The 72,089-nt window shown below is 35.9% G+C and overlaps 1 protein-coding gene and 2 long non-coding RNA genes across 3 annotated transcripts; 2 read left to right on the top strand and 1 right to left on the bottom strand.

Moving 5' to 3' along the window:
• Window positions 1-26,817: 26,817 nt before the first annotated feature.
• On the bottom strand, window positions 26,818-28,510 carry LOC120124840 (zinc finger protein CONSTANS-LIKE 16-like). The gene is made up of 2 exons (XM_039143413.1): window positions 27,483-28,510; window positions 26,818-27,153 (listed from the first exon to the last, which is right to left on the bottom strand). The coding sequence occupies exons 1-2, from the start codon at window positions 28,377-28,379 to the stop codon at window positions 26,923-26,925; spliced, it is 1,128 nt and encodes a 375-aa protein (XP_038999344.1). The 5' UTR covers window positions 28,380-28,510; the 3' UTR covers window positions 26,818-26,922.
• A 22,838-nt stretch (window positions 28,511-51,348) lies between these two features.
• Window positions 51,349-53,207, top strand: LOC120124875. The gene is made up of 5 exons (XR_005516309.1): window positions 51,349-51,469; window positions 51,720-51,839; window positions 52,098-52,178; window positions 52,896-53,003; window positions 53,130-53,207. It is a non-coding gene; the product is annotated as an uncharacterized LOC120124875 (long non-coding RNA).
• Window positions 53,200-54,984, top strand: LOC120124876. Its single transcript, XR_005516310.1, has 3 exons — window positions 53,200-53,273; window positions 54,128-54,229; window positions 54,837-54,984. It is a non-coding gene; the product is annotated as an uncharacterized LOC120124876 (long non-coding RNA).
• Window positions 54,985-72,089: the final 17,105 nt, after the last annotated feature.

Below are 72,089 nucleotides of genomic sequence, written 5' to 3'. Positions count from 1 at the left end.
GGGAAGATTAACCGTAGGACTTGGTGTTGACTTTCTTAGGATACCCCAAACCATGGTTAAATTACTTGGGGGTCAGGCAGAGCTGGCTATGATCCAGCCTGGGTTGCTGGCTGAGTACCCGACATGATCCCGTTATAGAAGTCCAAGGACAGACAAGATCTGCAGAGCAGGCGACGTGGTCAGCAGGATCGACTGTAGCAGCACCGATCCCTCCACGCGGATCTTTGAGGAAGATTTCTCGGGCAGAGATCATGGAAAGTAAGGGACATCTGGCTTAAAAAATATCTTCTTTCACTTTGTTCACTCTCAAAATGCCAGTCCAACTTGTCATTTTCATTTTGCTCAGCAGTCTCCTTATATCACGGCATTTCCTTTCCTCTTTTCCTTGCTCTCAATTCTTGCACATTATCAGGCAAGCACCTTTCCCACAAGGCAGCACCGAATTAAAAATAAAATGCCGTGATAAACCAAATTCTACCACATGCAACTAAATTCTCCTAAATGCATCTACATAGTCCTAAATGAGCTCTTAAACATTCAATAACTTAAGTGAAAAGGTCCCAAAATATGACCTTTTAACAGAGTTATCACACCCCCAAATTTAAGCTATTGCTTATCCTCAAGCAATGGATAGTTTTAAGCAAAACAAAAATACCATGACAAGTTCAGAATTAGAATAGTTTTATGAGATAAAATTTCAGCCCTCAGCATAATTGGCTTCAACATGCTAGACTAGTTCGAGAAATCAAGTACTGTCCCCTAGGGTAAGATTCTTTGTGTGGGTGTGTGCTTGTTTGTATCCAGTCCATACTTAACAAACTTAAAATTTTCTAAGCAAGCTTTCTTAATTTGCCATGACATTAACAAATTTTTACTCCCACCTTGTTTTCTTTTCTTTCATTAATTCTGCTACGAGGGGAGTCATCTTATCACACCTACCATCCCACACTCTAGGTGAAAGAGAGCATACCTTCCACCCTCGAGCTAGTCAGGTAGAGTCATCACGTGACTACTTTCATTCACTCATATGCCATGGCATAGCGGAGTGTCCCTCTACAGATATGCTGAGACATTTATTTATAACTTCATTCATATATATATATATATATTGAGTGGGGTTTTCATCATTCAATGTTTTATGCCACGGTATTTAAGAATTATCTTATAAAAAATTCCTAAGTTTCTAAAGCATGGAAAACATACAATCGTGCATTCAAGGGTTTCAAAGAAGCAAGTCCTAGAGTTGGTTCTATCATCCTCAACCAGTCATATACATTATATCCTAGCCATCAAGATTCATCATCATCAGGCATCCTTAACTAATTCTAGAAAACTATTAAACATTTACTAATGTCATGACATATTTATTTTACTAATACTATCATGCAATGATGCGAGAACCATACTTCCCCCAAATATGAGAGAAGCATTGTCCTCAATGCTTACTAAAACTAAGGAAAATGAAACTACATACTATGCAATGTAATGCAAGGTACCTTGACTTCAAGGGGGTGGTGGTACAGCGGTCGCACGATGAGTGATCTTTCTTAATTTTACGGGGCTAAAGTGTTCGGAGTCAGAAGCTGGTGTAGCTGGAGGAGTACTAGGACCTTCTGGGTCGGTTGAGAGTTGGGGCTCCTTGCGCTTAAATGCCTTATTCAGGCGGTGTATGTTCCTTCGCAAATGAACTTGCCATAGTATCTCGGATTGTTCTTCCTCCATGAACTTGGTGGGCTACGGTATTTTGGAGGGATCCTCCTCCATTGGTGCGATAGGCTGTGGCATGTCAGGATGTTCCGCCGCCAAGGGTTTAACAAATAGCGGGGGTTCTAGAACATGAGCGAGTTGGAGGTTGGCTTCTCGATCTTCAGCGGGCGACGCAGCATGGAATGGATCTGGTTCAGCGGGCTAATCTTCTTCAGCGGACTGGTTAACCTCTTCATTGGCTGGCTAGTGAACATCTTCAGAGGTAGGATGGGGGTCATCTGCAGATGCCTCAGCATTTGCATTTGGCAACATAAGCATTTCATGGAAGACTGCGATATTGAAGTTGGTATGTGGGAGAATTTCCAAGAAGGCGTTGGTGAGGAACTCGTCTCGACATTTGGCGTAAGCAAAGTAGGTCATCGGTTTTGCCCCGGCATATGGAGTTGCAGCAGCGCAAGACGTGGTTGCCTCATTCTCCTTCCCTTTGGCTTCTTTCAAGCCCAACAATATAGGGATCTTGGCCTTGGTAATACCAGCAATGCCAAGTAAAATCTCATTGAACTATTCTTCAGGCACCTTCTTTTTCGGCATAAAGTCGTGATGAGATTCGAAAATACCAAGGCACTTGCAGATCGCTTCAGGCATAAGTGAGCTTGCTCTACAATGATTTTCCCTACGTCAATGGGACACCCAAAAATAATTGAATGAAACAGAAGTATCCGCTGATAGGATACGGTGGTGTTGTGGGAAGTGGGTAGAAGCTTGTGCTTCATAAAGTGATTCCATAACTTGGCTTACAGAAGCAGCCTCTTGCGGTCCATTGTCCTGCGGCTAAGTTGCTGGCCATTCCATTGGGTGTAGGGAAGCAAAGGTCTTCCAGAATGCCTTGGTATGTTTCATTATATGCTTCTTGCGCGAAAGTGGTATGGCGGTCTTCAACATCCTGCAATTTAAAGGAGCGATTAATGGCGGTGGAAGTAAATCGAATAGAAATACCATGAACCATAACGACATGTTGGTTCGGCTTGGTGATATTGGTGTAAAAATCCTTCACCAATGATGCGTACATTTGCAGGGTGTTTGGCAAATTTCTGCCACTTGTGCTTGTTAACAATGTCGAGCACGTCACTTCCTAATTCGGCATCCTTCTCATCGGAGAAGACAAAACCCAACTCAAAAAATACCATCAATTTTTAATGTTTTGGAACCGATCTCGGGTGGCGTCATCCACAAAGCGTGGTGGAGAGAAAGTAGCAGAGGTGGACAGACGGGATCACACCATTGTTAAAGTAGAAAATAAAGGAAGAGTGAGAAATCTTGAAGCTTTGGGTGGCTATGGAGCTTTTCGGTGCAAAGGAGGGACGAAGAAGATAAAGAAGAAAATAAAGTGAAAAGTGAATAGATAAGAACAAAAGAATGATTTTGGGGGGGTAATATTAAATAAGATGGTGGGGCATAAGCGGGAAGAAAACAAAAAGAAAAAGTGAAAAATTTTAAACCTAATGTAAAAGTAAACATTGAAAAATTTGAAAAATTTTCCCTCATTTTACTATTCATGTTGTCGCCAAAATTCATCAGCTTCCACCGTACGTCTCACGTGCTTGCTGCGCGGATAACTCTTGCAACAAAACAAAATTAAAACAATAAATTAAAAAGAAGATATACTAAAATAATAGCAAAGTAAAATTATTTATGCACAGGAGTAATTTTAAAATGTCATGGAATCCTTAAGATGTTGGGCCAGTATCGACATCATGCAAGAGAAGCGTAGACTTGTCATGCAATGGTGGGACTCTTTGGTAAGCCTTCAGGCGCTAGCCATTGGCTTTAAAGATGAACCCATTGTCCATGTTCTTGACATCAACAATGCCATACAGGTAAACATGGTGGACTTCGAATAGTCATTGACCATTGAGACTTCAGTTTGCCAGGGAAGAGTTTGAGCCTATAGTTAAACAGAAGCACTTTCTGGCCTACATGAAAATGTCGTGGAAAAAGTATTTTTTCATGCCACTTCTTAGTTTTTTCTTTGTAAAGATTTGCATTTTCATATGCTTGCGCCTGAAACTCTTCCATTTCGTTCAGATCGAGCATCCTTTTCTCCCCATCTAGTTACGCGTCGAAGTTTAGCTTCTTGATCCCCAGTATACCTTATGTTCTAGCTCAACTGGTAGGTGACAGGCTTTTGCATATACCATCTTGAAGGGCGACATTCCCAAAGGTATTTTGAATGTCGTCCAGTAGGCCCATAGCGCTTCGTCCAGTTTTGGGGACCAGTCTTTCCGTCTAGGGTTCACCACTTTCTCGAGGATTTGCTTGATTTCACAGTTAGAAACTTCGGCTTGGCCATTTGTTTGTGGGTGATATGTCGTGGCAATTTTATGTCGCACTTTATATTTTTGTAATGCCTTGGAAATTAGCTTGTTGTCAAAGTGGGTGTCCTCGTCACTGTTAATGGCTCTTAGTACTCCAAATCGAGTAAAAATGTTCTTGGGAAGGAACTTGAGCACCATATTAGAATCATTCCTCGGTGTGGCAATCGCTTCAACCCACTTAGATACATAGTCCACCGCAAGTAGAATGTACAAGTCTCCAAAAGAAGATGGGAACGGTCCCATGAAATCAATACCCCAAACGTCAAAGAGCTCTATCTCCAAAATATTTTTGCAGCGGCATTTCGAGGCGTCTGGAAATGTTCCTAGTACGCTGGCATCTATCGCATGCTTTGTAAAACTCGTGGGCATCCTTAAACAGGGATGGCCAATAGAAGCCTGATTGGAGGACCTTTACAGCAATCCTCGCACCTCCAAAATGCCCTCCACAGGATGTTGTGTGGCAATGGTGTAAGATGTCTCATTGTTCCTCTTTGGGGAAACACCGTTGAATCATTTTATCGGTGCATTGTTTAAACAAGTACGAATCATCCCAAAAATAGAACTTGTCATCATGATAGAACTTCTTCTTACCCTGGCTGTTCAATTCATAAGGAAAAACACCACTAACAAGAAAATTGACAAGGTCAGCATACCACGGAATTGCAGTGGCATATAAAATTTTCTCATCAGGGAATTCTTATTTAATATCTGAAATGTTTTCTAGCCTAGATAAATGATCTGTAACCTGGTTTTCAATACCTTTTCTATTTTTTACCTCTAAGTCAAACTCTTGTAGTAATAATAACCACCTAATAAGTCTAGGCTTGGCATCTTTCTTGTTCACTAAGTATTTTATAGCTGAGTTATCGGTGTGAACTATGTCTTTGGTGCCTATCAAGTATGGCTTAAACTTGTCAAATGCAAATACCACGACAAGTAATTCTTTCTCAATGGTAGTATAATTCAATTATGCTTCATTCAAGGTACGACTAGCATAATATATAACATGAAAAATTTTACCTCTGCATTGCCTAAGCAAAGCTCCCACGGTAAAATCACTTGCATCACATTAACTCGAATAGTGACGTCCTATATGGGGGAACCACGATCGATGCAAAGATAAGTCTTTGCTTCAGCTCTTTGAATGCGCCATGTCATTTCTGATCGAACACGAACGACTAGTTCTGTTGCAGCAGGGTGCACAAAGTCTTGGGGTAAATGGGGTAAATCACTCCAACATCAAGCCATTTGAGAATCTCTTTCACCACAACTTACTTCTTGAATGAGTTCAGTCTTCGCTGTGGCTATATGGATTTGCCATGACATTCTTCCAGCAGGATTTTGTGCATGTAGATTGTTGGACTTATTCCCTTCAGATCTGCCATCGTCCATCCTAACGCTCTCTTATACTGTGACAAAACACTTAAAAAACTATATTCTTGGTTAAGAGTAAGGGTAGAGGAAATAATCACGGGCAGAGTTTCATTACTACCCAAATAAACATATTTAAGATGTTGTGGCAAATTCTTTAGCTCTAGGGTAGGTGCATACTGTAATGAGGGCTTAGGAGGAACAAACTCTTCGAATTTCAAAGGTTCAAAGCGCGTACCTGGGCTAGCTTTAAGGAAGCTAGCCTGTTATTCCTCAGATGAAAAATCATTAGGCTCTTCGGCCTTTAAGTCTTCAAGTAGCCTCTCATCAGGTTCCAGCTGAATGAAATTGTCATGGCAAAATTGATATGATTCTCCTGCAATTATTGTATCCACTTCTAAAATGCTCTGGCATTCTTCAGAATCATCCATGTATTTGAGAGATCGGAAGACATTCACAGTGACATGTTGGTCGGCCACTCTCATAGTCAGCTCGCCTCTCTCGCAGTCGATGAGATTGCGACCGGTAGCTAGAAAGGGTAATCCCAAAATTATGGGTGTTGTGGCATCAACCTCATAGTCCAGAATCAGAAAGTCGACTGGAAAAAAAAATTTGTCAACCCGTATAATGACATCTTCGATTCGCCCTTCGGGACGAACATATGAACGATTGGCTAATTGCAAGATGACGGAGGTGGGCCTCGCATTTCCTATTCAAAGCTTCACGAAAATAGACTAAGGCATCAAGTTCACAGTTGGGCCAAGGTCACATAGTGTCTTCCCAATGAATTTGTCTCCTATCGAACATGGGATGATAAAACTACCCGGATCATGTCTCTTCAGTGGCAGCTTGCTTAAAGAAGAGTAAAATTCTTTTGCCATGGCAAATGTTTCGTACTGCTCAACCTTTCTCTTCTTGGTAACAATTTCCTTGAGAAACTTAACATATGTCGGCATTTGTTCCATGGCTTCCAGAAAAGGAACATTGATTTGAAGTTGACTTAGAATGTCAACAAACTTTCTGAATTGAATATCCTCGTTATGTTTCTTCAGTCTTTACGGAAAAAGGGGTGGGGGTCTAACTTCCTGTACTGACCGGGTTTGAATAGAAGTTGCCTTGGCATTTTTGTTTGCCCCTAAAGTTACTTTAATTAACGAACACTCATCCTTATCCTCTTCCAATGGTGCTTCTTCCAGCACTTGTTGCTCAGCTTGCACAGTCTCAGGGGGTGAATCATCATTCAGTCTTCCCCTAAACTTGGCTTTAATATTAATTCGTGTACCACTTCGGAGAGTTAGCACACTGCATTGCTCTTTACCATGAGGTTTTGTGACTTCATTGTCACTTGGCAGATGTCCTGGTCGTCGTTCTTGTAATGCCGTGGTAATTTGACCAACCTGGCTCTCCAATGCCCTCAGTGATGAACTATGGCTCTGAAGCAGGGCTCCTTGATTTTTTATGGAGGTCGCATGGTCTTGCAATATTGTCTTTGTTGTTACTATGAACTTTTGCATTGTGGCTTCCAAAGAACTGGTGTTATATGAAGTTGACCCTCTCTTATTGGAATTATGCCATGACATATTGTATTGAAAACCTTGGGAGTCATTAAGATTCTACTGCCAAGCTAGTTGACGAGTATTGCTGGTTCATTGATTTCCCCACAAAAAGTTTGGATGTTGACGCCACCCAGGATTATATGTGTTAGAATATGGATTATTGTTGCCTTGATTGAAGTTGCCTACATAGTTGATGGATTCTTGATTGGTCCGGCAATCACTCTCATTGTGATTGTCGTGGTATAATAAACATGGTGAATGGGTTGCCTTCACTTCTCTCACCTCACTTGGTCTTTGCAAATTCTTCAACATATTGGTGATAGCAGCAAGTTGGGTGGACACCGTATCCTTAGAATCTAGCTTGAAAGCTCCATGTGATTTGCGCCCAAGTCCAAGCCTTGTAGATGGAAACTGATAATCGTTGGTGGCAATCTTGTCCAGATTGTCGAATGCCTCTGGTGGTGATTTGTCAAGTAATGTCCCATTTTCAGAGGCATCTAGCATCATCCTCGTTGGTACATTAACTCCATTATAGAACATGACCACTTGAGTCTAATCTTGAAAACCATGATTCGAACATTTACAAAGTAATCCCTTATATCGATCCCAGCATTCATACATCGACTCATCATCAGCTTGACGAAAAGAATCAATATTGTTCCTTAGTTGGGTGTTCATGTTCGGAGGATTATACCACAGTAAATTGTTTTTGCACAGATCAGTCCATGACTCTATTGATCCCGCTGGAACGCCACTCAACCAAGCCCTTGCTCGATCACGTAGAGAATATGGAAATAACTTTAATTTCAAAACATCTTCGTGCACTCCTTGTTGGCGAAAGGAATCCCACACCTCCAAGAAGTTACGAATATGCTGCATGGCATCTTCATTTGGCATGCCCCCAAATTGCCCTATGGAATTCAGCATATTGTACATGACAAGTTTGAGCTCGAAGTGGGCTGCCTAAATTTCTGGTGCCACTATTCCAGGATTTTAGTCATCTAAGATTGAGTTTAAGTGATCACGAATAGCACAAGGTCTGGTTGCATTCCCAGTATTTGGATTTGCCTCGGCATCCTGATCTTCCTCATGACCAATGCCTTGATTTCCTATTTGATACATGTTTGCACGTTGAGCACGTCTTCTTCTCCTAAAGAGCCTCTTAATCTTAGGTTCAATAAGCTCTAATGGCTCGTCAGAGTGTCCTTTGGTCATACACCAAGAAAAACCTGAAAAAGATAAGGAAAACAAAAAGTAAAACTATATATAAAAGAAAAATACACAAGTGAAATAAAAATTCTATGACAAAAAAAATTAACTTCCAGTTGCCAATCCCCGACAACGGCACCAAAAACTTGTCCGTTCAGTATGAGTATTATAAATTAGTGCGGATATATGTGCAAGTATACACAATCGAACAAGTAATACAGTGATAAGTGAGTATCCTCTCCATAGGGATTTTGGGAAATCAAATAAGTTTGTCAAGGCACTTTACTCTGTCACCTAAGTAAAGTTAGTGATGGTATATACAAATGATAATGCTGTGGCAAAATGGAATGATTGATGAGGAAATAGAACAATGGTAATGTGGTAGAAAATGTATATGTCGTGGCAAAAGAGATTGTGTTTAGTGCAAACAGATGGAAATGTCAAGGTAAAATGAAATGTAAATATACGAGTTGATTAATAGGACTTTGTCTTTCTCACACGACAAGCTATTATGGGAATGAGTGATGGGAGTTACTAAGGAAAATCTAAGCATACTTCTCTGAATGGTTTTCCTTATATGCCTTGTCTGCCCGACAGAGTCTACTAAGGTTCCCTATGCTATCTCTAGTAAGGGACTCGATAGATTGAAGATGCCCTGGCAAAACCGGTTGGCGTAAACCTCTGCAGTGATCTTATTGGTCCAGATAACAAGATATGTCTCGGCAATGCCTTTTTGTGGTAGTATTAACATCTAATATATCGTTCATGTACAACTCCTTTTAGTCAAATGAAATCCTAACCTTATCCCTAAGGTGGATTAGGTCTAGTTACTATCTAGAACCCTTTGTTTATGTGGTTCCTCCCTAATTTCTCTAGAACACTATGGATGTGTTATCTTGGTATTCTCTTGAACCCTAAGAATCTCCTAAGGAATGTCTACTCTCGTAGCTCTTATAACCTTAAGGCACTAAACTTCATAAACAAAACAGATTATAGCATAGAAAAATCAACCATTCATTGAAATAAAACTTAAACATACAAAATAAACTCCCAACAAATAGGATTAGTTCATGGTGGGGTTCGAAATAAGCAAGCACAAAGCAAGATTATCCATTCCTTGCAACCCAAATGTTAAAATATGAAAGCAAAGAGCAAAGAGAATGAGGAAAAGCCTTTGACGTGCACTGCCGGAGCTTCCCTCGGCCACCACGAACTGCCCCCAGTGAACTAGCCCCTCTCGGACGCCTAGAACGCCACTCCCTCAGGCTTGTCACGGATAAATGCCACAACAAGTAGGATTGACGGAGAAATGTGAGACCTCTTTCTCTCTCTATTTAAGCTCAAAATGCTGTGGAACCAAAGTCTTCTTCATTGTGGCTTCATCCTCTGTTTATAGGGAAGATTAACCCTAGGACTTGGTGTTGACTTTCTTAGGATACCCCAAACCATAGTTAAATTACGTGGGGGTCGGGCAGAGCTGACTATGATCCAGTCTGGGTTGCTGGCTGAGTACCCGGCATGATCCCATTGCAGAAGCCCAAGGACAGACAGGATTTGCAAAGCAGACAGCGTGGTTAGCAGGATCGGTTGTAGCAACGCCGATCCCTCCAAGCGGATCTTCGAGGCAGATTTCTTGGGCAAAGATCACGGAAAATAGGGGACAACTGGCTTCAAAAATATCTTCTTTCACTTTGTTCGCTCTCGAAATACCAGTCCAACTTGGCATTTTCATTTTACTCAGCAGTCTCCTTATGTCACGTCATTTCCTTTCCTCTTTTCCTGCACATCATCAGACAAGCACCTTTCCCATAAGGCAACACCGCTTTAAAAATAAAATGCCACAACAAACCAAATTCCACCACATGCAACTAAATGCTCCTAAATGCATCTACATGGTCCTAAATGAGCTCTTAAACATTCAATAACTTAAGTGAAAATGTCCCAAAATGTGACCTTTTTACGGAGTTATCACACATGCACTCCCTGAGGCACTTGTTCTTTACTTTGCCTAACTGAGGCACATGAATTGCTAACACTCTCATTTACTCTATCTCCCGCTTCACTTCGGGAGCCCACGTAGTCTGACATCTATTAAGATATAATCACTTAACTATATTAGCAAAGACATCATACTTATTACACCATCAGATCAGAGATTTTTAATATTTTATTGGCATGTACACATTTTAAAACATAAATTACTTCGTTTGAGTATAAAATCAGTTGAACTTGGATCTGATACAAATAAATGTAACACCCCCAACCAGTACCCGATCGGATACAAATTTGAGGTGTCACATTAACTTTTCAACACTTTGATTCTTTGAAAATCTAATTAAAAATTAACGTTTTACTTTTATTTTAGTGGCAAAACCCTCGTTAACACTATTTAAAATCAAAATTAATATTAAACAATGAAAACAAATATTTAATATATTTACATAAACCTTAATTAATATAGTTACAAAGCAGATCAAAGTATTTGTGATTTAAACATTTGTAGTTCATGCCAACAAAACTTCAAAAATAACAAAACCACCTACTATTCAAATCAATGTGATCTGATCTTCTCCAAAGATATGTTGTCCCGACCTAGCTTTACTCTTTTGACTTCTTTGAACCTACTGCAAAAACACTAACACGCTAAGTCTTTGACTTAGTGAGGCATAAATGATCATAACAAAACATTAAAACACTTGCTTAAACATTTCAAGAGAAAGATGGAATACAGAAAACATGATACATTTCATATAACTAACATATAATGTTATTCAATGTTCAATCAATATTAATTTTTAAATAGCCTAATGCATATCACTAAGAACTTATTGTATGTGAGTACTTTGAGGTTGTGCACTATAATTGTAGTCAAAACGGATGCGTAGAATTTGCACCAAAGTGCCACGTAGAATATGCACCAAAGTGACACATAGATTTATCCTAAAGGACCGCGTAGAATTGTCCCAAATGACCTCATAGAATTATCCCAAAGGACCGCGTAGAACCCTCGACTATTGGCATGCCAATTATACCTCTAATTCTCATTACACATACTTTGGGCTTTAACCATATAAGTATTTCACATAGCATTCTTCAAATTATCATTCATTCACATAGAACACATATACTCATAGTAACGAAATCAAAACAATGCTTTTGAAATACAATTTAGGTAAAACATTATAAAGATATTTCATAAAATAATTCAAATTGTTTTTGATCGAAAACTTTCGATGTTGGCTTATCGCAAGCCATCCTCATATCAAATATAAAATAAGTAAGTTGTACTCACATTTGCCTCACTTAAGCCCTAAGCAAAATACTTTTCACTTTCAATCAACCTCTTTACTATGTCGATTTGTTCGATACTTGCTTTCGATCAAAATCTACACGTTAATATCACCAAAATAAATACCAAATCTCAAATAATTTTTAATCAATCATCATTTAAATCAGCTAAATAAAACCCCTATTTTACAATTTTAGGCTGAACAGTATCAGTACTCTACAACCAGTACTGATACTTCCTTTCTATGGTACCGATAGTTGTTTCAATATCGATACCCAAATTGCATCATGGAATTTTCTCTTCTATTACAATATCGGTACCTTACTATTGGTATCGATACCCCCAGTATCGATACTACCCCTTCAGTAACGATTACGTTCATCCGATTTATATAGTATCGATATTGTTCTTCAGTACCAATACCCTTGCCCAGAATTCACTTATTTCACTTCGAATTTTACCCAAAACTCACCTAAATCTCATATTTCTAACTCCATTCATACCCTTAAACTCAATAACACTTATCACCACCAACTTACATCAATTAAACTCCCTTTTACATCCAAAATTTTCACTAGAACACATAAAACTAAAAATCACACCCATTTTTCAAACATGTTTCCAATCCTTTCTAATACTTCAAATATCTTATTCAAACCTTTGACAAGTCAAATATACCTTTAAAATCCAAATACTAATCAATTTTTTATCAATTCCCTTAAAAACCCATTTTACCCAATCACCATTAACTTATTAATCCCATATCTTCTAATCATCTTTAAGCTTTCTAAAGCTTCTATACCACCCACAGACTCAAACCCAATTAAAAAAAAAATACAAGAAACAATCAACTTCAAAAATTACTCACCTTGAAAATGGATTTCACGGTACAAAAATGAAGAAAAGAAGATGAATAAAATGCTTCTAGATTATTCTTTCCTTTTTCTCTATTTCCCCACATGTTATATCAACATTAAAAATGAAATTTAAATTCATTTCATGCCAAAAGACCATTTTTCTCTTCTATCCTTCAATCTTTAATAATATGTCCTAAACAAAAATTTCCAGATCAATCCTTGAACATTTCAATTTATCAAAATCAAACTGCTAAATTTGAATTCTTACACTCTAATCACTGACCCGATGTTTGGGGTATTACATAACCGATTAAAGTGAAACATCAGGTTCCCTCAGGGTTTCTCTAGCCTATTTAGATACCTTGGTGAAAATGGGACAAAGTAATCATAGACTTTGTTACTGGTTTACCAATGACTAAACAGAGATATGATGTAGTTTGGGTAACAGTAGATCGCTTAACCAAATTAGTTCATTTCATCCCAGTTTAGATGGACTATACGTTAGAGAAGTTAGCTCAGTTATACACCCGTGAGATAGTGAGGTTGCATGGGATACCGACTTCAATTATATCTGATAGAGAGCTTCATTTCACTTCCTATTTTTGGAAAGCCCCTCACGAATCTTTAGGCACCAACTACATTTTAGCACCACATTCCATTGTAACACCTAAATCCAAATAAATCGTAACCCGATGGGTTTGGATATTATATAGGACCACTGAAGTGGCTAACCCAAAATTTTTCTTAAAAACAATCAAAATTTTCAAAGCATAGTTTATCTCATAAGATATAATAAAGTATGAATAATTAAGTTAACAAACTAAGGAACTCCCAAAATAAATATCAAAATATAAATAATCCAAGAGTTCTGACTCGAATACAAAACGGCCTATGAAATACATGCCCACTAAGATAATCAAGACATACTCCGCAACTACTGATATCAAAAAATCTGACTGGCTGGAGATAAGCTACCTAAACCGGCACCTACTAACATGGGAACAAAAACAATTTCAATCATTGAGCTACGAGCTCAGTTCCACATAAATGAATATACTATACTACATACATTCATTAACTACGGATGCTTAGCAAGATAAGTCATGTTGCAACAAAATGCATCAAGCATAGGTCATAGCATAATATTATATAATGATACATTATATGAAAGCATAGTATTTGCTTGCTATTTAATCATATGAGTGTCTTTGCATTAATACTAAAGTGCCTCCGCACTGATACAAAAGTGACATAGCACTGGGAAAGAAAATTCGGTATCTCTATTCATAAACTCGAATAGCACATACATACACTTAAGTAACCCGGGTGTCCTCGTTGTTTTTCGAGTGTCAAACAAAGCCTAGCTTAATGTCATATAAGTTATTGTTGTTGTTCTTAAATATTTTGAATAATGTTTTTACTTGTAGTCTTATTAAAGAAGTCTCAATGCCCTCATAATCCCTTTCCAAGGTTACAAACTTAATGAAATTTGTTGCCCAAAACATAATGACATTACCAAAACTAGGCCTATCAGTAGTGATACTGGACTTGTGTTATCGATACTGCCCTGAGTATCGATACCAAAATCATCTTCAATGTTTCAAAATAATACTCAGTATCGATACCCATGTAAGGAGTATCGATACTTTACCCCTGGTATCGATACTCCTATTAGTATCGATACCAAAAATGGCTACTAGATTATGTAAATTATTCTAGGTATCGATACTACCCCTCGAGTATCGATACCCACCCTGTAGTATCGATACTCATTGAACGAGTGTTGGTACTACTAGCCTAAAATTCACTCTTTTTAAGGCTATATGAAGTGTAGTATCAGTACTGTTCATCGAGTACCAATATTCCTGCTCGAAAATGCCTATTTAGGCACAAAAGAGATTTTTTAACGTCCCACACAAGCCCCCTTTAAGGCTAATAAATGTTGTTAAATCTTAAAGAGGTTATTAGCATCATAATGGGTCATTTTAACAACAAATAGGAACAACAAAATGCATACTTCTATCAAAACCCACAAAAACTCATTCTATACACATAAACCCAACAAGCAACAAACATAAATTTATGACCTACATGTGGTAGAGAAAAGTTATTTATGTGTTACCTTAACTCTAGTTGATGGAAGAAGGCTCCAAGAATCACCTAAGCACCAACTTGTCTTTGTTTTTAATCTTTGAACACTTTACCAACTCTTTCACTAACCATAAGCAAATAGAGGGATTATAATCCCGTTTAAAGGTCTAAGTGACTAGAAACATTTTTCTAAAAACTTAGAAACAATTTAGAACACTCTTAAGTCCAAAAATCGAAACCTTTCTAAAACCCACATTTTGGCCACAATGGCCAAACCTTATAACTTTTGGGTAGAAATAAAGATCTAGGGGTGAAGATCACCTTTTACAAATTTGAAGAGGAAGAAGAAATGAGAGAAAGGGTAAAGAAGATGACAAAATGTGGAAAAAATGAGATGAATGTTATTCATCTTTTATCCCCATTTGACATCACCAAACTTAATTATTTTGAGACTTACTTTCAAACAAGGGTCTTATTGTTACTTATTCCTCCTTCTTTTTGTCCCAAATCAAAAATACCATTTTTTATCAATTTATGGGTTTTTCCACAAGCCCAATTCTTTCATCTTTGACCCAAATTATTACATTAGCCTAATATAAGCACTCTAAGCCCAACGACAATACCCAAAACTACTAACCTGGTATTTGGGGGTGTTACAACTCTCTCATCCTAAAAATATTTTCTTTCTCACAATTTACTTGATAAGAACAAGTGCGGGTACTATAGTTTCATGGCTTCTTCAGTTTCTCATGTTGCTTCTTCCACTTTGTGATTCCTCCATAATAACCTTAACTAGAGGAATCACCTTGTTTCGTAGATCATTCACTTCTCGGGCCAAAAGTCTCTAATGGTACCTTAACATAGAACATGTCTAGGTGTACTTCGATCCGCTCTAATGGAAACCCATGTAATGGGTTTGATCAGTACCTACGAAGCATTGACACATTGAACACGTTATGAATACACTCTATCTCTGGCAGTAAGGCTAGTATGTAGGCTCCGAGACCAACTCTATCATGAATCTTATAAGGTCTAATGAAACGAGAGGTCAATTTTTCTTTTTTTGGCTAAATCGGATAACCTTTATCCATGGTGACAGTTTAAGAAACACCTTATTTCCTACACTAAACTCTATGTTCTTCCACTTCAGATCCACATAAGACCTATGTCTTACAAAAGCTTTCTTTAGCAGACCCTGATTCAACTATAGTTTAACTTTTGTCTCTCAAATCAATTTCGGACCAATCAGCTTCTTCTCACTAAGTTGTGTCCAACACAAAAGAGTCTTACATTTTTGCCCATACAACGCTTCATAAGGTGCCATCTGAATGCTAGTTTGATAGGTGTTGTTGTAAGCAAACTAGACCAATAAAAGGTGATCCTCCCAACTACGCGTAAGATCAATAACGCAATATTGCAACATATCCTCGAGGATTTGGATAACCATCTCTAATTGTCCATCTGTCTACGGGTGGAATGAAGTGCTAAAATGTAATTGGACTGCATTCTAAAATCTTAAAGTGAAACATGGATCTCTATCTAAAATGATTGATGTAGGTACCCCATGAATTCTCACAATCTCTTTGAAGTAGAGTTGTGCTAGTCTCTCCAAGGTAAAATCCATAAGCACTGGTAGGAAGTAGACGGTTTTGGTCAATCAGTCCATTACTACCCATACATCATCATGCTTTTATTGAGTTCTCAATAACCCTATAACAAAGTCCATGATCACCCTATCCCATTTCTATTGAGGTATTTGAATTGACTAAAGAAAACTAGAGGGAACATGATGTTCTGTCTTAAATCACTAACAAACTAAACACTTGGATACAAACTCATATACCTCTCTCTTCATACCCAGTAACCAATAAAGCTTTCAAATTTCTTGGTACATCTTGTCACTTATAAAGTGAACAAAAAATGGATGCAATTGGCCTCATCAAGGATCCTAACCCTTAACTTTATGTTAGTTGGCACACAAAGTCAGTTTCGAAAATACAACACGTGTTCGTCTCTCAATTTGAATTTCAGTAGATCTTCTTGACGGACTCACTCTACCATAGCCATCAAACGCTCATATGTCGCTTGTAATTCATGTATCTCCTTAAAAAATTCTGGTTCAACTTAGAGTTCTGCTACTAAACCTCCACTTGGGGTTAAGCTCATCCTTACTAATAGTGTTTGAAGGTCTGACATCGATTTACGGCTCAACGTATTAACCACCACATTAGTTTTTCTCGGGTGATAATCTATGACGCAATCATAATCCTTAGGTAACTCGACCCAATGACATTGTCTTAGATTCAACTTCTTCTAGGAAAGTAGATACTTGAGACTCTTGTGGTCGGTGAAAATGTAGCACCTTCCCCCGAAAAGGTAATGCCTTTAAATTTTCAAATCAAAGACTACTTCGGCCAACTCTAATTCATAGGTGGGATAGTTATGTTCGTAAGGTTTAAGCTATCGTGAAGCATACATCACTACCTATCCCTCTTGCATAAGGATATACCCTAGTCCATTCAATAAAGCATCACTAAATATAATATATTCCTTATTGGGCTCGGGTTGTATGAGAACTTGTGCCTAAGTCAGAATTTCCTTTAAATTATTGAAGCTCTGCTGGAATTTTTTATTTGGACTTAGGAGAAGTAATCATGGAGAATCTTTTCATGAAGCGACAGTAATACCTAGCAAGTCCAAGAAAACTACGTACCTCGGATACGTTCTTCAAAGGCTCCCACTCTAACATAGCTTGAACCTTTTAAGGATATACTCGAATACCCTCGACGGTTACTACATGGCCCAAAATGGATACTTTGGACAACTAAACTCACACTTGTTGAACTTCATATATAACTGACGTTCTTTGAGCATTCAGGGTATAATACAGATGTAGTGGTCATGGTCCTCCTTTGACTGGAAGTAAACTAGGATATCATCAATGAGCACCACAAAAAATTAGTCTAGGTAAGGGTATAACACTCGATTTATCAAGTCCATAAAAGAAACGAGTGCATTGGTAAGTCCAAATGGTATCACTTAAAATTCATAGTGACTATATCTAGTCCTAAACACTGTCTTGGACACACCACCATCTTTGACCTTTAGTTGGTAGTAACCCGACCTCAGATCTATCTTGAAGAACACTTTGGACCCTCTAAGATGATCAAACAAATCATCAATCCTCAAAAGTGGATATCAATTCTTGATCGTTAACTTGTTTAATTGGCGATAGTCTATGCATAACCTCATCGACCCATCATTCTTGTTTATAAATAACACTGACATTCTCCACGGTGATATGCTCAGAAGAATGAACCCTCGGTCCAAAAGTTCTTGAATTTACGCCTTAAACTCCTTTAACTCGGTCAGTTTTATGCGATACAGAGTAATGGACACCAGGGTCAATCCGGGTAACACTTCCATGTTAAACTCCAATTCATGATCTGGAGGTAATATGGGCAACTCCTCCAAAAATACCTTGGGAAAGTCCCTCACAGTACATATGTCTTTGAGCATCGGGTTCGGAATTTGAGTGTCTATCACATGAGCTAGAAGTATGTCGCAACCTTGACTAACCAATCTCTAAGCAGCTAAGGATGAGAAGATCCTAGAGTTACCACAAAACTCACCACTATCTATCAATACCTTGGTACCATCATCGCGTTTAAGTTTGAGTTGCCTAGCTTTACAATTCAACATTGCATCGTGCTTTGTCAACCAATCTATACTGAGGATATTATCAAACTCTTGAAAGGGTAGCACCAGAAGGTCAACGAAAATGACTTGACCTTGAATTTCTACCCGACACCTACGGTGAACCTTGTTCAGAAGCAAATCTATTCTAAGGAGCTTGAAACTCTCATATTAACCTCGAGGTCATCGACCATAATATCTCACTCTTGAACAAGCTCATGAAACAAGTACGAATAAGTAGAACCAGGATCAATCAATGTTGTAACTGTGGTGCCATAAATTGATATGAAGTCTGTTGGCTCGCAGTCCTCCTATGCCCTTACTGCGTACAACCTCGAAGCAACCCTAGCCTTAGGGCCAACTATGGATCAGGTAGTGCCCCTGATCTACTTCTCTACTATTGAACCACCACCTCTGTGGACAAATCCTCGACCCTCTAAATCGACTATGCTGATCTCTGAGAAATCAGTGGTGTTGTGTTGCATGCCTCGGAGTAGTCTCGAATGAAGTGTTCTAGTGACTTACAACCGAAACATGCCTTCTAAACCCAGTAACACTCCCTTTAATACAACTTGTCGCAATGTTTGTGTTATGGGGGGGCTGTGATCCTCCCATAACCTATGGTACTCACCACCGAGGTAGATGTCAAGGGTCTCTTATGCTACTCTGATCCCTGGCGGTACCTCGAACTCTGTTCAGTACTCCTGGACTACGACAGTAGAGACCTCCTCTCTCCTCAAGAATCCCTAGCCCTCTTGGTCAAAAATTGAGATGGTCTTGTATAATTTGGTGCTCTCTGACTCTGGTCTCCCAAACTACTCATCACTCAGACTCTTTACAATAGAACATTTTAAATCATCTTACCCCTAGAGTTGGAGTGTATTCACAATGTGTTCCACGTATACATACTCAGTAGATACCATTCTGATCTTTCCCATACCCTTAGAACAAATCTAGGTGAGCCCAGACATGACCTATGAGAAAGAGCCAATCAAGATCTTGGCAAGAGACATAAAGGAGCTAAGAAATAAAAATATTCCTCTAATAAAGGTGTAGTGGAGAAACCATGGTGTTGAAGAGGTAACTTAGGAAATCTAGGAAGATATGCAACTTCATTAGCCTTACTTTTTATATCCATGTAAATTTTGAGAATGAAAATTCTTTTTAAGAGATAAGAGTTATAATGCCCCAAAACTCGGGTTAGGATTTTCGAACTAACTTGAGAGTGCATTAGATAAATCCCTTATCTTGAAGGAAGCTTTGACCTAAGTTTGAGTATACTTGAGCATGAATTGAGCCCAATTGACTTTAAATCTTGAAGGACCAAGGGGATAATTTACCCATTTTTTGAAAGGTTGCATTATTTAAATGTTAGTGAGGTCACCCGTTGATTCCTCTTTTTCCCTTGTCATTTTTCTTCCCCCAAACACTTCATCTTGTCCCTTCATACTTTCTTCAAGTATAGCTATCAAAGGTGATTACTTGGTAGCCTTGCAATCATAGTTCGGAGTTTGAAAGATAAGAATCGAAATCAACATCATCGGGGCTTCCTTTTGAGACCTCAAAATCAATTTTTAATCACGATATCCAAATATAAGTTTTAGTGGGGTTTAAAAACTCATGATTTTCAAGTTCATTTTTGTTGGATTTAAGCTTTATGAAGTGTTCTTAACATATTCCTAAAACCCAAAACACGTTTTTAATCCATGTGTCTAATTCTTGCCTAGTGAGAGAATATGGAGAAAGCCCCTAGGCTAAGGGGATGGAAAAACTAGCACTAACCTTGGGTGTTTCTAAGATCTTAGGTGAGTTTGTTAGCTTGCATCAGCTACGAAGCATGTCCATGTTAGATTTTAATATTTGGTGTTTTTCAACATGTTTATGAACCTATGATGACCCCTTATATCACACATAAAACTTTAATAATGTTTTGAAACTTCAATAGGATTCATGGGTAAGTTAGGGTGTCGTTTTCGTGCCCAAAACAGGGTATTTTTGGGAACAAGTATCGATACTAGAAGAACAATACCGATATTATTAATCAGATAGCCTAAAAACTAGGGGTGGAAATCGAGTGGGGAAAAAATGAAAACTGTGGGGATCTAAATCGACGAGGATGAGGAATAACCTAGATCTTCACCCATGGGGATTGAATGGGATAGAGAAAGTTTTATCCCCACAGTATAAATAGGGATGGGGACGGGGATTGCTGCATCCGAACAGTGGGGATAACAAAATCGTATCCGTGTGAATAACCGTGGGGATCCCCAAAAAATATCTGTAGGGATCAAACAAGTTTACAAGAGCACATAATATTTGATGCATATAAGATATACTTTTCATATTATAGGTTGATAACAAGAATGATCAAACAAGTCTACAAGAGCATCATCAAATATCATATATTAGATCGGTTTACCCAAAAAAGTGTCGAGAAAGACCACCCATAATTTTGATATCCGAATCATGTTTGGACTTATCCAACGTTCATGTTTAGTGGATATGTGAGATTACATGTTGCCAATGTTACATCTCAAGTGAACTAAAATTGAAGTTTAGATCTTTTCTCATTTAATATACATTGATTTGTTGAGATTGAAAATGGTTAAGATTGTAGATATACATTGGGTGTTAGGTGAATATTGACATTTGAAACTTTTATATTATAGATAAAAACCGATTTGAGACAATCTGATATATCTTACAAATTTTAGGTGTTGCATGGATTTAAAAAATATTTGTTTATTTTTTAGGATGGAGATTAATTGAAATTTATAGGGATTTGTAAGGATGGGTATGGGGACAAAAAAATCCTCGAAACATATAATTAAGATTCCCCAAAATAGTACCACAAGTGTTGGAGATGGAATGCGTAATACGAAACTATCCTCGTCCCGCCCTGTTACCACCCTAATTAAAATAAGGGTTTTTAGACATTGAGTATTGATACGCATTCAATGGGTATCGATATTGTTAATAGAGTATCGATACTAGGTATAGGTTGCAGATTCCAGTAGCCATTTTTGGTAGCAGTAGTCATGAGAGTATCGATACTAAGGATAGAGTATCGATACCCTTACTAAAGGTATCGATACTAAGGTATTTTTCAGAATATCAAAGCTAATTTTGGTATCGGTACCTAAGGTAGGTATCGATACTCCAATTTAGAAGTATTGATACTCTAACAAGGGTATCGATACTCCAATTTAGAAGTATTGATACTCTAACAAGGGTATCGATACTACCTAACTCCCTCAAATTCTAGTAGCCACTTTCAGTATCGATACTAAGAGTGGGTATCGATACTCAGGGGTTAGTACCAATACCAAGCGGCTTAATATTGGTACCAACGTGCGGTTTTGGATAAAGGATCTAAATGGTTAAGGGTTAGACTTGAGGGACTCGATAACACTAGAATGTAATCCAATAAAACTACAAGTGAGAACAATAATAAACGCAATACAACTAGAAAACAATAACAACTAGGATTACATAAAATTAGCCTAGTTTGAAGCTTGGGAAACAGCCAAGACACCTGAGTTTTCTTTAGTAGAATACGAATTTCTCGTTGGATATATCTCAGTCAGTGCCAAGACACTTCAGCTGCCAACTAAGCACAGATACCCCAAGACTCGACAGAGTAAGTTGGTCGTGTGTACGTTTTCAATGCAGTTCTGGATCTCACCTAAGATACCTGAGGGTATCCTAGGAAGGCTATAAAGGTGTGCGCTCTGAGATGCAGAAACCTCCGCCACACCATGATGCCTACTTCAGTATTTTGTGACAACATTCTTATATCATCATATCTATGCCACTAGCATTCTCATTTAGTGAATACATGTAGTACAATACATTTATTAATATGATACTAAGCTTGTAAGCTCACCCTTCATAATGTTTTTTCGTGCGAAGGTTCGTAGGAGATCGTCCATGGAGCATTATTGTCACCAGATATTCCAGATCAGTTGAGACTTCATAGTACATCTTGATTTGTATTAGAGAGAATGTACTATTTACACTTTGTATTTAGTCGTAACTCTATTTTGATTAAACTTAGTATTTCTATTTTGGATGTTTTGGGAGCTCCCCGTTTTTTGTAAACTCAAATTATTATGTCTTATTTTACTTCACTATAGATGGTTTTATATGATGTTTTACTATCAATTTTAAAATAAAAATTTTGGGTTAGCCACTCCGGTGGTCTCTTGTGACACTTTAATCCTTCAATCTTTGGGTCGAACTGGATTAAGGTGTTACATGATATGTTTTCATCTGCTTATGATCATTTGAAGTGTAATATCCCAAAATCAGGATTAGTGACTAAATGATAAATTTTGAAAACTTTGTGTTCAATTTCGAAATAAGTTAAAAGTTCATGGATTTAATTGGATATAATGTGGGTAGGATTGATTAGTAAATATGGAAAGAAAGAAGGGTAAAATGGTCATTTGGTAGGAAAGATTTTTTTATCTTTCATTGTTGGACTATAAAACATGTGGATAATGGGATAAAAAGAAATAGAATGGTCTAGAGACTTGGTTCTCTTCTCCCTTGTTGCCGTGAACTCCATTTCATAAGGTGAGTTTTAGTTAAATGATTATTTCTTAAGTTTTAAGTTTAGTTTTGATTCTTAGTGTATTAAGAAAGCTGAAGGGAAGCTTTAAGTGGCTTAAAACTCAAAGATGAACAAGTTATGAAGAATTAAAAAAAAGAGTTTCTAAGTGAATTGTTGAAAAAAGGTTGTTAATGAATTTAGAAGTCATATTTGACTTGTCAAATGTATAATTAAGAAGATATAAGTAATAGAAATGAAATTAGAACATGTTGAAAATTTGGTATAATTCTTGATTTCCATATAGATGATGAGATTTTGAAGATAAAGAGGTATTAAATGCATAATAATTGGTTTGGGTATGTATACTTGAGTCAAGAGTATTAAAGGGTTAAGATATGAAGGATTTAAGTTGCTTTGGAGTATTTTTCGGGCTAAAAAGCATTTTCTGGGTAAGGGGGTATCGGTGTCTGTTGAGTATGTATCGATACCACAAGGTAAATTATGAGGAATTAATTCATGGGGATATCGATACTTGTATGAATAGTATCGATACCATATGGAAAGGGTATCGATGCCTATGGGGAGGGTATCGATACCCAGGGAACTTTGAAGTTAATTTTGGTATCGATACCTAAGTAGGGTATCGGTACCCTAGCATAGAGGTATCGATACCTTGTGGGTGGTACCGATACCTAAGTTGATATTGATATGAATCGTGTTAAGTAATTTGAATCTCGACATTCATTAAATTTTGTATTCGTATAAATATCAATCGAGAGCAAAATCCGGACAAGTAGACAAGCAATAGTCATCAATAAAGAGATCGGTATTGACTAGTGAGGCCATGTGAGTGCATACTAGTGGTATATGGTGTTTAATGGAAATATGACTTGCAATGAGTTTATATCCTATAGTATAATGCATGAAGTCATGAACATGAGCATATGTTTGATATAAGTATATATGGTTATATTTATTACATGAGTTGTGTGAATAACATGATTTGTATGTATGTATGTATGACTATATCTGTTAATATGGTTTGTATGTGCTACATGATTTATGTAAAATACTATTATGTAATAATAAGAGAATATAAAATAAGTTACATAATTATATGATTACAAGAGGCAAGCCATGTGATAAGAGATATGTAAATATATGACGATGGAAAGACGTAAGAAAACAAACTATAAAGCTCGATGAGAAGATTATAGGAGTTGTGTGGAACTGGACTAAATAAATAGATTAACTTAATACATAAATAAAATGAGATAAGTGATATAAATTATATGTTATGGTATAAGTTATATAATCTGTATAAATTCAGAATAGTGTAATAAATCATGTGATTTGGTATAAATAATTATGTGAGTAAATGGAAGAGTGAGACAAGATAAGTATTTACTTATAGGATAATATGAGATTATGTGAACATGTAGTATAACTCTATGAGGAAGACTTAGGTTTTATATGATTTAGGCATGAAATTGAAACTAAGATATAATTATGTTCAATTATTGGATGAGATGAGTATATGACATTACTATATAGATTATATAAGAGAGTATACATGAATACATGTGTAAGTTATATAGTATTGATAGGACACATGAGACTACATGTATATGTTATAATGTAAGAAAGTGAAATAAGTCCAATGATATTGAATTAGGTGAATATATGAAAACATGACTATGAGATAATTCATATGACTATGAGCTATATGATAAGAAGTTATGTGATTTAATGATCAAGAAATATAAGCTATGTGATACATGTGACAATTGAATTATATGGAAATGATCTATGTGTAGTGAATTACGTGACTATGTGATTATGTGATAAATAATAATAATGCCCATGTTATGTGTCATGAGAGCTAGAGGTATAGTTGGCATGCCAAGAGTCGAGGGTTCTACGTGGTCCTTCGGGACATATATGTAATCCTTTGGAACATATATGCGATGCTTCGGTACACTTATTTGGTCCATTGGAATATGTATATGGTTCTTAAGGAGTGGTCCTTCGGGACATATGTGTTACATGTGGTCCTTCGGGGACATTTCTACGCGGTCATTCGGGACAAAGTCTAAGTGCCCCTAGTTGGATTTTATACGAGCTGTGGTGATAGCAGGTGTGCACAACCTCTATAGACTCACATGTTATGTGATGATGATAATATGAGATAATGTTATGTGATGTATATGGTTATTTGGTGATATGATATGATATGTATGTGTATGTGTGTTAAAGATAAGAATAAGATTATAAGGTTATAAGGTAAAAGGGATAAATGGTAATAACATATGATAAGTTATGAATGTAAATGATGATATGTGTGCATATGGGTAACTGTTACATAAAAGAATATATGAGTGGGTATGATATGTATATGTGTGTATTTATGTTTTGATTCATAATGTGTTGATAATTTAGTATGATTATATGAAGTGTGCATAGTAGGAATTACTATTAAGATTTTATATTTAAGTTTATTAATGCCTCACTAAGTCATCGACTTAGCATGTGAATGTTTTACACGTAGGTTTCGAGAAGATTAAGGAGCAAGGAGGAGTAAGACAGGTCAGCTCTCCTTTACGAAGTTCAGATCAGAAAAGTATTTTGAATTTTATGTATTTTATTATTTGAAAGTAGTTGGCATGTAATTAATGTTTTGAATTATATACGCTCTGATTAGTTTTGAAGATCTTTTATTTGTAATAATAGGAATGATGAAACTTTTATTGAATAAAAGTGGAAATTTTTCATGTTTGTATACAAGTATAAGTTTTGAAAAGTCAATGTGACACCTCAGACATGTATCCGGGTCGGATACGGGTTGGGGTGTTACATGAAGGGTTCATCTGATGTTTCATCTTAGAATAGTGAGATGTCTTTCTTTAAAAATCTTGTGCTAAGATCAAAGTTACAAGATTTTGGATTTCAATCTCAAGATTCAAAGATTTCAATTTATCGGTGAATTCATGTACTTTTTCATGTTCAATTTTTATTTTTAATAATTTGACATGATATATATTAAATTCTATGCTTTATTTTAAGCTTAATACCAAAATAAGTTCCCAAACTATATTGCTTTTCCCAAATATCTATTTTTTTACTCATCCAGGTGCCTATCGTTATAAACGTACCCATTTAGGTGCCCGAGCCTTCAACGGTTTAATTTTCCCGTTAAGTGACATGTGTCACACTATAGTAAATTTAAATTTTTTATTTAAAATTTAAAAAAATAAAATTATATATTTAAAAAACACAAAATTTGAAATAAACCTAAAACTTTGAAAACATTCATTTCAACCCTTAAACCTACGCTGGTCGCCGCCTTTTGTCATCGATGAAGCACCACCCAACCTCCTCTCCCCTGCTGACCAAAGCCCTTATGAAATCATGATCGATCGACAACAAATTGATGTTTTATACTCTACAACCCTAGGTTGAGAATTGAGATCCCACACGATTCCGACGACCAATCAACAATAACTACAACGGCTTATGACTAGGAGAATGGTAAGGGCTATGTCGGTGGCGGTTGTTGTGGCCGGAAAGGGCGGAAACGGTGGGTTTAGGTTAGAATTTGGGGATTTTAAGGATTTGGGGGCAATTTTATAATTTAAGAGAAATTAGGTTTTTTTATAAATATAATAATATTTTTAATATTTAATTTTTTTCTTCAAATTACCAGATTAGGACATGTGTCACTTAACGGAGAAATTAACGCCTTTGATGGCCCAAACACCTAAATGGGTAACATTTGTAACGTTAGGCACCTGGATGAGTCAAAAAATAGTTTAGGCACCTATTTGAAAAAAATAGTATAGTTTGAGCACTTATTTTGGTATTAAGCATTTATTTTATTTTATTTTTATTCGATTTTGTCATATAATTACTAAGTGACCTCATGGTTAAATAGATTGTAGTTATCCTTATAGATATGGATTCGAGCATCAATGACAATAGGGTATTTGAGTGATTATTGTCACATTGAGAGTTTTTAGAACATAACTATCACTTGTAATCATCCTAGATTAATAAAAAATTATATAATAATCCATTAACAATTATTCATTTAAACTTAAGTTTAGCCATCATAATCTGGGTATCGGCTCCTGCTCCTGCTCCTGCTCCTGCTAAATCTTGCAAAGAAACAAACATCAAGATTTGGCAGCATCGTTCATCCATGAAATTAACTGGTACATTAGGAAAAGCAGTCCCGACCAAGAAAGGAAGGTCTCTTGACGAATCTGCCTTTGAATCGAGGCCTTTTCTCAGCATTCAACTTCCTCACTTGGTACCTTATCTTCTTCGAAAACAGTCTCCTCCTCCGTTTCTCCCTGTACCTCGATAACCTTGCCTCTCTTTCACCGTCTTCAACATTTCTTTTTCCCATGCTGCATATTCCTGCTGTGCTCTCTTTATGATTCGACCCCTGAATTAATTCCAACAAATTTACAATAATTAGCTACGGATCACTCATGATTTCCATTATCATTAGTTTTGCCGCATCGAATTTGCTATATATGTATATACAGATGAACGTGGACTCATTGAGGAACCAATGTATGAAAGGGAGTGTTATTATCCTTAGAAGTTACGAGTTCTTTCCGTTAAGTCTTCGATGTGTGCAAACGTTGTTAATGACTAAAACCATATATTATTTTGTAATCAATCTTACTAATAAAAAAATTGTATATATAGGTGTGTGCGTATAGTAGAACTGGAGAATAAAAGCATGAGAGGTATATATATAATAAGTACCATGAAATCATCTAGGTTGAATTCGGGTCTACTTCCAGATGTCCAGGAAGAGCCTTGGCATTCCCATGCAGCGATGACAGACTCGTAATTCAGCCTCAGTAGCATGTTCCTCTTCACTTCTGCCTTACTTTCACCGTCCGTTATTGGTGTCTCCGTCGCTGGAACCACCTTCTCTCCCCCCTGGAGGTGATCGATTGTCGGTGACGCGTAACCGAAGCTCCATTCTAGGGATGCTCTTGTTACATCAAAATCTGAATCAAAGCAACAAGCTGCTATAATACCCTCTTCTTCTTCTTCTTTAACTTCCATTGTTCTGCTTTCATGGAAACCAATACTTTCATCTTCCTCTTTGCAGTCTAACAATTCAACTCCTAGTAAGCTCTCAACATCAGCAGCAAAATGGTCAAGATCCAAATCTGATGGCATAAATCCATCAACCACTAAATTCCCATTTTCATTTACCATATCAGACAATTCTGCAGAAAAAGGATCGAACACAGGCACTCTACAAATCAGCTGCTCTTCTTCGTTCTCATCGCCCGACCCATCTTCACAAGTATCAGGAACAAGAGGATCAATAGGGTTCAAATGCAACAGTTTTGCCTTGTTTTGCCTTGGGGTTCTTGCCTTTCGAGTGAAACCTTGGTGCCATGCCGGTGCAGCAGCATCTTCATTAGCAGTAACCGAAGGATTTAACTTAGAATATGAAGTTTCAAGCCTAACCCTTGCATGTCTGCAAGCTAACTGGTTAGCGTAGTGGACTGAAGTATCACAGACTTGGCAGAGAAAGGCATCATCGGCTGAACAATACCAACGAGCTCGCTTTAGCAAACAGCCGTCGCAGGCTCTGGCCGTCTTGCCTCCCATGGCGTTGGCTGCTCTCTTGTCGGAGATCATCGGCTTAGCTAACGTTTAGGAATATTGAGCAGTGCTCGACGAAGGAAACAAGCTCATAAAGCGAAGTGCCTTTACCTAGCGTCTATTTATTTTGAGTAGACCGTGGTTCAATAATTGGGTTTTGAGATTTATGTTTTTTACTTGTGGTCCCTTCTGGTTTTTTCCTGCAAAGGGGATAAATTCTAATGAGTTTAAAATTTATGATTTAATATAAAGAAAAATAATTTATTTTGAACTGATTGTTTGCTTAATATATGTTTAGAATTAGTTAATTTATTATGAAAATTTATAAAATTAAATTAAACAAATCTATAACATCAAATAGTTTTTGGGTGAGTGAAGTGAAAATAATTAAAAACTGCATAAATCATCCATAACACTAACACTAGATAAATGGTGATATAACCTAAGTTTAAACTAATTATTCAATTCGATATATTTAAGTTAATTAATTTAGAATTTACCGGGTGATTTTGGTGATAAAAATAAGTGTTGTTCTTTCTAGAGGTTTTGGATTTGAGCAATTGTGTCTATGTAAGATGTAAGTGTGTTGTCAATGAATAAGAAATATTTTGAACACATATTATATTGTAATTGTATTAGAATATTAAAATACAACTAATTTAAATTTTAAATAAATTGAATTGTTAATTTAAAATTAAATATTTTATGTTTAAGGAAAATAGATTTTTACTTACCTCTTTTTTCATATTGTTTTATCATCAAAAGTGCAATAGTTTTTCACCGATATTAATGTTACAGTTGATTACATATGTAAGAAAAGTTAAATTCTTATATAAATTTTATATTAGTTTATTTTTATGTAAGGAAAAGCTAATACAAATCAAAACTTGAAATTAGAGATAAATACCACGTAAATGTAAAATAATAAATATTTAAAATAAATAAGATAAATTATAAAAATGATCATTTTGTATCTATTCTTTTTATTTTTAGTCACTGATTTTTTTTAAAAAAAGTAAGTTTATCTAAGTTAATAATACATATTCATTTTGACCAACAACTAATTAGTAATTAGTTTAAGAGGATAAGACATTAAATTCTTTAACCTAAATTAGATGTTCAAATCCTGACGATTATGCGATAGAGTAAACTAGATACCAATAATTAATTCAATATATATATATTCTTTATTTAAACTAAGTTACGTAAATAACTAAAAATTTATAACCCATAAATTAAAACATAAAAAATAATATGTAGCATAAGAACTAGTTTTGGTGCAATTCCAAATAGTAAAAATCTTACGAAATTTTGTGACAACAAAGCTACAAGTACGCTTTTGGGGGCTTATCTAAGTGAACGTTCATTGGAGGAGAAATGGAAGTTCATCCCAAAACTTGAATTCTCATTGGCTATTTGTCAATTCCAAGGATTCCTCCTCCTCGACGATGACTGTTTTGTTTAGTAGATGAAAAAGTGTGAAGCGGTCCCGTCGTGTGGAAGTAGCTATGGGTGACGGTGAAGGGCCACATCAATTTGTGTGGAGGTTGATGTGCCGAAGACGAAGGGCAAAGCGAATCCATGACACCTGGGGCTTATGTTGGGGCCATTGTAAGTGCACAGAATTATTAGGAGGAAATTTAGCCATATACTCACACATATGTAACAACAAAACCCAATATATAAGTTATTCTTCATAGGTGTGGTAGCCATATATCAAGGAAAGATCCTTTTCACTCCTAATGACAATGCAAATAAATTCAATATTCTTTTTATACCAGCAAATTTAGTACAATTTTGTAGTTTGAAAGGGAAAAAAAAAAGGAAAAATGAGGTTGGCACGAAATTTATTTAGAGATTTTGGATATTTTTACTGTAATTATGAAATTCGTCATACAATATCGACGATTATGAGAAAATCGACATGTAATCCAGACAATAAAGATAAAGTTATCGTTGTCCTCTATCTGATGAGATGTATTATAAATATTAAATTATACCTCACTAGTATTGTTTTACTTCTTCACTCTCATCGTTTGACAACTTTTTGATTGATCACTTCACTCAAAATGATATGTGTTATGCTATCTTCAGTTATTTCTCGTATTTCTCTTGTTTTAGATACGGTGAGATATAACATAATTCCTTTGTATGATATAATTAGTATATAATATTAATTTTGTAATCGATTATGATATTATTCGTACATACATGATTTATGATTTGATGTGTTTATTAACATCGATTAGATCATAGTTATTTGATATGATGAAATCTTGAGAATTCACAATATCACAATGGTTATTGTAGGGGAAGTATTCTTATATTGAATCACCGGCGATAATTAAAGATATTGAAGACTAGAAGATTAATGTGTGAATAAAAATTATGTTAAGGGGAGATTATTATATATTAATTCAAATTTTAATTTGTAATTAAATTAAAATTTATTGTAATTCTAGTAGAAGATTATTTGAGTTTATTTAATAAATAAATATTTATTTTAGGTAAGAAATCTTATAAAATTATGTTTTTTGGTGATCAAATATTTTGACTTCATGAATCTGGAATATGTCTTAACTTTTAGAATCATGAGAGAAAATTATTTACATAGTTGAAATTTGTAGGGTATTGAGAGAGTGATTTGAGATACTTAAGATTTTGGTATAGATAAAGAATTTTAGGATAGTATTTGTACCTTCGTGATCTATACATTAATAGTGGATTATTTCTTTTCTCATTCGTGGAGGTAGATAAGACTGAACCGCGTTAACTTTTATCTTTTTTTACAAATGTCTTATTATACATTGATATAACTTTGATTAATTTTGCGCTTATGAATTCCTGACAAATAATATCAAAGAATAGTCCGATTTGTAGAGTTTCAAAAGAAGTTATTCTTATGGATTTTGTTATTATTTTTTAGACTTGCAAGAGGAATTTTGTTGTAACATATTTTAAGTTGTAGGGAGAGTAATTCTCAATCGATCAAATGATGCTTCAACAGGTATTATGTAAGAATTGAAGTTATTGAAGACTTTGTGACACTGTTTCAACGAATTTTATAGCTTGTGTAAGAACTGAAGTTGTTGAAGACTTGAAGATCAATGCACGAATAAAATTTATGTGAAGGGAGCTATTGTTAGATATTGACTTAAATTTTAATTGGTAATTAAGTTGGATTTTATTATAATTCTAGTAGTTTGAGATTATTTCGTAATTGATTATTTGATTTTATTTAATAAGTAAATACTTATGTTAGGCAAACAATCTAATTAAATTAAGTTTGTTGGTGATCTAGTATTTGACTTTATAAATATAGATATGTAATAAATAAAATTACGAGAAAAAATATTTTGGAGATATGTAGTCCTTTTGTAGTCTCTCCAACTTTTGAATTTATGTTGCAGAGAAGAGTTTGTAGGTATTTTGAAATAGTGATTTGGGATACTCTGAATTTTAATATAGATACCGAACTTTTGAAATAATGATCTCTATATTCATGATAGATTATTATTCTTCTTATTCGTTGAAATAAGTAAAATTAGACCACATTAAATTATATCTTTTACGAATATCTTATTCTATATTAATATTACTTTAATTAATTTTTTTGCTTATAAATTCCTAAAATGTCTTTTTTTCTTTTCTTTTATTTTCTAGTTTGTTTTTTCATTTCTCGGTTTGTTTTTTCATTTCTCGGTTCCTTTTTTTTGCTTTGTTATCCTCCATGAAGTTTATCGATGGGCAAAAAAAAAAAATAGAATGAAAAATAAAAGCTTGGGCCTAACCAGGGCTTTTCCCAAATCTAGCAAGCTTGAAGCCACAACAACCCAACAGAAAACATATCTGTTCTATTTCTTTTATGGGTAAAATCCATAAAAGGTCACTTTTGTTTGAGTTTTATAAACTTATAGTCACTAGATTAACAAAATAGAATATATGATCACTTTTGTTTCGTTTTAATTAAGATGAGCACACTGGGATGTTAGCTTATGTGTGTTTAATGATGTGGCACGTTAGTAAAAAAGTTTAACTTTTATTTTTACCCTTAAACTATAGATATATTATTAAGCATAGGTCTTTTTGTAAATCTAAAAATAGTTTAGGGATAAAATATTAATTTACCCCTTTTTCCGTATATTTTCTTTTCCAAACCTATCTTCTCCGCCGCTTGCACCGCTTCATCTCTAAGGCTCTTATACAATCTAAGAAAACGTTCATTTCACATTGTTAAAGTATTCTTCATTTACCATTACCGCCTACAATAGGTGTTTTTCTACAGGACCAGTAACTTTACTCTCAAGTCTAAACCTTCACCCATTGAGTTTGGTTCTTCATTTCTTGGCTGTTGCAATTTACGGAGTTGGTCATCTAATCCTACCGTTTCCTTCACTGAAACGCGTGTGGATTGGAGGTAGGTTGATTTCGGTATGAATTTTCAACGTTTTATACTGCTGATTGCTCTCTCTCTCTCTCTCTCTCTCTCTATGCTAAACATTTTCCCTACATTTTGCAGAGTGTATATGGAATTATTTTCTCCATAATAAAGGCAGAGGGGGTGAGGCAAATTTTCTTCCCGGCCACAGTTCCAGCACTATGTCGAGCTCCTCTGGTTGATTGATAGCTTCAGCATTTTAGCATCTAAGATGAAAAGATTCAGCTACAATGTATTGATAAGTGTGTGTGTTATGTTGCATGTTTGCACGAGGACATTTTACAATTGAACAATACTTTTGAAACTTTTCTTTCATTGTTGTTGCACTCTTGGTCTCTGATTTTCACGTCAAGTGATTGTTTCAAAGCAAGAGTTCCCCCCCCCCTCCTCCTTTTCTTCTTGTAAGTGGAACTTTGATGATTGTTTAAGTTGATTTTTTTAAAAGAGTTCAGTGCCATTGAAATTTACCGAGTTATTAAAAAGGCTTGAATGGCACCAAATTCAACGATATTGCTTCACCGGGGAACCAGTAGAGAAGATAGGTTCTGAGAAGAAAACATACGAAAAAATAGATAAATTTATATTTTATGAATTATTTTGGATTTACAAAAAGATGTCATTAATAATTTATTTAAAGATTAAGAGTTTAAATAAAAATTAATATTTTTACTAATCTCTTATGTCATCAAAACGAAACGAAAGTGATCATATATTATATTTTTTAATTAAGTTACCATAAATTTATAAAACTTAAACGGAATTTACCTTAAAATGTAAAGTATACAAATGGTTACTGAATTTTTCAGATGCTTGCATTTATGTCCTTCAATTTTTAAAACTTACAATACAATCACCAAATATTTAGTTCGTTTGCAATATGGTCCCCGACGTAACAGTCGTTTCACTGTCGTTAGGGTAAATTCTATAAATGTTCAGGCGCTTGCATTTAGGTCTCCTCAACTTTTAAAACTTGCAACACAGTCATCAATTACATTCTAAACCCCAAAATCTAAAATGCTTCAATTACATTCTAAACCTCAAATTCCAAAATAATTCAATTACATGCCCACCCCAAATTCATAATACATTATCAAAATATGTCATAACAAACTGAACTTGAAGTAGCAACCCTAAACTCTCAAAACATAACCATTTCGAAAATATTTAACCAACTATAAGTGAACAATAAGTGATTATGTTGGGTATAGGGTTATGTTGGACCTAAATATTCAATTCAGTTTATAAAATAGTTGACTTGAAAGTTTTTCAATTTGAGTTTAAAAAATTTAAATCAAGTCGAATTGAATTTAATTTTCGAGTTTCTGTTTAAATTTAATTATAAATATTTATTATATTATAATATTATTTTATTCTAATTCAGTTCAATTTATAAAATAGTTTACTCAAAATTTTCTCGAATTGAGTTTATAAAATTTAAATCAAGTCGAATTGAATTGATTTTTTGAGTTTTTGTTTAAATTTAATAATAAATATTTATAATACTATAATATTATTTGATTTTAATTTAAATAGTTTTTTTAACCATATACAATACATATATTTCTTCATATTTTTTCCATATGTGATATACATATATCATACAGAGTCAAGGGACTTGAATCAAACTTAAAAATTAATCCACTAATTACTAAAATTTTTGAGATATTCAAGTTGTATTTTACAACTCGATTTTAACTTGAACTTTTTTAAGCTAAGTTTATGAAATTACAACTCAAAGTCAATTTGATCAAATTTTTTGAATCAATTCAAGTCGAAAAATAATTTTTTCGAATTGAATTTAGTATTGTTCACTTATAGTTGGTTAAATATAACTTTTAAATCCTAAACCCAACATAATCACTTATTGTTATGGATCCAAGATGAACTAAATGTTGTTGATTATGTTGGGTTAATTGGTGGGGAAATTTAACATTTAGGGTTATGTTTTGAAGGTTTAGGGTTGCTGCTTCAAGTTTAATTTGTTATGACAGATTTTGAGAATGAATTATGAATTTGGTGTTGGGCATGTAATTGAAGTATTTTTAGAATTTAAGGTTTAGAATGTAATTGAAGTATTTTGGAATTTGGGGTTTAGAATGTAATTGATGATTGTGTTGCAAGTTTTAAAAGTTAGGGGGACCTAAATGAAAATGCTTGAAAAGTTTAGTGACCATTTATAGAATTTACCCTAACGACAGTGAAACAACCGTTAAGTTGGGGACCATATTGCAAACGAACTAATTGTTTGGTGGTTGTTTTCGCAGATCATCCAAAATTCTTGATCTTATTACTATCCTAATCGTTGCTTGGAATACAGAAATCAAATCCTGAAAATACATTTCCAACCAGCTAAAACCCTAGCATTCGCCTAGATCCGAATTCCACAAAATGGATGCTCCTCACGGTGGATCCGACGGCGACAAATCTTCTTGATAACAAAATGTACTGTTCCAGTTCCACTAAAACCCTAGCTTTTGAAATAAAAGTCGGAAGAATTTTTTAATTTCTTGACGTAAAGCAATATAATTTTTGAAGATTTTTAAGTTGAAGTAAATCTTCTTAATAACAAAATGTACTGCTCCAGTTCCACTTTTATATACAATTACTTCTGTAAATTGTAGCCATTAGCTTTTTCCATTTTAAGTTAATATGATGTTGGATTTTTACTGCTCCCTATAGCTTTACAGAAATTTCTGGTAGCAAGAAGGAAGTGGCCTTCCATCAAAACCATATTCACTCGACTCGCTTTTTAGCATATGGGAATAGTGAATGTTTCATTTAAGCAACCTTTTTTGTGGCGACTAATCTTATTGGTATCATGTGGGTAAAGAGGGTGTACATAATGCAAATTAAGGATCAATAAACACGAGGAGGATTAGTCAGTGCTTAATTAATGCTCAAACTGCTATGCCTTTTGATTCAAAGCCGAAGTCTTTTAATTATGTTTTAAACTTTACATGGTGTCGCAACCGTATTTCTGGTAGGCCCAGAATTGGGCTTCGACTTGAATGAAATGGTTAGAGTCATCACAGATCATTTATTTTAAGAACAAAATTGGGTTGATCGAACACCTTAATTTCTTACCTGATCTGCATCTTACCAAAGATATGTCGAATTAGGGAGTCTGTTATAGTCAAGGAATGATTAACACCCTTGAACTGCCTTTTCGGTACTAATTAATTTTCAGTTGTCTTTAATTAAGAAAATTACAAATTAAATTAAAAGGTAAAATTTGATCCAAATTACTTACCTCTGATCAGTTTAGACGAATACCCTTAAAAGGTTAAAATGTTAGATTTGTAAAGTAATATGCTGAAACCAAAAAAATGATAAAGGTTAACTTATATTACTTAAAAAGACAAATATACATGCTGGGGAATACAAGAAATAAAATAAAATGCTAATATTGAACCACACAACACGAAAAAAAAAGCAAAGAAAAAAGTCTTATTAAAAAGTGAAGTTAATTGCAAGCTTAAATATAAATAATAAAATAGCTAAATAACAAAAAAATCTAATTTCCAAAAAATGAAGAAATAATAAAAAATATATAACGTGAAATAAAGTGAAATAAAAAACAAAATAAATAAGATAAGTAAAACAAAGTAAAATAAGATAGGAATAAAATAAGAAAATTAAAATAAAAACATAAACATAAAAAACAAAAACAAAAACAAAAAGATAAAAAATAATAATAATAATAATAAAAAAAACAATATATATATATATATATATATATATATATATAAATGTTAGGAAGAAAATAAATAATGAAAAATGAAAAAAAAGAAAAAACAATAAACAAAATAAATAATATATATATATATAAAAGTAAACATTGGATTACATAAATAAATAAATAAATAAAAAGGAATTAGTTAAAACGTGGCTAAAAGAATAATGAAGGGCTAAATTGCAAGAAAACAAAAGTAGGTGTTGAATTTCAAAGGAAATTGGGGCTAGAATTGAATTAAATGGGGTAAAATTAACATTTAAAAAAGACGGCGGACCAAAAATGTAATTACCCCTTTTTTAACGAAAACGTGTGGATCCTAGGCCTTGGATCAGGTCACACGCGGGTTGCCCAGCGGGTTACTATATATGCCAATTTTTAGAAAAAAAGTTCATTTTCCCCTAGGAAAAACGGATCAAACGAGAGCCCAAAAAATCCTCTCTTCTGCTATTGGGGTGTTCTTCATCAGATGAAGAACACCACCATCTAACCCAAAAATCGGCCGGCCACCGTCTCGTCGACCACCGTTCATCGGCGTTGGCCAAAATTTTTTTATATTTTTTTAAAGCTTCTATTGCCCTCGTCTCAAAAATCGAACTAGTTTTTAAAAAATAACCTCGGGGGGGGGGGGGGCTAGATCTGAGAAAAAAGATCTCAATTCCTCCCCCATATTCATCGACCGTTCGAACCAGAAAGGAAAAAAATAAAGACCACATGCAAACAAAGATGGCAGCCGATCAAGGTAAAAATGTACCTTCTTTTATTGTTTTTCCTTTCGAAAATTACAAGTGCTTGACTATTTTCTTTTGTGATTTTTCGTGTGTTTTTCTTTTCGATTTACATCAATTTATAACCTAAGGTACCCCCTATTTTTGGGTGGATTTAGAGTCTTATTTGGACTCAAAACCTGACTTGTGTTTGACTTGGTTATTTTTGGTGTTCCATGAAATCACGTTGCCGAGAAAACCGGTAGTGGGTTGCTATTGGGGCGAGGAGTCTCCGAATGGATGAGGCTGGAACGATGTTGAGGGAACAAAGTGGAAAGTTAGGGTTTTGGAAACCCTAACTATTCAGTTCGAGTAGGACTTCGGTGAACCCGGGTCTCGGGTCAGTTCGGGTCGGTTTCCGGATCCAGTCTACAAGGGTTTTGGGCTGTTGATTGTTGTATCTGGGATTTTGAGTTTGTAAACGCTGGGCTTCTGGGTCTGTAAAAGAAAAAGATATATAATATAAATATATGTATAATAAAGTAATAAAATAATAATATATATAGTAGGACGAAAATTAGTATCCACAGCTGCCCCTCTTTTCCCATAGTCGTGTAACGGGAATAGGGCAAAGATTAAAAGACACAATTTTTGTCTATGAATGTATCACTGAGTTTAACATCCTCCATCTTATCGAATTTCCTCTGTCGTGGAGTTGAAATCCGATGTTATGACGAGTTTGTTAATTTGGACTGAATCACAGAATGACTCATTCGCCGTGAGGTTGAGTTGAAGTGGAAAATTTTGAGAACAATATCATTCGTCGTGAAGTTGAAACTGAACTCATAGCATTGGAAAATAGCTATTGGATCGTCTTCTATCCCAAGACACTTCGTCGCGAAGCTGAAACTTGACCTGAAGACTTCGGTGTTGCTGTGTTACAGATGACTCATTTGTCGTGAAGTTGGGTCAATATTTTGGGTACGATATCCTTTGTTGTGACGTTGAAATTGTAGGAAAATTGAAAAGTGGCTTCTTGTTGTCAATCTTGACCTTGGTCTTATTCTCGACTTAAAGACCTTGGTTTGAAAATTTTTATCAGAAAGTAGTTCCTTTTTGCTACCTTGCGATGAATATGCTCTCGAGCTGAATGAAATCGATCTCGAAGGTTCTTGTTGACAGGTAACTCTTCTCGCCTTCGAGTTATGTTGTACTTTGCTGGGGAGTAAAACCCCTGTTGTTGCAGATAACTCATTTGCTGTGAAATTAAGTCGATCCGTTGGGCACAATGTCCTTCTTCGTGAAGTTGAAATCATGAATGACTCCTACGTTGTGAAGTTGAGCATTGAATTGGATATCCTTCATTATGAAGTTGAAATCCCCCTTGAAAATTTATTACTTCGAGTTCAATATCCTTCGCTGTGAAGTTGAAATTGAATCTAGCTAGAACCTCCAAAATTATGCATATATGCGATGCTATGGGTGCAATGCTCTTAGGTGTGCCTAAAATACTTATGTAAAATATCTTATTTTAGGCTCTGGAGAGAAATCACAATCTTCAGTTGTCAGTCTTGATGACTCTTGACTCGAGAATCTTGGAATTCTAATTCTTGATCTTGAATTCTTCAAACGTTTAAATCCGATACGCAGAATTTTTATCCTTGATTCGAGAAATGCTTCTCAACCATCTCAAGTATAGTGCATAAGCCTTGACCGGCTTCCAAGTATATGTACTTTTCAAAAAAAACTTTGTACAATAATATGCAATTATCTTTTTCAGAAGTGAATAAATCATTAGGTTTAAATTCAACCCAAGATGCTTAAAAAGAATTGATTTAGAGAAATGGTCGTCTTTATTCATAAGGGAAAAAGAACAAATAATACATGACAAAAATTCTGGAAGGTAAATACATAAATGAAGTGTGAATGGATGTCTTAGATTTCAATAATGCAGGCACTTCTTGAGCTGATATGCCGTTAGATGACCTTGAACGCAACCTTTCTCAAGGGATCTTCGAAGATGCGACAATTTTCAGGAGAGTGCAACATTTCTCCGACTCGTTAAATCTGTAGAAGATTCAGATGTCGTGATGCTTCACTGTCTGGATTAGGGACCTTTTCTTGAATCAATATCCAAATCACCCTTTCGGGGTTTCAAATTGGATCCATCATTAGTTTCAAGACGCCCTTTGCGAGTTTTCATCTTGAACCCACCTTCTTTTCTTTTTTCTTTTCTTTTTCTTTCATTTTTCAATTTAGGGCGCATTTTGGGTTTTCGCCCTAAACATTTTTTCTTTTTCGACTTGGGACACCCTCTCTGGTTTTTATCCTAAGCAAAGTAATTCTTGACTGCATTTGAATTAACGGGATTTGTCAGTTCTGGCCCGTCCATTTCATCCAAGAAAAGTGCTCCTCCGGAGAAGGTATTTTTCACGACATAAGGTTCTTCCCAATTTGACATCCATTTTCCTTTAAAGTCTATCTAAATTGGCTAAATTATCTTTAGCGCAAGATCTCCTTCACGGAATACTCTTGGGCGCACCTTCTTGTTATGTGCTCAAAGCATTCGTTTCTAGTAGATTTGACCATAATGAATGACTTTCAATCTCTTTTCCTCTATTAGGTTAAGCTGATCATATCGGAATTGCATCCATTTTGCATCTTCCAGTTTAACTTCTGATAAAACCCAGAGTGACAGAATTTCTACCTCAATGGGTGGTACTGCTTCTATCTCATATGTCAATGAAAATGGGGTTGCCCCAGTCGAAGTTTATACCGAAGTTCGGTAGGCAAACAAAGCAGAAGGCAATTTCTCGTACCAATCCTTGTAGGTCTTAGTCGTTTTCTCCACTATCTTCTTGATGTTTTTATTTGATACTTCTACTGTTCCATTCATACTTGATCTATAAGCAGTAGAGTTGTGATTCTTTATGTTGAATTGCTCACAAGCAACATCCATCATCTTGTTTTTCAAGTTTGTAGCATTATCGGTAATGATCCTTTTAGGTAAACCATACCGACATATGATCTCTTTCTTCAAAAACTTCCAATTAGTGGACTGAGTGACACTGGTGTATGATGCAGCCTCTACCCATTTCGTGAAATAATCAATTTCCACGAGAATGAACCGGTGACCATTCGAAACCTTCGGATGAATTTTCCCGATAACATCCATGCCCCCACATAGAGAAAGGCCATGGTGATGTCATCACATGAAGAAGTTGAAGTGGAACATTTATTTTATCTCCGTAAATTTGACATTTATGACATCTTCTATCATAGTTGATGCAGATACTTTCCAGTGTGGACTAAAAATATTTGCATCTCATTATTTGCCTTGACATCATATGTCCATTCGCATGTGTTCCACAAACTCCGTCATGTACTTCTTCCACTATCATCTTTGCCTCTTCTGTATCTACACACCTTAACAGGACTTGATCATGGCTTTTCTTGTATAAGACCTCTTCATTAAGGACATATCCATCTGTCATCCTTCTAATGGTTCTTTTATTAGTTTCAGTGGCTTCCTCTGGATAATTTATATTCTTGATGTATTGCAGAATATCGTGGTACCAGTGCTTAGTGTCTTTCACTTCCTCGATTTGGTAACAATGAGACGGGTACTCATACGACTGCATGTCAATTTGCATCATTTCAGACTCTCTGTTAGCCTTGAACGTGGCTGCCAAGGTAGCTAAAGCATCAGCCATTTGATTTTCTTCTCTAGGCACATAGTGGAAGGTGACTTTATCGAATTCTTCGAGCAGATCCAATATTAGTTTATGGTACTCCACCAGCCTTACTTCCTTGGTTTCTCATTCTCTATGGAGCTGATAAATTACTAAGGCTGAATCTCCATATACTCGTAAGGTCTTTATATTTTGCCTCATTGAATCTCGAATCCCCAAAACATAAGCCTCATATTCTGCAATGTTATTGGTGCAACTAAAATTCAGCCTGCTAGTGAATGGGTAATGATTCCCTTCTAGGAGACCAGTATGGCCCCGATGCCATGTCTTAATGCGTTTGATGCACCATTAAAAATGCATTTTCCAAGAATTATCTGTGGAAGTACTTGCTTCTTCTAAGGATATGGCCATCAAGTCTTCGTCTGGGAAATCAAAGTCCAGCGTCTCTTAATTTTCATCAGTTCTGCTTGCCAAGAAATCCGATATGACACTTACTTTTATGGATTTCTGGCTCACATACTCGATGTCAAACTCAGATAACAACATCTGCCATTGGGTTAACCTTCCAGAGAGAGCAGGAACACCCATCATGTACTTTAGTGGGTCCAACATGGAAATCAACCTAAGTGGTGTGATACAAAATGTATTGTCTGAGTCTTCGCGTAGCCCAGACTAAAGCACATCAAACCTTTTCGATGGGAGGATATCTAACCTCATAATCGGTGAACTTCTTGCTTAAGTAGTAGATGACCCTTTCGTTCCTCCTGGATTCGTCATGGTGACCCATGACACACCCGATTGAATTCTTGAATATGGATATATACAAGAATAAAGGTTTGCCTTGGATGGGGGACATCAGGATAGGAGTATGAGACAAATACTCCTTTATTTTCTCAAATACAGTCTACCAGTTCTCGTCCCATGCTCCAGGGTTGTTCTTTTGGAGAAGGCGAAAGATTGGGTCACACTTGTCGGTTAACTGAGATATGAACCGTGCTATGTAGTTCAATCTGCCTAGAAAACCTCGAACTTCTTTTTGTGTTTGTGGGGGAGGTAGATTTTGGATAGCCTTAACTTTATCGGGATCGACTTCAATGCCTTTCCTGCTGACCACGAAGCCTAACAACTTCCTAGATATTACTCCGAAAGTGCACTTGCTAGGGTTCAGTCTCAACTGGAACTTTCTTAATCTCTAGAAGAGCTTTCTCAGATTCTCGACATGTTCATTCTCGGTTTGTTCCTTGAAAATCATGTCATAGACATAAACCTCAATTTCTTTGTGCATCATATCTTGGAACATGGTCACCATAGCTCTCTGATACGTTGCCCCAGTGTTCTTCAATCCGAAGGGTATCACTTTATAGCAGAAAGTTCCCCACATTGTGAAGAACGTGGTCTTTTTCATGTCTTTAGGATGCATCTTAATCTAGTTATATCCTAAAAATCCGTCCATGAACGAGAAGAAAGTGTTCTCGACTATATTGTCTACCAAAGTATCTATATGTGGCATAGGAAAGTTGTATTGGGGCTTGCTTTGTTAAGGTCCTGGTAATCGACACACATGTGTATTTTCCCGTCTTTCTTCAGAACTGACACTATGTTGGCCACCAACTCCGGATACTTGGCCACTTAAAGGAAACCAACATCGAATTGTTTCTTGACCTCTTTTTTAATCTTAAGGAGCATTTTTGGTCGCATTCTCCTCAGCTTTTGTTGCACGGGTTTGTATTTTGGTTTGATAGGTAGTTTGTGGACTATCATGTCTATGTCTAACCCCGACATGTTTTGATACGACCGTACGAACACGTCTTTATATTCTTGAGGTAAGACTATCAAGTTTTGTCTTGCTTCAGGCAAAAGAGTTGTGCCAATTTTAACATCATTTTTCTCCTCTTTAGTGCCTAGATTCAAGATTTCAATTTTCTCCTCATGTGGAAGTATTTGTTTGTCTTCTATTTCTATCATTCTCAATAATTCGGTAGGTAAGTTGCACTCATCTTCATTGTCACGTTCATCAAATTCCCCGAGACAAATGGCCAATTCAAAATCCAACTCCGGATCAGGATCATCAGTGCATGCATTATTGTTATCTGGGGACCTGAAGGAAAGAAGAAAATGTGTATGCGTGAGAGGAAAATATCCCACACGGAACAATTGAAAATTAAATTTGAAAGATTATGAAATGGAGTACTGAAATGAAGAAAATAAAAAAACTGAATTCAAAATAAGTGAAACAAGAAAACTGTTTGCCATGAAAAAAATTGCATCTTTTATTGAATTTAAATCAAAATGTTTATTCACCCTTACAAAAGATCACCTATTGCCCCGGGTATAAGCAAATAGGGATAGTTTGAATATTACACTGAAAGACATTTGAAAATCACAGGTAATTCTTCCGCTGACCAGTTGCTAAGCACAAACCCAGGTGGTAGTGGGCGGATTTCGAATCTATCCACATCTTCATCATTTTCTGTGATTACGGCATTGATACTCAGGTCTTTTAGAGTCGTTTTGAAATTTGGTGAGGTGGTCTCAAACATATAACCACCTGACTTGAATGTGTCGTAAAGAGGTGGGAATACTATGGGTTCCCATTGAAATTCAGTTCCAATCAATCTGGCCAATATTCTTTCTCGATTCTTCTAAATTTCTTTCCTCTTTTGTTGGTGACTGGGCTGAAAACCAAGCCCAAACTGATCTAGGTTTGATATAGGAAGCACTGGATTAATCCTTCCTTGCAGTAGCTTCCCAAACCCTCTTCTTATCTTAACACCTCATTCTAAAGTTTGGTTAATCTCCATCCTGGTGCACTCAGAAATCCAGGGTTTGGAAATCTTTCTTTCTTCAACCACGAATATGGCATTCACAAATTCTAAGGAGAGTGCCCCTTACAGTGGGTGGTGATATGTAATGCCTTAGTTCAGCCTCTTCCTCCAGATAGAATATCATCATCTGAAAATGAGATGAGATTATCAGCTTGAATGTTGTTAACCAGTCGATCATCTTGCTGACTGGTATGTTTTATGGCATGAACGTTTGATTCAAGACCTTCAATAATGCCTCCATGTGTGCCTCTGAGTTCAACTGCAATGCCAACATTGAGGTATGTGTCGGCAGGCTATGTAGCTATTCTACAATATTGTATTCGTTATGCTTCAAAAATTTGAGGAACTCTCTAGCTTCTTCCTCCTTTATGAGCTCATTGATTGCCAGCATATCCTCCTTGAAAAGTTCAAGTTGTCTCTGGGGGACTTAGCCTTTTGGGAGTAGCATTTCTCCGCAGTGTGCTCCACTTCACTATCATCTTCTCTTGAAGTTCTCACCTGACATTCATATTTCAATGACACTTGTTGATTGTCGTTATAGTGAAAAGGTCGGGGTGCTGTGATCACCACCTTTACTTGTGTATTTTCTACTATATTTGCTTGAGGGGTAATTATTAAGGGACTATCTCTGTCATATTTTCTTTCAGATAGTTCTCTGACAGCACAAACGTCTACTTCCGGAGAACTCGAACTTCTTCATAAAATTCCATCTCCTTCCTATCCATCATGAGATGAACCAAGGCTTTGAATTCCGAACAATCTAGTGCCTCATGCCCTTCTTTATTGTGGTAACAATAGTGGTTACCATCTTCATTATTTGATGTATCTGAATGTGGAACGAGAAGCTCTTCTTTCACCATTTGGTTTCATACCCAAGCCAAAGGAGATTTTACTTCCGAAACACCAGTTTTGACTCTCCTGCCCTTCTCGGTAGTGACTGCGTTAATCTCATTTTCCTGATGATTAGGCAAGGGATTTTTTGCAACGTTTGGTTCTCCGGAGTTAAATTGGATCCAATTCTTGTTGCACATTATTTATACAATCCTCTTGATTACGAGGTAATTTTTGATTGTGTGCCCCGGTACACCACCATGGTATTCGCACTGAGCATTCTCATCATACCATCTGGGGTATGGGGGCTTCATAGGCTCCAACGAGTATGGTGACACTACTATGTATGTGTCAAAGAGTTGTTAGTATAATTCCTTGTATGACATGGAAATAGGATCGAATTGCTCATTCTCTCTTTCTTTCCTAGGTTCCCTCTGATTTTGTCTAGAAGTACCTGACGATACAACTGTAGTTTTTTTGTGGTTGAGATCGTAACACCTTTGTTGGCATTGTAGGTGTTGGCGTTGTTGATCTCTCTGTCTTTGTTCTTCATGGGATATTTCTTGGTTGATTCACCTCCCTCGATTTTGCCTTGTTTTATGGTCAATTTCATTTATCCGGCCATAACTAAATATGAAAAGCGTCCTAATGTGATTGCGACCAGGTACCCAAAGTAAGAAGCTTTCAGAGTCTGCACAAAGAGCTTCCTGGTTATCTTTTCATCCAATGGTGGATGAACCTGCACAACCAAATCCCTTAATCTCTATGCATACTTTCGGAAACTTTCGTTATGCTTTTTCTCCATGCTTTGTATCATAACTCGGTCTGGTCTCATATAATTAATGTGCTTGTACTATTCCAGGAAAGACTTAGCTAGATCTTTCTAGGTCTTAACATGAGATCGGTTCAGCTGATTATACCACCGAATAACTGAACTGGACAGGCTATCCTAGAAGTAATGAATCAGGAGTTAATCATTTCCCACATATCCTGTCATTTTCTGACAGAACATAGTGATGTAGGCTGAGGGCAATTATTTCCATCGAATTTTTTGAACTCAAGGACTTTGAATTTTGGTGGAATCACCAAATCTGGGACTAGGCTTAGCTCCAATGCATCCACTCCATAGTAGTCATGATATCCTTTGACCACTTTCATTTGGTGTTCCAGCATCTTAATTTTCTCTTCCATCTTCTTCGTGTTTTTTCCTCATCAAAATCCAGTATATGGTAATTATCCGAATTATTGTCAGGGTTGGATGTAGAAGTTTGTATCTTAACAGTGGATGAGATTTTCTTCTTAGAAGCATACGAGTCCCCTTGCAGTCCGGGTAAGATTTCAGGTGAGATAACCACCTGTGGGGTCGGTGGTATAGTTACCCTATCAGATGAACTTGCCCAGGGTGCACTGGCTTGATGTAAGCCAGATAACTTGGCCACAATCTGATTAACCAAGGACTCTTGGCTCTTTGTGATTGTATCCAAAGTACTCTGACTGTTCTGGTTTATCTTTTCTTCCAGCTCCCTTTATAGCTTTAACATGTTTTCCTCGATTTGAGTGATTTTGACCTCTATTTGTATTTTCTTCGTTCGAGTGTTGTGAGGATGATGTGTATTCAGAGCTTGCAGAGGTAAACTCGGTGTTTGTTCTTTCTTCTGGTGAGACATTTTTATTAGTTAATATGAATGTAAAATCATGAAAAGTAGAAAAATAAACATGGAAAATAAAATGCAAAGTATGACATGCATGATGTATGAGATTTAGAGGCATTGATCCTGAAATATGTCTGTTATTATAAATAATCCTTATTTAAACAAAAGTGTTTATCTTTTAAGAGACAAAAATATATCAGAGGTACATTTAGACTAAATCCTCTAGACCCCGAACAACTTCTAATAGGTTGACAAGTCTTCTTCCTTCATATGTCACTGGTTGAATGTCTTGTCAAACCACTCTGGCTTCTCTTGCTAAACCATGCAAATGACGAGCTGTCTTCTGTACTTGCTCCAAGAAATCACATATGACTGCATCTCTAGCCTTCACCATTTGCTGAGCTTGTTCCTGACGAAAATGCCACTGTAAATCTCCATCAAAGTGCACTATCTGAAGCTCACTTGCTTGTTTCTTGAATCAGTCCAAAATGGCTTCTAACTTAGCTATGATTTTGCCATCCCGTTCTTACTGTTTCTGAAAAGACTTCTCTAAATCAGCTACCTAGATTCTCAAATGTTTGTTGTGGTGCTGACTGTCTATTAAATGCCTTTGAGCAGTCTTTAGCTATTCTTTCAGAGTATCTCTTTCATTATGTCCCTCAAACTTCCTCTTCAGACTGTTAGCTTCGCCTTTCCAATACTCAGAAGTCCTTTTCATATTGGAGTTGCTTTGAACTTGTTCTTGGTACCCTTTCCTCAAGTCTTCAATCTCAAAATAGACTTTCTTTTGTTCCTTCTCTGACTTGTCTACCCGATCCTTCTAAGTATTGACATCTAGTTTCCACTGATATCTTTCAGCCTCAAGCTCCCTTACCCTCTGTTTCAATTTGTTCTTCACAACTTCAAATTCTTCCTTTGCTATCTCCAATTCAGAAGGAACATGGTTAAAATGTTTTTCATAGTCCGGGTGTCCTCATGATCTGGCACATGGATGTTGTCATTTTTCCTTAGCCTCCACCATTCTAAATAATCCGGAGTAAGCATGTGTTTTGCAGCCACGGCCTCCATTCAGAACACTTTTTTCCAGGACTCAGCTAATTCATTGACCATTTTCTTGTAGTTGTCTCCATGTTATGCAAATTCTGACCCAGATATCCCATTTTTTACCAGGATAAAATGGCGTGCTCCAAAATATCGAAGTGCCAAAAGTGGAGAATAACCAACTCCTCCCCATAATCCAAGTAAAGTCACAGTGCCTGAATCCCCATATCGGAAGAGAATGTCACTGTAGGTCAACCAAAGAGCTCTTCAAGCAATATCTCTGTGCTGAAGATGTATGAATACTTTCATCCACTTTTCTTTGGATGCACCTTCATGTCATTTTAGAGTAATGAATTCTCCCAAAGGTGAATAAGTGGTGCTGAATCGACGGTAAGTAATCCTGTTAGTTTTCCAGAAATGACTGTGAATCCAAACTTGGATAATCTAAGCACACCCTATGAATCTTCCTCTACCAGTATTTATGCAGTGGTTGAGAGAGCAAAAGGTCTCAGCTAAAATTTTCGGTGCTGGATTTACTCGCCTTGGGAGTTATTCAAACAGTTCCACCACAGCTGCATCAATGTACCCCAAAGTTCTTAGGAATATGACCAAACCATAAAGACTCAGTGCAAAAATATTTATTGCCTTTTATTCATCTGGATGGTTCTTCATCAATTGCTTGATGTGGATCCAACCAATTCCTTCCTCGCTGCCTTTGTGTCGAGCCCAGTCACTTACCCATTTTTCATCTACCCATGTAACTTTTGCCAGTCCATTTTGAAAGGTTGACTTTTTGATGTGTTTGATGTAGACCTGCTCCAGTCTGATGCCTTCGCAGTGTAGCAGTGTAATATACTCTTCAATTGTGGGCACCATGTCCTCCTGGTTAAAGGTGAAACAGTTGTATCCCGGGTTCTAGAATTGTACCAAGGCTCTAATTAGGGGCTCATCTGTCCTGACATAGAAAAGGAGAGTGATATCACCATACTGTTGCCTTAACTTCTGCTTCCGATCACTCTTCCAACTATCCCAAATGCTTCGTAGCTCTTGAACATCATTCTAGTTTAGGCTAACAGAAGTATAGCTAATCAGTTCTGGCATATAGCTTCCTTGTAGACTGTCTCTCTTCTCTTTCTGAGTCTTTTCGGACCATAGTCGTACCTCGGCGTTTTTTATCTCTAGCATTACAACCCCTTTGTCCATTAATGTAGATTATTTGTGTAACTAACACCTTTTTATGGATCAATAGCCTCTTTTTATGATGCAAATGCTAAAAAGACAAACATGAAAGCAAAAATTTAGTAATATAAAAATATAAATGATGAAAGTAAAAATAAAAGTGACAAAACTGCATGAGTAAAAACATCCTAGGTTTTGAAATGAGGTTTCTGGGTATGCTCTAATTCCCTATAGTCTCCCGGTTTAGGTTCTAAAAATAGTACCTGAGTTCTTTTTGCTGGTGCCCCCTTAGGCTTGTCAAACCATTAGTCCTAAGGCCATTACAAGCTTGTGTGGACTAAGTTAAACTCGAGAAGATGCATTCCCTTATGTCTGTGCGGTGAATAAATTCACACGAAGACACGAAGACATAAGGTATATGAATCCCGAAGGCTACTTGCTAGGCCTATGCGGAGAATAAATTCTCTCGAAGGCGTCGCTTTCACCTCCACTTAAAAGGGTTCAGAGCTCGAGTATAGAGCCTTAAATGAAAAATATTTAAAAGGTTGAAATCATTGAAAGAAATCGACAGTACAACTATTTATTTGAAAAAATAATCAAAAGTAAGTAATAAGGATCGAAAAAGTTACCTTAAAATTTAAACTTACCATTTTCACTTAAAAAGACAACTGGAAATTAATCTTTAGCCTAACTCACTTACCTGTCCCCAGTGGAGTCGGCAACCTGTCGCAGTCGTCTTTCTAGTGGGCCCGAAATTAGGCTTCGACTTGAATAAAATGGTTAGAGTCGCCTCCGATCATTTATTTTAAGAATAATCAATGAAGGATTAGCACCCTTGAACTGCCCTTTCGGTACTAATTAATTTTCAGTTGTCTTTAATTAAGAAAATTGCAAGTTAAAAAATTAAAAGGTAAAATTTGTCCAAATTACTTACCTTCGATCACTTTAGACGAATACCCTTAAAAGGTTAAAATGTTAGATTTGTAAAGTAATATGCTGAATCCAAAAGAAAGATAAAAGTTAACTTATATTACTTAAAGAGACAAATATACATGTTGGGGAATACAATAAATAAAATAAAATGCTCATATTGAACCACACAACACGAAAAAAATTCAAAGAACAAAGTCTTATTAAAAAGTGATGCTAATTGCAAGCTTAAATATAAATTATAAAATAGCTAAATAACAAAAAAATGCTAATTTCCAAAAAAAAGAAATAATAAAATATATAACGTAAAATAAAGTGAAATAAAAAAACAAAATAAATAAGATAAGTAAAAAAAAAGTAAAATAAGATAGGAATAAAATAAGAAAATAAAAATAAAAATAAAAACAAAAACAAAAAATAAAAAGATAAAAAGATAAATAATAATAATAATAATAAAAGAAGAATAAAATAAAAAATACAATATATATAATAAAAAACTAAAAATAATATATATATATATATATATATATATATATATATATATATATATATAAATGTTAGAAAAATAAATAAATAATGAAAAATAGAAACAAAGAAAAGAAGAAAAAACAATAAAAAACAATAATATATATATATATATAAAAGTAAACATTGGATGACATAAATAAATAAATAAATAAAAAGGAATTAGTTAAAACGTGGGGAATAGAATAATAAAGGGCTAAATTGCAAGAAAACAAAAGTAGGTGGTGAATTTCAAAGGAAACTGGGGCTAGAATTGAATTAAAGGGGGTAAAATGAACATTTAAAAAGGACGGGGGACCAAAAATATAATTACCCCTTTTTAACGAAATCGCGCGGATCCTAATCCTTGGATCAGGTCACACGCGGGTCGCCCAGCGGGTTACTATATATGCCAATTTTGGAAACAAAGTTCATTTTCCCCTAGGAAAAACGGATCAAACGAGCCCAACAAATCCTCTCTTTTGCTCTTGGGTGTTCTTCATCTGATGAAGAACACCACCATTCAACCCAGAAACCGGTCGACCACCTCCTCGCCGGTCGCTGTTCATCGGTGGTGGCCAAAATTATTTTTGCATTTTTTTAAAGCTTCCATTGCCCTCGTCTAAAAAATCGAAATGGTTTTGAACAAATAGCCCCAGGGAGGGCTAGATCTGAGAAAAAATATCTCGGTCTCTCCCCCCATGTTCATCGGTCGTTCGAACCAGAAAGGAAAAAACATAAAGACCACATACAAACAAAGATGGCAGCCGATCAAGGTAAAAAAGTACCTTCTTTTATTGCTCTTCCTTTCGAAAATTACAACTGCTTGCCTATTTTCTTTTGTGATTTTTCGTGTGGTTTCTTCTGTGTTTTTTCGTTTCGATTTACATCAATTCATAACCTAAGGTACCCCCTATTTTTGGGTGGATTTAGACTCCTATCTTGACTCAAAAACTGATTTGTGTTTGACTTGGTTATTTTTGGTGTTCCATGAAATCACGATGTCGAGAAAATCGATCATGAGTTGTTACTGGGGCGAGGAGTCTTTGGATGGATGCGGCTGGAACGATGCTGAGGGAACAAAGTGGAAAGTTAGGGTTTTGGAAACCCTAATAGTTCGGTTCAGGTCAGACTTCGGTGGACCTGGGTCTCGGGTCGGTTCCTCAATCCGATCTAGAAGGGTTCTTGGCTGCTTATTGTTATATATGGGCTTTTGAGTTCGTAAACGTTGGGCTTCTGGGTCTGTAAAAAATATATATATATAATATAAATATATGTATAATAAAATAATAATATATATATAATAGGACGAAAATTAGTGTCCACAAATGGAAAAAATAATATTATGTCTTTGTTGCTCCCTGGTTTACAACGTTGCTATTCTGTGACTGACTTTATGTTAGTATTTTCTTGTTTCTTCACGCTTGATAGCTTCTGAATCTCTCCCTCATTGTTGAATGTATAGGAAGTGGGTTATAAGTCAATTGAGGCTGAAGATTGGGAAGCAGCTACCATTGGAGAAGAGATGAGTAAAATGGAGTCTCTTCTTCTCGATAAAAATAGGAAAATGGAACATGAACTCACACAGCTGAAGGTATGAACTGTTTTTTGGTGCTTTTCTTCCTTGTTTTTCTCTTTCCCAATTTTCTCCAACAATACTAATTATGAATAGTAATTAGATCTTGTCTAGATGAAACTATACATAATATCTTGTGGATAACTACAGTTATCATACTTTATTCATACTTGCAGAAAATTTTGGATGTTAGATAGGTTTTAATGCTTTTGATGTGTTTTAATTACCGTGTACTAGCTGTGTTCATGTATCTTTTACTGGTTTTCAGGTCAAACTTTCCGAGAAAACATCTTGGCTGGAAACAGCTGAAGGCAAAATAGTATAACTCACGGAAAAGGTTCATGAACAACAGAAGCTGATATAGAAATTAGAAGATGATATATTGAAGGTTTGAACTAGTTTCTTCTGAGATTCTGAAAATTGCAGTTTCAACCAGCTTCATTCTTTCTTAGAGCATTTTTCTTAGATGACTAACTTGCTCAGCATATATGTGAATTATCTTATGCTGAAAGATCGAAACTATCAGTTTATCTATGTTGCTCCTTCCATTTAATGATGTTGGACTTGACATAACAATTCTTAGATTAGCGAGTTCCGCATGCTGCAGCCATTCATTTTCATCACAATCTTTCTTTCTTTAATGCAGGGTTATAGTTCCAAAGAAAGGAATGGGACTCTTTTTGATGATTGGGATCTTTCTGAGAGTGGAGGGAATGAAATTTCCGAGGTATATTTGTTGTTATTTGTTACTCTACGTGTATAAATTATCAGAATGTATAACCTCTAAAGGAGAATTTAACTGTATCAAAGAAAATAAGAATTAACTTAAACATTTTCTGTTTGAATTTTTTACATGTGCATTGTACTTATAGTCATATTTGCTGTTTAAGCATAATTGCTTAAATAGCTTTTCTTGCCAGCTTGAGTTATAATTAAGTGTTAACTTGATTCTTCAAGAGTGCATGTTATTAACGGAATTTTATCAGACTAGTTCTTAATCCTTTGCTTCCTTGTTCCATATGTCTTTATCTTTTACATATATATATATAATATTCGTGTTGGGAACAAGGAATAGTTACTGAGATGAAGCATCATTCGTCAAGATGTCAGATTCTCCAATTTTTTAACTGAAAAATTAGATGCGTGTGATGTATCTGTCAGCAATACTTGCTTAGTTTCTTCACTTAAATGTTAGGTTAGGAAAAAAGTTAGTGTCCTAGGTCCCACATACTCATTGAGTGCAGCACTTATTTACCTCTTGAAACTGCAGGGGCACACATGGAGGTAATGTTGTTGAAACAATCATGTTTCAGACTAGTGATGTTAAGTTTTGCATTTTAATTGTTGATATTATGGGCCGTAAATACATGATATGTTTTGTAAGTGATAATTCAATTTTCACAGTGAGTCATGGTTTTTGAATTCAAATCCTATTTTGGAACAGAGCGCACATCACAAACAAGTTTCCTCAGATCAAGACCAAAGCTCAATGCTGAAGGTGATATGCAATCAGCGTGATCGGTTTAGGGCACGATTGCGGGAAACTGAGGAAGTATGGTGATTACCTTTATGCAAGTAGATGCATTTGTTTTCATTTTCTATTCAATGGAATTTTATTATATGATGTTTTTGGTTTCTACAAAAAAAATTACGTTTCTTAATGTTCCACATCTTATAGGAAATAAGGCAATTAAAGGGGAAGATAGGGATGCTAACCACAGAACTGGAGAAAACAAAAGCTGATAATATTAAACTTCATGGAAAGATTCGCTTTGTTCAGGATTATAACCAGGAGAAAGTAATTTCTAGGGGATCAAAGATGGTATATGTTGTTTTTAGTACATACCATAATTCTCATCAAGTGGCTATAGTATTTTTTTTATAGAAAGATGGCCTCGTTAAAAAACCCCCATCATAACCGCCAATCTACAAAAATAGATCAACGAACATTGGATGGAGGAAAAGAGTGTCAATAATTTTATTGCTAAAAAAACAGATACAATATCAATACATTAAACCAATTACAATCATACTCCAACCACCAAACAACAAAACCCAATACAAACTACCTACCAACCCGTACTTATTACCCCCTCGTCAATCCTATCCAATACCCAACTTGACGAACTCATCTGCCTTGTAATTGGCACCTCTCTTAATATGCCTAATGACCACACCCCTCTTACACGCTATATTAGCAAAATATCATTCACCACAGCTTTAAATAAAGGAGTACAAGAAGCTGGATTTTTAATCCATTCTAGAGCCACTAGACAATCAGATTCTAAAATTAGCCTTCCCCTAGAAGCCCACTCTGATTCCAAAAATAGCTGCAAACCCCTCTTGATCGTCAGCAATTCTGCCAAAATTGGAGGGCCCGAACCAACTTTCTCTGAAAACGAATCCAGCATGACACCCTTCTCGTCCCGAAGCAACCCACCTATGACGTCCTTCTGCCAAGAACTATCCATAGCCCCATCCACATTTACCTTAAGAAAGCCTGTCGGAGGAGGACACCATCCTTCACGAACCAAATTAAGCTTCCTTGACCCTTGAAAGGAATCCGCTAATGTAAGATCACCCACTAGACTATCAAAAGGGATCAAATGATTTTAAAACTTTGCTGAAAACCAAGTTGCCACTCTGTATCTCACCAAGGATCTTGGTATTTTTTAGTACACCGAGGATCTTGAAGGTGGATTCATCTCAGATGTTGAATCCAAGTGCAAGAAGATATATGAGGATGATATTAATCCCTTTGCAGCTTTCTCCAAAAAGGTTGAGCCCCATTCATGAATATATAGCTGTCAGATTCGCAGAGATGATTAGTTTAAATTTTGAACTTAGGCCTGCAGAGCTCCTTTTCTTCTTTCTTTACAAATGTACAATTATTTAGTAGAGAAAATTCAGTAGGTGTTCCACAGGCGGCTTGTTTGCATTTAAATGATTTCCATGAAGTTAAATTTTCTTTATCACATTTCTTCAACTTCAAGTTCTTGCCACATGTTACATCACACGTGCCACGAATGATGAGATGGCTCTAATGTCTTTGGAACAATGCTCAAGTCTTCTTTACCGTGTAAATTTCAAGATAGATTCAAGATAAGTTGTTCATATGTACCCTTCTAGATTGCTATGGGAATTATGTTTATCAGCAATTATAGTTTAGAAGAATTATTCTTGTAAAGCTTATTTTAATTGTGAACAAAGTTGAACATCCAAAAGATGCATACTCACTGCTCTCTAACATCCATGCCAACTCACATGAGAATATCAAAATAATCCAGTTAGCATTGACATCCATGGAATCTTTGAATTCTTGTCATTTTTCTATTTACGCTGTTTGTTGGATATCATGTAACAATCGGTTTTGTTTATTACATAGGAGAGGGATCAAATATACAAGGAGTTGGGCTTCAGAGAGAGAATCACACTAAGCAGCGGACGTTTTCTTCTATGAAACAAGTATAATTTTGTTTCATCGATACATCATATTCTTTATTGGAATGATCTCTTGCTCCCTTTCTTGCATGTTCTATCGAGTGTATGCACATATGTAAAGGCTGTCGACAGGCTTATAGATTTGGGGTGTCTAGCATTCTGATTGAGACTTGGTTTAGGCCTCCACCTTCTTTCCACTTTATTTTCCTTTCCGATTTGTTTGATGATAGTCACTCTTAAGTGGTTTGGCCATTTCAACCAGGATGATTATGTAAAGGTCATTGACTTTGTTCGAAGCGTAGTACAGTTTAGATTTGGCGAACGTTCAGAATTTCTATGTTGATATCTATACATGTATTTTTGTGTTGTATCAAACAAGATATAGTGGTACCATATGACATATTCATGTGGTCACCATCCTACAAGGGAGTCTGAATCGATTACTTCTGCACACGAGGATGTATCCGTACTTATTTACTTTGTTGATTTGCTAATTAAATGCCGCCTTTGCAATCGCAGGTATGCTCGAACATTTTCATTTTTCTGCATTCATACTTTTGTTATTGTGAGAAGAATACGTCATTGACATAATAAACTGTACATGTAACAGAGTGGTGTTATGGTTCAAATAGTTGATCGTTTCTGATTTGGGTCGGCTTGATGTAAAAATTGAGCTTACATATGGGAAAGAGATTATCAACGATGAGGAGATTACTGTAGCCTTGTTGGCTCACAACCAACGGAAGCAGAATGCAGGGGAAAACTCTCAAGCCGATAGCTTATATGTCAAGGGTAATCGAGACCGTGGATGGAAGCCAGAGAAGACAGGGTCTGGCAAGCAGAATTCCAGATCCAAATCTAGGGATAGGAAGACAATTCACTGTTACAAGTGCAAGGAGGCGGGACATATGAAGCGAGACTGTCCGAAGTTGAAAAAGCAGACTGATGAGAAGCGTGATGTTTCATGCAAGTCTGTGAACATGGTCGAGGATGACAATTCTGATTGCAGTGAGGGTGATATGCTTTCTTTTTCAACGACTCAATTAACGGATGCGTGGATTCTTGATTCTGGATGTTCTTATCACATCACGCCAAATAGGGAATGGTTTTCGCCATACAGGTCGGTTAATTCTGGTTCTGTTTATTTGGGTGATGATCGATGTTGCAATATTGTTGGTATTGGTGATGTCAGAATTAAGATGTATGATGGCTATGTTCGGACGTTGAGTGGTGTTCGACATATCCCAAATTTGAAGAAGAATTTGATTTCTTTGGGCACTTTGCACAAGAATGGTTTTATCCCTAAGGCTGATGAGGATAGGGAAACCATTTGGATTGTTAAAGGTGCTTTGATTGTGATGAAAGGAAAGATGACTGCAGGAAACATTTATAGATTGTTAGGGAGTACCGTTGCAGGTGGAGTTCATTCTGTTGAGTCCTGTGATGATACTACAAAACTGTGGCATATGCGTCTTGCTCATCTTAGTGAACGTGGTATGACAGAATTACACAAAAGAAATCTGTTGCATGGTGTCAAAAGTTGTAAGCTCGATTTTTGCAAGTATTGTGTTCTTGGTAAACAGACTAAAGTCCGTTTCAAGACTACGAAGCACACAACTCAAGGGATTCTTGATTATGTGCATTCTGATGTATGGGGGCCTTCCACGACATCGTCTTTGGGTGGATCTAGGTATTATGTTACTTTTATTGATGATTTTTCATAGAAAGTTTGGGTGTATTTTTTGAAACAAAAATCTGATGTTTTTGAGAAGTTCAAGCTGTGGAAAGGTGAGGTAGAAAACCAAACAGGACGAAAAATCAAGTGTTTGCGGTCTGAAAATGGTACGTAGTACATATATTCACAGTTCTTACACTTCTGTAAGTAGCACGGGATTAAGAGACATTTTACAGTGCGCAAGACACCATAACAGAATGGTGTTGCGGAACGGATGAATAGGTCGTTGAATGAAAGAGCCAGATGTTTGCGGTTGAATGCGGGGCTTCCCAAACACTTCTGGGCCGAGGCTGTTAACATAGCGTGTTATCTTATCAATAGATCGCCAAGGGAATCATTGGCTGGGAAAGTTGTAGAAGAGGTATGGACTGGTCATGATGTTAGTTTTGATAACTTACGGATTTTTGGTTGTCCTGCTTATGTGCATGTACCTGCTGATGAGAGATCCAAACGTGATGCAAAATCGAAGGAGTGCATTTTTCTGGGTTACAAGAAAGGTGTCAATGGATTCAAGTTCTGGGATCCAGTTGCGAAGAAAATTGTGATCAGTAGAGATGTTGTTTTTGATGAACAATCCATGTTGTAACAGAAGAAAGACACGACAGTGGTGGATTTCGAGCAGTTTACAGTTGAGAAACCAAAAACGTCTCAACCGACTTCTGGTGGTTCAACTACGGATGATTTATAGGATTATAGTCTCGCCAGGGTGAGACGGACGAATATAAAGCCTTCGAGTAGATTGGGTTTTGAAGACTTGGTCTCTTTTGCACTTATTGTTAGCAATGATGATCCAGTTACTTTTCATGATGCTGTTACTAGTCAGGAAAATGACAAGTGGATGTCAGCCATGGTTGAGGAGATGGAGTCTTTGAAACACAATCGTACATGGGAGTTGGTTCCCCTTCCTGAGGGTAAAAACCGATTGGTTGCAAATGGGTGTATAAGAAGAAACCAACAGTAACAGAAAAATAGGGGGAGAAGTTCAAGGCTCGTTTGGTAGTAAAGGGTTTTTCACAGCAGAAAGGAGTTGATTATGATGAAATATTTTCTCCTGTGGTCAGGCACACTTCAATCCGAGCAGTACTTGCATTGGTGGCCAGTTGGGATTTGCATTTAGAGCAGATGGATGTTAAAACTGCTTTTTTACATGGTGATTTAGAGGAGCAGATCTACATGTGACAACCTGAAGGTTTCACTCAACCTGGAAACGAGCATTTAGTTTGCAGATTGAAGAAATCTTTGTACGGGTTGAAACAGTCTCCGAGACAGCGGTATAAACGGTTTGACTCCTATATGATCAAGATTGACTATAACCGATGTGAGTATGATTGTTGTGTCTATGTTAAGAGCCTTGATGATGGTTCTTTTATTTTTCTATTACTGTATGTTGATGATATGTTGATTGCTGCGAAGAACATGGATGATGTTATCGGTTTGAAAACTTTATTGAGTCAGGAATTTGATATGAAAGATTTAGGTGCTGCAAAGAAAATTCTTGGAATGAAAATTTGCAGGGACAGAGACTCAAGGAAACTGTGGCTATCTCAACGGGGTTATGTTAAAAAATGATAGAAAGGTTTGCGATGAGCAGCGCAAAACTAGTTAGCACTCCATTGGCGAACCACTTTAAGCTCTCATCAGAACAGTGCCCTAAGACAGATAAGGAAGCTGAAGATATGGCAAAGGTTCCATATTCTAATGCTGTTGGTTGCTTGATGTATGCAATGGTATGTACTCGTCCTAATTTAGCTCATGCTGTTAGTCAAGTTTGTAAGTACATGTCTAAACCTGGTAAGCAACATTGGGAAGCAGTCAAGTGGATCTTTCGGTACTTAAAGGGTACTGTGGGACATGGAATTGTTTTTGGTAGTCAACGAGATAATCCTTTGGTTGTAGGATATGTGGATTCAGACTATGCAGGTGACTTGGATAATAGAAGATCTACGACAAGGTATGTTTTTACTCTTGGTGGAGGACCTATTTGTTGGAAGACTATTGTTTAATCTGTTGTGGCACTATCTACAACTGAAGCTGAGTACATGGCAGCGGCTGAAGCTGCAAAAGAAGCTTTATGGCTCACTGGTTTAGTGAAGGAGTTGGGTGTTCAGCAAGGTGGAGTTTAGCTGCTCTGCGACAATCAAAGTGCTATTCAGTTAGCTAAGAATCAGTTATATCGTGTTAGAACTAAGCACATTGATGTACGTTTTCACAAGATCAGAGAGTTGGTTGCATCTGGAGAGATTTTGTTTCAGAAGGTACACACTGATGAGAATGCCGCTGATATGTTCACCAAGCCAGTTACAACAGAAAAGTTCAATCATTGCTTGGACTTGTTGAATGTTTCAAGTTGTTAAAGAAGTAAGGTAACCCAACCCACATTGAATGTTTCCTTAGGGGAAGGATATTCGCCAAGGTGGAGATTTGTAAGGTATGGCTCATAAATATACCGGCAAAGAGGACAGGGATGGATCGGAGGACGTAACCTAAACCTATTATCATTGAATAAAAAATTTCTAGCGCCGCCTAGGCACCGAGGACGTAAGCACATTGCCGAACCTCGTTACAATTCTCGTGTTCTTTCGTTTACTTTGCTCGATTTATCAACAATTTATAAACTAGTTCTAAAATTATATAAAGGTAGTCTGGTGGTTTCATAGGATGCAAATTTAGTTATAATAATCAGTGACGATCATAAATTGTATCAAATAATTGAAATTTTTTTATTGTTTAAATTTTGGTTAATATCGATTAATGATCATATTAAATAGATACAACATTCATTTTAAATGTGTCAACAATCCCTAAAGCATGTGGTTAAAAGCTCTTAGTTGACATCTATTAAATTTTGTTTAATACTCATTTTAAATGAATATTATGGAGTATTTGTCAAATAACTTGATTTCAATTTTTATCCTCACTATCTGCTAGGATGGTTTTTTATTTTTAAAGATAAATATATTTCCTAATTTTAGTGGAATTAGGTTACATTCTTTCCTCAATTTTTCCTCAAGCTTATTATATATATATATATTTTCAATACACTGTTTGGTCACTCGATCCTTGACCAAAAATCGTAATAATTTGGCTTCAAATCCAATGACCATAGAGAAAAGTTGTAAGGATTGATGAGAATGTATCTATTAGAAAAAGAAACGGATAAACAATGTATTTAATCATCCAACTATTATTATAGTTTCGTTTTAGTCATCAAATCACTTTTTTAAAATTATGCATAACGTTATGTTTTAGTTTCATTTTGGTCACCTGTCTTTAAAAAATAAACAATAATATTAGAAGAATTTATATTCAAACATTTATCATAGATGCTTCTTACTTAAGAAGATTACCTCTACTTTAGGAGAACAAGTAGTAGACTTAGTCTCTATGTAAGGGTAATCTTGCTCACTCTGTACCTAAATATTAAAATATTTTATACAATAATGTTAAAATATTAAAATATTAGAAAGAACGACCTATTAATTTAGGTAAATAAAGCATCTTTTATGTATATTTGGTGTAGTTGAACAGTGATAAAAAAAGGAAAGAAATAGAAGAGAAAAAGGAAGAGACGAAGAGGAGAGAAAAAAGAGGAGAATTACTTGGTCGGTGGTAGCAGATGCAACGACCGGTGGTGGCTCGACGACCGTGAATAAGGGACTAGTGGTAGAGAAAGGGGCGTGCGATGGAGAGGGAAAAAATTAGGGATTTTTCTTTGTGGGTTTTCTTTTTAACAATTTTGTCATAAGTGGAGGTAAATTGGACTTATTTTTAATATTAAAATATAATTATTTATTAAAAATATAAATATATAAAAAAAATCAAATTCTTAAAAGCGCGAAGGTGTTGTGCCCAGCACCTAAAGCGCGTGCCTCAAATAACCTTATGTAAAACATCTCATCCCTACCCAGGCAGGCGATTCATTCATCACCCGGTTGCACTTCATGCCTAGGCGCTCCTCGAGCACGACTTTGAAAACCTAGGGTTAAGTTTTACAATTGTAACTATAGTGAAAAAGAGGGACAAGAGTGTTAAAATTGTGAGAAAGAGAGCTTAGAGGTTGAGAAGAGAAAAATAATGGAGTAAAAGTGTTCTCTACTCAAGTTTCCCAGTTAAGCCTTAGTTTGTTTTAAGTTTTGGCTCTGCCGTCTGAACAATATATGGTCGGTTTTGCCACCTAAATGATATATGGTCAACTTTACCGTCTAAATGATGCATGGTCAGCCCTGATGGTTAAGTATTACTGTGCACTAAGAATTTATAGAATAAAAAGATAACTAATATCAAAGAATTGGTATAGTATTAATAATATATCCTATGTCCTTTATAATGGGTGAATTGGACTCATCGAAGTTCGTAGCAAATTATTACTGACTAATGCATTTACATGAAGTTAACAAAAGTGAAACCTAGAAGCAACACTTTTGCAAGAGTTGCTAAATATTCATATACAATCAAAAGTGAACTGAAGACGATGTTCAAACTAATGCATTAAATGTTTTCGGGTCGAAAATAATTAGAAAGGATTATCCAAGATCAAGCAGTGAGGGTTATGATTAACTTCTTTATCAGAAAGCTTCCGACTAGAACTGGGGTATTAAGAACTTCCTGATCTAAAAACTTTCAGCAGTATTGTGCAAGCTCACTGCTAGCTGAGCTGACGTAACAAAACCAACAGGCTTCAGTCTTTGGCAGTACTTCAACAAAAAATGGGAATCAAGAGTTGTCTTTAGAAATCAACATATCTCTTCCGCAAATATGATGTCATAGATGTATTGTATTGCGAGGGAGTGTATGTCAAACAGAAGTTAGAACTTATTATGCACAAATACAATATGATATAACTGCAAAAAGTAAACAATAAAATGAAATGGACAAAGGAGAATATCATGTTATGACTCCTAGAAAATAAATTGAAAATACTTAAAATACATAATGACAAAGTTAGCCCCCAACGTATGTCTAAATAGTTACTTTGGTCCCTATTCTTTTTTAGAGTATTTTACCCTCTAACATTTCAATTTTTTTTATCAAAATAATTTCTTGTCTGATAGAAATCATGTTGGAAATAAAATACTCACACAAAAAACTTTTATTGAAACTAAAACAAATATTACAAGAGCACTCTCACTCAAAAACAAGAACTACAAATCACTCTTATAAGACTTTGCTTCTTCACTCACTTAGAAGCTCTTAATTTTTCTTGATGATTAAACTAAAATGGGGAGGGTATTTATACTACTCAATAGCAATCCTATACCACACAAATAAAATAATTTAAACCATTAAAGTCTACAAATACCTAACTCTCACCTAACTAAATTGATGTAAGTAATGACATCTTCATCTAATTGATGTAAGTAATGACATCAATTTAGTTTGGGTTTGGGTTTAGGCTCCCATAATGGATCAAGTTTATGATCCAACACCCCCTTAAACTTGATCTTGTGATTCCTACTAAGTTCTTTAATCTTATGAAGTATTCGCTCGTCAGTGGCTTAGTAAAAATATCGGCAACTTGATCTTGTGACTTCACGTATTCAACTTCCACATCGTTTCTTGCAACAAACTCCCTTATATAGTGGTAGCGAATATCGATGTGCTTGCTTCGATCATGGAATACTAGATTCTTTTCTAAGGCAATGGCTGAATTGTTGTCAACACAAACCTTGGTAGGCTCTTCTTGTATCAAACCTATCTCCTTCAATAGATTTCTAAGCCAAATTGCATGACAAACGCATGAGGTAGCAGCAACATATTCCACTTCACAAGTGGAAAATGTGACAATCGGTTATTTCTTTGACATCCATGTGAAAGCAGTATCTCCCATGAAAAATACGAATCCATTAGTGCTCCTTCGATTATCTATGTCTCCACCCCAATCACTGTCATTATATCTAACAAGCTTGTAATTATTAGAAACTGAATAGAACAAGCCAAAGTCAGTTGTACCTTTCAGATAGCGAAGAATTCTCTTTGTGGCTTTAAAATGGGTGGTTGTTAGAGATTCCATTTAACGACTAACCAATCCAACTGCGTAAAAAATATCAGGCCTCGTGCAAGTTAGATAGCGTAGACTTCCCACCAAACTTTTGAAGAATATTGGATCTATACTTTCGCCTTCTTCAAGTTTGGACATATTGATCTCGTATTATGTCGATGTGCTTATTGGCTTACAGTTCTCCATCTTGAACTTCTTAAGGATCTCCTTTCCATAGCTTTCATGTGAAATAAAAATTCCATCATTTTGTTGCTTAACTTCAATGCCAAGGTAGTATGCCATTAGCCCCATGTATGTCATCTCAAATTCTTTCATCATCATATCCTTGAATTCATTAAACATGCTTGGATTGTTTCCGGTAAAGATCAAATTGTCCACGTAGAGGCACACAATCAAAATATCTCCATCTTTGATCTTGATATATAGAGCATGTTCGTAGGGACATTTGTTGAAGCCATTCTCTTGGAAGTACTTGTCAATTCGGCTATTCCATGCCCTTGGTGCTTGTTTTAGCCCGTAAAGAGCCTTCTTCAACTTCAACACATTGTCTTCATGCCCTTTGTCTTTGTAGCTTGATTGTTGCTAATGTAAACTTCCTCTTCAAGAACTCCACTTAGGAAGGCAGACTTTACATATATCTACTGTATCTTCCACTTGTTTTGAGATGCCAAAGAAATGATTAGTCTGATAGTCTCCAATCGAGCAACAGGAGTGAATACCTCATCATAGTCAATTCCAGCCTTTTGACTATAGCCTTTAGCAACTAGCCTCGCCTTGTGCCTTTCAATCTCTCCTTTGGTGTTTTGCTTTGTTTTGTATACCCATTTGACATCTATCGCCTTATGTCCCTTGGGAAGTGAGGTAAGTTCCCATGTGTCATTATTCTCGATGGCCTTGATTTCTTCGTCCATCACATATCTCCACTTCTTTTATTATATTGCTTCTTGAAAGCTCACTGGTTCACAATCAACAAACAGGCAAAATAATGTAATATTATCTTATCGTTTAGTTACCTCATAGAGATCTCTAAGGCTTTTTGTACGTTGCACAACTCTTTCACTCCCACTTGACGATGATGAAGGTGATGAGTCTCCTTGAGTGGTTGATGTTGGTGAAGTGGGTGGAGTTTCAAGCTCTTGTTGAGGTTCTTGTTTAGGTTCACCTAGTTGTTCCCTCATTGTCTGCTCATCTTCTTCAAATTGAGGAAAGAAATTGAAGTCATCTACATGAGAGTTAAAATCACATTCTCCTTCTTCGTTGAAGACCACATCCCGACTAATCACAAACTTCTTATTTGTCTGGATTGTATAGCTTGTAGCCTTTCGAATTAGTATCATAATCTATGAAGATAAAACTCTCACTTTTATCATCAATCTTTGTTCTTCTCTCGTCTAGTACGTGAACATTGGCTATACTTCCAAAGGTTCTCAAGTGGGAAATGCCAGGCTTTCTTCCACTCCATGCCTCTTGCGGTGTCTTTCCCCATACACTTCTTGTTGGAGATCGGTTTGACAAGTAGACTGCACACGCTACTACTTCCGCCCAAAATTCCTTGGGTAGTTTCTTGCCTTTGAGCATGCTTCGTGCCATGTCGAGGATTGTTCTGTTTTTTCTTTCCGCCACACCATTTTTCTGGGGGGGATCTAGGAACTGTCATTGGTCGACGAATTCCATTTGCTTAACATGACTCTTGAAACTCCCTGGAAGTAAATTCTCCACCTCGGTCAGATCTCATGGCTTTGATCTTTATACCACTTTCTCTCTCTACTGCTGCTTTGAAGTTCTTAAAGACTTTGAAAACTTCTGACTTCTATTTCAAGAAATATACCCAGGTTTTTCTTGAAAAATCATCAATGAAGAGAAGAAAATAGTTACTGTTACCGAGAGAGCTTGGCTTGATCGGTCTACACACATCGATATGGATGAGCTCAAGTGGCTTCTTGGCTCTTGTCTCTGACTCCTTTGGAAAGCTTTTCCTAAATTATTTCTCGACTAGACACCCTTCACAAAGCTGGTCAAGATGGTTGATGCAAGGTAGTCCCTTCACCATCTCCTTCTTAGATAGCAGCTTTATACCTCCAAAATTGAGATTCCCAAATCGAAGTTGCCAAAGCCATGATGCATCTTTGTAGCAAGCTTTCAGGCACTTTGCAACATCATTTTATATGTTGATCAAGAACATTCTATTCTTTGACATCGGTACTTTAGCAATGAAGTTATTCTTATCATCTTTTATAGAAAGATTATAATTATTCATATGAATATCATAACCTTTCTCTACTAGTTTCCCTAAACTTAAGGTGTTACTTTTCATATTTGGCATATAGTAGGCATTTGAAATAAATTGATGTCTCCCATCTTTCAAACGGATAAGGATGTTACCTCTTCCTTTCATTGCTATTGTGGAATCATCTCCAAATGAAACATTTATGCTAACTGACTCGTCTAGCTCCACAAACATGTCTTTCCTTCCACACATGTGATTTCTTGCACCACTGTCAAGATACCAGGAATTTGCTTGGCCACCATCAACTTCCTTTCATGCTAGAAGAAGAGTTTCTTTTCCATCTGTCTTTTCCTCCACGTAGTTGGCCTTCTCCTCAATTTTGTTGTTGGGAGTTCTACATTCTGAAGCATAATGCCCAAACTTTTGACAATTATAACATCGAACTTGAGATTTGTCATATCTTGAGTTCGGATTGATTCTTCCACGGCCTCGTGTTGAGCTTTCTCATTTCTCATAGTTGTTGGAATTATTGTTGTTGTAATTCCAGCCTCGTCCACGTCCGCGACTTCAACCTCGTCCATGGCCTCTACCTCTGCCTAGGCCACGTTGGTTTCTATCATTGCGTTGGGTTTCATGCATATCTTTGAGTTACAGCTTGAGGAGTTTCTCAGTAAACACATGCTTCTTCTTATGCTTCTCTTCGTATGCTTGCAATGATCATTGGAGTTGCTCGATCGTCATTTCTTCCAAGTCTTTAGTTTCTTCAATCGTCACGACTATGTGCTCAAATTTAGGATCCAACGAACGGAGTATCTTCTTTATTATCTTTACATCTTCCAACTTTTCACCATTTCTTTTTAATTGATTAGAAATAGCTACTACTCTTGAGAAATAATCTAAAATAGTATCGAATGCTTTCATGTGTAAGGATTTGAATTCACCTCTTAATGTTTGGAGACAGACCTTCTTCACTTGCTCGGATCCTTTGTAAGAGGTTTGCAACTTCTCCCACACTTCCTTGCTAGAGCTTGCACTCGAAATATTTTAAAAACCATCATCATCTAATGCTTGATAGATGAGATAGAGAACCTTCTTGTCTCTCTTTCTTGAATCTTTTAAAGTTGTCTTTTGATCTAGTGTAAGAGTAGCAAAAACATCATCATTTGTAGGCTCGTTATAGCATTTCTCTATGATATCCCACACATCTTGTGATCCAAGAAGTGCCTTCATTTTGATACTCCAATTGTCGTAGTTGTTGTTGTTGAGTGTCGGAACTTGGAATGGTGCCATACCATTTGCCATATCTCTCAATATAATGACTTGATTTTCTGGCAGCATTCTTCCGGCGGTGCGTGGCAGCGCGTCAGAACTCAGATTGGGAAGATTGTGGTGGTGGCGGATTCCTCTTGTCGAGATCTTCGATCTTTCCAACTCTCTCTGATGCCACTTTGTTGGAAATAAAACACTAACACAAACAACTTTTATTAAAACTCAAACAAATATTACAAGAGCACTCTCACTAAAAAACAAGAACTACAACTCACTCTTATAAGACTTTGCTTCTTCACTCACTTAGAAGCTCTTAATTTTTCTTGATGTTTAAACTAAAATGGGGAGGGGTATTTATACTACTCAAGAATAATCCTACACCACACAAATAAAATAATTTAAACCATTAAAATATACAAATACATAACTCTCACGTAACTAAATTGATGTAAACAATGACATCTTCATCTAATTGATGTAAGCAATGACATCAATTTAGTTTGGGTTTGGGTTTAAGCTCCCATAATGGATCAATTTTATGATCCAACAAACCATTGGTTAACTAATAGTCAACGAATATTACTGATGTGACATTTTCACATGGGCTTAATTGATTACGTAATACACTTGCCACCTCACCCAAAAGGATGGTGTGACATGTATCACATCACCAATTAAGTATATGTTAAAATGTCACGTAAGCAACATGCGTTAACGTTAGTCAACTAATAGTTTTCATCTAACATGGGCTATTTTGACCTAAACATAAGGGACTAAAATACTCCAAAAAATAATAGAGCTAGAGTAATCATTAGACAAATATTAGAGGCAAATTTTGTCATTATGTCAATAATTAATATCACTATGATGCAAAAGAATTCAATAAAGGAAAATAAAATGTCAAATTTTCATATAGCAAACAAATTGCAATCATTGCTAAGAGTCACATTCGTTGCTATTCGCTAATATAATCTTATAAGTTCTTATAAGTTGAAGCTACTATAACACCATTCCGTATATACTTCCATACATGTCTAAACAGAAATTTATCCATTATCTTTAATATTTTTAGAAAGAACTAATCACTGCTATTAACGAACAAGGTTACACCAGGACCAAGGATTGCTTGATCTGGCTTTGATTATCAATGCAATGGAGATTAGGAATTCTTGAGAGATGCAAACAGAAGATGTGGCTCCTACCATATTCAAAGCATATTCTTTGCACGAAAATACACATTGATCTATATATCTTGTTGAGCCATTGTTGATTCCGGTCTTTCTAAAGTGTCCAAATGAAAAAGTAGAAGTACTTCTGTGGAAATGCTTACTTCGCAGGGTTAGAGACATGATAACAATTTTATTAAAAGTCAATACAGTTTCTGGATAATTAGTGTGATTTAGTGTGTATCTATTAAGAATATTTTAGAATAATATAGAAATAATAGGTGCAGAAATATCAATAAAATAATATAGATATTTGTCATATAGAATATTATGTATAGAATTATCTATAGAGGAATTTAGATATTTGTAAGATACAATAGCTAAGATGTTGACATGTGTCAATAATCTTAATACCAGTAAAATCTTTAAATAGGGGTGAATTTTACCATTGTAACTAAAGTGAAAAGGGGAAAAGAGGGTCAAAAGTGTGAGAAAAGAAGCTTAGAGACAATGTTTAAAAAGATAATTGAGGCGTGCCTAGGCTCCAAATTACAAATTTGCCTTTGCAATTAACCAACCACACATCACCACCACTCACATGATATTTTTGCACTGGATAGTTTTAATTAAACATAATTAATTAATTAACTAATTCCCTAAATTTAAGTAGATATAGATAAACTGAATGTAATGTCTCTTTTGAACGTCGAAAATAGATTTATATTAAGATAACAAAATAAATTAAATAAAAAAGAATGGGGTAAAGTTATAAATTGAGAAAAGGTACAGAGGAAAAGAAATAAGGTCGTGTGGGTCTAGGTTTTCTTGTGTGTACTTGAAGTAAAAATGCAAAGGGTGTGGTGCGACATATTGCCAGGTGTCGAGATGTGAGAGAGCAATAACTTGTATGGTGAAACATGTCGAAACGCTTTGGATTTCAGATCTTTTTCTCTTTCATTTGCATTTGCTTTAGGAACGAAGCAAATTTTTTTATTTCTTATATATTTTTCTATTTTTAATAAAATAATTTAGGCCAAACGACATATTTAATCACTTATTTGTTTCCTTAATTCCTTTTTGGTCATAAAATATATTATAGGTGCAACATTTAAGAAATTTTAGACATGTTTCCTTGTATATATTTGATTTATATGTAATAATTGATCACTTGATCTCTATCTCTCTCAAGCTAAGTATATTTTGCACAAATTTTATTGAATGTAAAGAATTTTGAAGTGATGCTTAATACATAAAATATTGATGATGAATACTATTTAATGTTTACATTGTATGAACTAGTGCTTAAAAAGCCGCGTCTCTAGGCGCTAAGGCAAGGCAAGGATGAAACATTTATTTTGGCTTGGGTGAGGCAATTTTGATAAGGCTCACCTAAGGCGCTGAGGCATTGAAAGGTGTCATCTTTCACAATTTTTGTTCTTTTTGCTGAAGTTGGAGAAGTTTCCAGCACGTTATCTTGAATTAGGCTTGGTATGAGAAGTTTTAGACTTTGAAAGTAGATTTAGGGTTTTCTAAGGTTTTTCTTAAATATCTAACTCTCTTGATAAAAGGGCAAGATGGAAAAGAATGATTGAAATGTGTAAAATAATGTTGCTGGAAAATTGGTGGCCAGTGAAGATCAGCAGCAATATACATCTGGGTTTGGTGCTGGATTAGGCTTGGAGTGAGATGGAGAGAACATTGACCGAAGAGAAAATGAAAGAAAAAAAAGTAAATATTTAAATTAACACCAAAATGTAAAATAAAGAGTTTGATATGCGTAGGAAAGTAAAAAGGGTCCAAGTTTTTAAACATATAATTTATTTTAAAAGATTTTTTAAATAACTGTGTAGTGTAGTTCAAGTTCAATAAAAGAATGACGATATTTATGAGTCCGTAAAAAGTCCATATTTAGGACATTTTCACTTAAGTTATTGATTGTCTAAAAGCTCATATAGGATCATATAGATGTATTTAGGAGCATATAATTGCATGTGGTGGATATATTTTGTTGTGACATTTTATTTTGTAAACAGTGCTGAATTATGGGGAATATGCTTTGTTTGATGATGTGTAGGATTTGGGAGCAAGGACGAGCGATGAGAATTGCCATGAAAAATTGGGAATATTGAGCAGAATACAAATGCCAACTCGAAAGACATTTCGGAAGTGAGAAAGAAAAAAGAAGATATTTTCAGCCAGTTGTCCTTGTCTTTATGTGCCTTCAGCTGTCAGACACCAAGGAGGGAACATCTGCCACCCTGGTCGACTGACCTTGTCTGCATGTATACCCAGCTTCCAGCCACCCTGGAGGGGACCACTACCAACTCTGTACCACCTTTCACGTAAAGGGAACAAACTTGGAGTATCATGGGAATTTTGACACAAATCCCTAGGTTTATTCCCCATTATAAATAGAAGATGAAGCCACCAGATTATAAGAATTAATTTTACACCATTTTGAGCTAAAATTATTGTAAAAAGAGTGATGAGGCAGATGGAAGAAAAAGTTCCTCCTTTTTCTATCATTTGCTTTTTTCGTGGCATTCATCCATTAACAAGCTAGAGAGAGTGGTGAGATAGACATCCGAGAGGAGCTAGCAAGCTAAAGCGGTTTGTGGTGGCCAAGGGGAGCTCCTACAGTACACATCGAAGGCTTTTCCTTCATCCTATTTCTATTTTTATCACTTATCATATTTGGGTTGTATGGAACAAATGATCTTCATGCCTTGTTGCTTGGAATATTATAACCCCACCATGAATTATCTTTATTTGGTGGGAGTTCACTATGGATGTTTAAGCTTTTTCTTTAATAGATGGTTGTTTTTCTTTATGTTCTTATTTGTTTTGCTTATGGTGCTTAAGGTTGTAGGAGATATTAGAGTAGTCATTCCTTAGGAAAATTATTAGTGCTCGAGGGAAACTAAGTAGCTCATCTTTAGTGTTTGAGAGAAACTAAGGAGAATCAACAGAAGCGGGTTTTAGATAGTAACTAGACCTAATCCACCATTAGACATAAGGCTAGGATTTTAATTGACTAAAAGGAGTAGTGCTCAGTCGAGAGGTTAGATGTTAGTGCTGACGTTGAGTGGTATTTCCGTGACATATTCTGTTGATCTGAACCAATAGGATCCCTACACCTGCTAATGTCGAGAGGTATTGCCATGACATTCTCAACATGTCGAGTCTCTTGACTATAGATAGCGTAGGGCAACTTTAGTAAACTGTAGCATCCCAAAAGTCGGGTCAATGACCAAAATAGAATTTTTGGTAATTTAGTGACCAATCTTAGAAAAGATTGAAAGTTTAGGGATTTAAATGAAAATTATTGATGTTGGATTTAATAACAAAGTTTGAAAGTAATAAGGGTATTATGGTCATTTTTTAGGAAAGATTTTTATTTCCCTTTATAAAAGGTAATAAGCACGTGGGAAGGAGATAATTTCTCCAGAGCATTCTTCAGACTTTTTCTTCCTCCTCTCCACCGTGAAGCCTGGTATAAGGTAAGTTGGTCTTCAGTTGGTTAATTCTTTAGTTTTAAAGCTTGTTTTGATTCTTGGGATATTAAGAAAGATTAAGAAAAGCTTTAGGTGGCTTAAAACTCAAAGATTAACAAGTTATGAGAAATTAAGAAAAATGAGTTTTTAAGTGAATTTTTGAAATAAAAGGAGTTAATAGATTTTGAAGTTGAATTTGACTTGTCAAGGGTTGAATTAAGAGATGTGAAGTGATAGAATGAGTTTTAAAACATGTTGAAAATTTGGTATGATTCTTGAAGTTAATAAAGAGGAGAGGATATTAAGGTTAAAGACAAGATAAATGAATAAAAATGAATCTAAGCATGTATATGTAAGTTAGGATTATAAAAGATGATAAATCATGAAGTTTTGAAGATGAAAGAGTAAATTATCGTGCCTAAAGAGTAATTTCTGGGCAAGGTGTATCGGTACACATTCAAAGTGTATCGATGCACTCTTTAAAGAAGAAACATCGAATGCCAGGAATGTATCGATGCACTGTGAGTGTGCACCAATGCACCAAGATAAATTTTGAGGATGCATCGATGCAGTAAGGGGTGCATCGATGCATCAATATTTCGAAGCTATTTTGGGTACCGATGCACCTATTGTGCATCGGTACACCCCTGAAGGAAAAAGTGAATATTAGTTTATTAAGTTCTTTTAAGTTGTTAGTATCATATTACAAGGGGTAGGTATCTGATAATTGCCTTAAAATGTATAATTATGTAGATTCGGAGCCTAAACAAGTTCCGGAATCATTGACAAGTAAGATCGATCATGGGGAAAGATAAGAGATTGGAATTGACTAGTGAGGCCAGGTGAGTGCATAATAGTGACATATATTGTTTAATGGAAATAGGACTTGCGATGAGTCTATTTCCTAGAATAATATGCATGAAGTCATGAATAAGATTATGTGGTTATTATTACTATATGTGTTATATGTGATTATATATTTTACATTAATTGTATGTATTCATAACTAAAGAAATTGATATGCTTTGTATATGCTATAAGATTTGTGTAAAACACTAAAATGTAATAATGAAAGAACTTGAAATAAATTATATGATAGAGACATAAGGAATGAAATGAACGAGTGAGCATAAGATAATCAAGTATAAGTCATATTATATGGTATAGGTGATTACACGAGAAAAGTTAGAAGACTCTATGAGGATAGTATAAATTCGAGGACATATACATAAATAAGGATACATAAGTTATATAGGGAAGATTTATATAGTTAAAGTAAACTATGGTTTATGAATTATAAATTGAAGA

This window comes from Hibiscus syriacus, unplaced genomic scaffold (genome assembly GCF_006381635.1).
Source record: "Hibiscus syriacus cultivar Baekdansim isolate YM2019G1 unplaced genomic scaffold, ASM638163v2 tig00110429_pilon, whole genome shotgun sequence".
NCBI lineage: Eukaryota > Viridiplantae > Streptophyta > Magnoliopsida > Malvales > Malvaceae > Hibiscus > Hibiscus syriacus.
Note: the sequence above shows the minus strand (reverse complement) of the source record. Positions and strands in the feature narration are given on the sequence as shown.

Excerpts from the sequence above, each read along its gene's own strand:
- LOC120124840 (XM_039143413.1), bottom strand. The coding sequence starts at position 28,379 with ATGATCTCCGACAAGAGAGCAGCCAACGCCATGGGAGGCAAGACGGCC. Across the intron at positions 27,154-27,482 it reads TCAACCTAGATGATTTCATG|GGGTCGAATCATAAAGAGAG; the intron begins GTACTTATTATA and ends GAATTAATTCAG.